Source organism: Carassius auratus, chromosome 50 (assembly GCF_003368295.1).
Source record: "Carassius auratus strain Wakin chromosome 50, ASM336829v1, whole genome shotgun sequence".
NCBI classification, from domain to species: Eukaryota; Metazoa; Chordata; class Actinopteri; order Cypriniformes; family Cyprinidae; genus Carassius; species Carassius auratus.
In genome coordinates, this window is record NC_039292.1 from 13,766,479 (window position 1) to 13,837,694 (window position 71,216).

Here is a 71,216-nt window from a genome sequence, read left to right on the forward strand (position 1 = left end):
TGGTTTTAGCTGGTCCTTTGCTGGTTTAAGATGGTAATTTGCTGGTTTAAGATGGTCCTTTTTCTGGTTAATGTTGGTCCTTTGCTGGTTTGAGCTTGTCCTTTGCTGGTTTATGCTGGTCATATGGTGGCAAAGGACCAGCATAAACCATCAAAAGGACCAGCTTAAATCAGCAAAGGACCATCTCCACCCAGCATCAAAACATACCTAACCAGCATATACAGTTTTTAATCAGGGAATACATTCTGTTCCTCACACAAAGCCTTAAAATAGAGTTGACAAGTCTTTATAATGCTTATTTTTGGAGTCACTTTCATTGTATGGAAAAGGACAACCTGGACATACTGTTAAACTTCTCTTTTTTGAAAGTCATGTGGGTTTGGGATGACACGCAGATGAGTAAAATATGAAAGAACTATTTCTTTTAAGGTTATGACCAGGTCTTACATGAAATCTTAGCACACAAGGTTGATTCCCTTTAGACATTTACCTTCTGCGAATACTGTACAAATCAATACACATCTCTCTGATTCCAGACACGCCGTCTCCTGTCTTTCCCTGAGCGATGTGCTCGGCGCCTGAGGACTCAGACCTACCTGTGATTCAAGAGCACATCTGGCCCACCTGACAATTATAAATGGTGTCTCCTTTCATTGGCATCACTGAAATCACAGGAGAGTAGACGTGATGAATGTGGAAGGAGAAAGAGGTGCTCTGAATAATACATGACCGCTATTTCTCCTTGATGAGAAATAAACGAGGAACAACAATGTCCCCAACATCCAAAAGATGGCAGTACTATACAAAGGCCGACAAAACTGTGGTGAAAAGTTAAGTACATTGGTCAAACAAAATTACTTAATTGTATATAACCCCCCCCCCCCCAAATGAAAACATTTGTATAATCGTTCTTTCTTTCAATATCTTGGGTAAAAGAGTTAAATAGTTGAGCTTGACAAATGCAGTCGTTAAGATTTGTGTAACAATTGAGAAAATGTAATGAAACAATTTGCTCGTCTTCCGTATACAAAGGTTAAATGTAAAAATGTCTTAATTTTAATGACGAATTAATGAATTATAACTATAATAATTAATATTAATTAAATAATTAATTAAGTGGAAACTATGTTCAATTAAAAATTACATTTAAAGAAATGTCCCTACAATTATTATTGTCAAAATAATTACAATTTACAATTACATACAGTCAAGAAGGGCCAAGACCCCCATTTTCAGGAGGAATATATATTTGTTATAAAGTTTTTTATTATTATTATTTTTTAAAGCCATTTTTAAAAGTAATGGTGCATTACCCCATAAAAAGTAACTACTTTTAACTTACTCGTTGTGAAAATTAATGCATTACATTACTTGTGTTACGTGTAAAAGTAACTCAGATATTTAAACAATTTTAAAGAAATGCAGAACTTTACTAGTTAGGTCACTTGAAAAATGTAATCTGATTACTCGTAATGTGTAATCTGTTACTTGTAATGTATTACCCCAACACTGAACACATCTCATTGACCTCAGAGCAAAACATTCTTAAAAAAATGCACCAAGTATTCAATATTTTTACAATGTGCAAAAAATATTAATTCCAATTCAAACCTATTAGCAGTTTTTGAAGCTTTATACAGTATCAAGAAAGTCTCTGAATGCAGGGTAACTTATAGCATTAGCACTTGAAAGCTGCTAAACGTTTTGCTCAAGGGAACATCGACTGCCGGTCAGACAACCATTCAAATAATTACACTGCAGGTTTGTAATGAGGTCTAGAAGTTGGTGGTCGATTTTAAGTTATGGGAAATGAATATTATGGCAAAACTCTTTCAGTCTGACTCTACATTGGAAGGCAGCCACACTAACATAACATAAAAAATGCCATAAAGTGCATGAGTACATCATTTTTGTGGCACCAAAAGTTCATAAAATGTGTTATGGTAAAGTCCCTGTGGTATTTCTTTTATAGTGAAGAAACATTTTCACATGCTTTTGATTTACGGTCATTCGAGGACACAGGCAATGAGGCGAGAAATCCCATGGAAAGTTACCTAACGACTCCAGAAAACGCAATTGAAGAGAATTGTTGCTATGATGTAACAGTTTTTTAAGACACCATATATAAACTCTGGGACGGAGAGCGCTCTGCATCTGGGAACAGTCTGCTTCAGCGGAGCCTGTCGCTCTCATATCCACTCGCTCACACTTACACAAAAACCTCAACAGTGCTAATTAGGCAGAATTAAATATGGCTTATTAAATCATAAATTATTCTTTTTCTTCTGAAAATAACAAACTAATAACTTTTAAACCAGGTTTTGAAGAGCCCTTTAAAATCCGCTCATGATCCCATTCATTACTAATCATCTTGTTGCACGTTCAGTAAAACAAACCAAAAGAATGAAAAACAAAAAAAGTTATTTTTAATAATATTTCTGGAGAGACTTAAATATCAAATATAATTTATAATATTGTATAAATACTATGTCTAAGAACATTAGAAATGTAGAAAATGATTGCGTTATAGAAGAATACATTTTCAAGAGCACAAAATTAAATTAGCACATAATTTAGTACAATATTTACTCCGGATTTACGAAAAATACTTGAAGAGATAAAGATGTTGGCAGATTTTGGAACTAGAGCTGAATGACTGTTTCAGCGTCCAAATATCAAATTAATAATAGTTAATGTCAGGGTTCATATAATTTATGTAACAAAAAAAACTATAAGAATAACTAATAAGAAACACTATTATATAAAATGATTAAACACAACCAAATGTGACGGTCACAGAGAATTCTGGGAATGTGCAAATGATAAGATTTAAGATAAGATCTATTCCACTTTTCCCCTCTGTACCGTTAACCAATTAATAGGTTTTAGTCTAGCATTCATCATTTGCATGTAGAATCATCATTTATAATCTTTTGAACATACACATATTTTATAATAGAACAGTAGTTCATATATATGTACTATTGTTCTGTTATAAAATATTTGTTTGCGATTAAAATTTAGTGGGAGCAAGTGTCCAAAGTGTTTCTATATTTCTATTTGAGCCCATTTAGCCACGAGGATGAACTCTGGTAGCCTCAGTATTCCTGTTAAAGTGGATGTTTTAAGCTTTGATGGTGACGTGAGGGAGGTAGACAGGAGAGTGTCGGGTGAATGTCATCATGCGGTCACCGTACGCTGGGATTCTGTAATCATTATCTCTGCAGAACAACACACTGCTTCAGTCGACTTACTCAACAAATATCTGATTACGTCACACGGGTTCATGTGTGAATCACCCACACCTCGTATCATATGCCTTCATTTGTTTATACAAAGTCAGATATAGTCTATTAACATATTACACAGACCAGATTCATATTCAAAAACAAGAAGAGGAATGAAAGAACATTCCCCAAACCGAGTGAGAACAGAATGGTATTCCCAAGTGGGAAGCGGGGAATGTTTTAGTGTTCCTGGTCATACGGAGGCCTTTCTTACCGCTGGGTTTCACCTTTACCCCGCAGCGTTGTGTGTGTTGTAAGTGGGCTACTGCTTGGACTCAAGACTGTTAGAGTGTTGTGTTCACTCAGGTTTTTATTCCACCTTCTCTTTCGCAGGGGGCAGACAATAAAGACGGGTGTTTTTTGAGGAGAACAATGGTGAGGAGTTACAGCAGAAGAGACCTCCAAAGCATGTGGAGTACAGAACTGCAACAAAGGTTAGGTATCCAATCTCACTAAGTACACACTACACTGTTATGTCAGACCTCAGTGTTTCTCATCTCCAAATCTGCCAAAATCATACAAAAGTAAAAAAAAAAAAAAAAAAAACATTCTTATGAACAAATATGTGGCTATCATTTAATAATTATTTTTTTTTCTCACCCTCAGGCCATCCCAGATGTAGATGAGTTATTCTTTTTTTTCCATCAGATTTGGCAACATTTAGCATTATATCACTTGCTCACCAATGGATACTCTGCAGTGAATGGGTGCCGTCAGAAGGGCAATCCACATCCTGTATGACCTGAGGGTGAGTAAATTTTCAGCAAATCTAGCAAGTTTTTCCCTGCATCCCCAACTTTATTAGAACATATTTGTAACCCATTTTTGGGTAACATATTGGAAACCGCTTTTTGATTTGATTTGATTTATTTATTTTTGACGATGCAAATCATTGCAAAGCAACTTTACAGAAAATTACGTTTCTACAATATTTAGTAAGGTGACTAAATATTTAGGTGACTGTCAGTATATGTGCATATGACATAAATGTACGGAAAAACCAATTAAAGACAAAGTCAAACAGACGAACACTATTAACAACAATTATTATATGATGTAATCAAACTTGTAGCAAAGTTCTGTATGTTGTAGAAAACTAGTGCATTTGTCAAATTTTGTTAAGAAAAGATCAATTATGGTTAAATTCTTGTAAATTCCTGGCTGTAGCTATAAATATTTTTCTTCGAAACAAAAGCACACACATCACTGGAAAATCACACAGACTGGGTGCTGGACAAAAATCATGGTTGATGAAAAATTGACTTATTTTCTTACATGTTTTTTTTTTATTTTATTTTGCATCTTGCGATTTTGTTTGTTTGTTTCCATCATAGAATAAAAAATAAAAAAGTTTCAGAATTAAGACTTTGATGATTGATCCATGGGAACGGAGCGAGGCTGGTGGAGTAAAAGCTAATGCGCGACACCTGCGCCAATCATCGGTCTCGAGTCCCACGGAGGAGCTCCGGAAAGATAAAAGGAGGAGTAACCAGTGAAGGACGAGAGAGGACCAGGCCTGGATTTTTTATTGTTGTTTTATTATGTTTTATACATTATACGCTTTTACTTAAATTTTTCTGTTCGTTACTTAAAATTGTGTCTAAATGTTCGCCCATTTCCACCTACTTCTTCCCGATCTACGAACGTTGCTACAATCTCCTTTTCTCACAACTGCTAGTTTTATATCGCACAATTCTGACTTTTTTCTTAAAATCGCGAACTGAGAGATATAAACTCAGAATCCAGAAACGCAAAAATCAAATTTGCAAATACATTTTACATTTTTATCCCATTGCAGAAATGGCCTTCCATAACATTCAGATCAACTCAAGCTTTTCATAATTTTTTGCTCAAATTCTAGAAATCTTTAACATTTAAAAACTTTAATGAAACATAATCAGAAGAGTTTAGAGGTGCCTACATTTTTAAGCCACCGAATAAAAAAACTAATTATGACTTTATCTAATTTTTTCCCCTTACATTTTATATTGCAATTACAACATTCTCAGAATTTAGAGAAAAAATAAGATAAAACGTTTCATCCTGTGGAAGAAACAATCCTCCAAACTAAACTGTACACAATTCTTTAACCTTAACATTAACGGAATGCTAAAGAATTATTTACAGTTTGCAAAGATAAATGATAATGTTGATCATTCACAAAAACTGTTGGCAATCTCTCATCTTTTTTCCTACAAAAAGGAAAATAAATAACGAAACATTTTCATATTTTGTAATGTTTGTATTTTGTTTCATCGTCACAAAATGGGTACATGGGGAGGAACAAGCCTTTCAAAAGAACCTGAGGTATTTTGCTTCAAGCAGCCTAAGGTATCAAGATTTTCTCTTTAAAAAAATCCTTATATCAATTAGTTTTGTTGATACGATGCTATTCACACAACATATAATAATAATAATAACAATAAAAATAATAATGATAATTAGTTGCCAACTATTTAACAATTTCAGCAAAAAATGACAGCCTGCATCTTTTTATTACATTTTTTAAATAATGATAACAAGGTCTTTAAAAATGTATAGTACAGGGAAGGTAAAGGAAATATAGGTAATGTCTTACACAAGGAAATTACAGCAGCACAAATACAAGATTTGCCATACAGAAAAGCTAAAAAAAAAAAAAAAAAAAAAAAAGAATACAGACATAAATAAATTGCTAAACTATCTCCCATGGAGAGGGCAATCCCATTCAAATTTGCACAAACACACACACACACACACACTTTCTGTGTTATATTGAACCTTTGGAGCTTTCTAGAGATTCTGATAGAAACAGAGAAGATGAAAGGAAAAGGTGAGTGAAGGAGAGAAAGTGTAAAAGAGAAATTGGTGCTAAAAAGAGATGAAAAAAAGGGCTAAATGGAGAAAGCTCAGACATGTAACTGACTCATTAAAAGCTCCCCTGAGAAGAAAGCAAGCAGTTACTGGTCGTTCACATAACGTTTATGAAATAGACACTTGCTGATCAGCAAACTTAACTCTATCAGACCTTAAGCCAGGTTTAAATGCATCTTGTTGTGTTTTGCCGATGAAAGGGTTAGGGTTTTATCTCTTCTCCAAGATGCCAGCCTATAAGAGCATCTGCAAAGGGTCCATCTGTCAGTCATTCACAACATCCTTCCGCAATCAGACCCAAACAAACAATAAATAATTTCATAAATATGCAGAACAAACGGGGGACACAGACAAACCCCTTTAGAGTCCCTGTTCCTTTTCCCCCTTCATTTTGTCTTGTGTGCTTGTTAATACAAAAATCTAATTCTTGAAAATGCTGGGGTATCATACATATTGTTCTAGATTATTCATGCTGGATCAAAGTCTTTAATAATTCAAGCCAGCAGGCTGACGAGACAAACGAAAGCCATAACAAACGCTTTAGTTGTAAAGCATTGTGGTACCCTTAAAGCAACAGAAAGTGCATTAAAACATCAGATAATTCTTGGTAATAACCGCACTCCCTTATAAAGAAAAAAAAAGAGAAAGAAGTAAAACCCATATTGCTTGTAGTTGTGTATTGGTTCTGTGAGTGTATTTTTGTAAATCACTGAAAAGGAGAGAGCAACACTGAAAAAGAGGAAAAAATAAAACTCCACAATCTTTATATTATTTCTCATTACCAGAATGAACCAGCAGAATAAATTAAAACCGTAACTAAGAAAATGACAAAAAAGAAAAAGATTAAACGTCCGTTGAAATCACTATGTATAGTTCATATACTATTTGTTTGTAAAACAGCAGCCTTGACGCATGCTTAGTGAGAGAAACGTGGGTTGCACAACAGTTCGAGCATCGCCACTGTACAGGAGGGGAAGGACAAGACCCTGAAATCTGGGTAACAAAAGAGTGACAGAGAACATTACAGGAAAGTGTCCACAATGCGTTTCCTTCATGACATGCCTGGTTCCTCCTCCAGGATTCCACGAATGCTGGGATACAGGAGCAGGGTGGACATGAGCACTGCACAAAGAGGCCTTCATTCAGCCAGTAAAAGCATGTACCACCGAGGCTTAGTCTGTGCTGACTCCTTGTGCTGTGGCGGTTTAACTTCACTGAGTCCAGGACAGCATTATAAAAGAAACAAGGGTGAGAATAACAGCCATGCTTGATTCTCACTACACCAAAGTGTGGGGTGGGGTGGGGGTCTGTTTCTAGAGCTAGGAAACGAGGAATTCTGCAACTGCAGTCTCAGCTCATTGTCATCTGGGGATGGCTATGGCTTAAAAACAGTAGAAAGACAAATCAAAGTCAGTTCCACTGGCTTAAAAAGTCCAAAAAACAAAAAAAAGAAAGTCCCATTTCTGGGAACAGCTCATTATCGACAATCCTATGAACTAATGTGAATGTTCCACAGCCTTGCCAGGCCCACTCTTAGTCATCCTTTACTCATAAGTGGCGCCTGTCCGTCTGTATGGAAAAGTCCCTAGGGTGCCGTGCAGGTGATGTCAGGATACTTCGATGATTTCCATGCTTCCAGAGAAGCTGGACTGTTTGCTGATCTTTCCCAGTTCCTCTCTTGAACGTGTCTCTGATATCCCCTCTTCAAACTCCATCTGACAGCTGCGCCGCTTGAACTGCATATCGGCAGCAGTGGAAGTGAGAGCATCCTCGTGCCAGCTGCCCCTCGAGTCCCGTGGCTCCCCCACCTTGTCCCGCCGACGCACAGCCTCGCATGGGCCGGGAAGGCTGCTGCATCCCAGAACAGGAAAGTGTACCGCCCCTCCGCCACCTCCGTTACTGTTCATTGACTCCGAGCTGTAGAACCAAGGGGCTTCGCCTGTTGGCGTGACAGGGGTTGTGGCCTGAACTGTGTCTCTATGTTTGGTCCACATGGGCCCGGTGCCCACAGTGGGAAGGCTGAGCAGCAGGGAGGGCTTCAGATTGTCATCACTGGGACTTTTGTGTGCAGGGAGCGAGTGTCCATAGTTTAGGCTGTGCGAATGCACGGGAGAACTTCCAGCACTGCTACCATTGTGCTTGCTTTTCCTCCGTGAACGAGGTCGGGAGCTGCTCTCAGGAAAGAGGCCTGGGGATTCAGCTAAAGCAGGGCTGACGGAAACAGGTGAGTACTGGCAGACACCAATGGCTTCTCCGGCCTCCGGGCTATCCAGCTTGCAGAGTTTGGGAACATCTTCGTTATGCGCAGGCGTGAGACGAGGACAGTAGTTGGGCTCGTAAACCGATTTGATGTCAAGTGAGAAAGAGCGTTTGAGCCGGTTGGTGTCTAGGATACGCTCTGCCGACAGATTCAAGCCATTAAAGCCCTGCTGGAGGGAGGTTGGAGAAGGTAGCTTGGTGTCCAAATCTCTGCTGTCCTTCTCGGCCCCCAGATGAGCCTTTTCAGGATCACTAGAAGATTCTCCTCTAGGTTGTGTCAGTTCCTTCAACTGCTCCAACTTCTCTTGCTCCGAGGACAGAGCCTTAAGCAACCTCAGACCTTTCTCGAACTCCAGCAGCTGCCCCAGGAAGTTGAAGTTGGGTGATATCGAAGGTCTGCGGTCCTTCACAAACCTGGAAACACAAGAAGAGTAAGAATGATTACCCTAAGGACAAATTCAGATATATGGAAAGGAAGACATCTTCAACACAAAGACGCATCATGCAAGCTTGTAAAGGCTTTGAACAAAAATACGTGTTAAGGAAAGCCAAGACAGGTATTGTTTACAAGTTCCTACATGATCCATTTTACATGTTGGAGGAAATGGATCTAAAATTACAGCTAGCAGAAAACATCTTTCTGAGACTGTGCAATTCAAGCTGCAGGGTGTCTGAGTGAGTTTACCTGTACGCGTCATCTGATGACAAGCCCATTGTCTTCATGATATAAGCGATGGCGATGGTAGCGGACCTGGAGATGCCAGCTAAACAATGGACAATGACTCGACAGTTGGAAACCTTGGCTTTGTCTGAAAGGGAGAAGGGAAATTGTGAGCAAACACAAAACATGCAAGACAGGGGATGCTACTCACTTTTCATGCTAACGTTTTAAGCTCACTTAAAGAAAATCTATCAAAGGGAAGGGAAGGGAAACTAAAATCACTTCTCCTATTGTCACAAGTTTGTTCTTACCAATAAACTCGTTGGTTTTGTCTAGCCATGGCAGGAGTTTTTCACAGTAGTTGTCATTGACGGGAATGCGCATGAAATGGCTTTCGGAGATGAACTCTGGCTTTGGGCAGGTGTTGCTCGCATTTAACACATATGTGATGCCATTTTGAGCCATCAGATCCTGACAGTGCAAAAGAGCCAAGGCATGAATTATACAATGTGATTACTCCTTTTTTGGAAGTTTCTAACATTCCGAGACCTTTGTTACAGTCAGTTGTACCTTGTTGAGCACGTCTTTTTGAGAGCCCAGGTAGAGATGGGGCAGGATTCGTGTGGGACCAACGTTTGCCACAGGCAGACATGGCTGAGACAAGCTCATAGGCAGAGTGGCCACTGGCTTGCCTTCACACAGGCCCGGAAAACAGGATGAGAATGCTGCAAAACCACCTAAATAAACAGAGAGAAAAAGAGAGAAGCTGTTAGGAACAAAATGAACCTCTACCTATGTTATAGAAGAAGGACAAGACCAGTGTTGGGAGTAACGGCTTTTAAGTACAACGGCATTACTAACGGAGTTTAATTTTCAGTAAGGAAGTAATCTAATTAATTTCTTTTCCCATCGTTGCAACGCCGTTATCTTTACTGAGAATGTAAAGTGTCGTGTTACTACAGTTTGGTTGAATAAAGCGCGAGGTGTCATGCTTTGGCTAGTGGATACACATCAGCTGCCTGACAACGTTGCAAATCCGATGATGATTGGCTGGGTGGACAGTGCCCTGCTCACGCTGTCACACTGCATGCTATGAATACCACTAAACATAAGACGGTGTCAACGAAAATGCCATTCTCGAACTGGAAGTACCGGAAATTAAAGGCGAGAATGTTTCTGTAACATGCACGGTATGCCCAGGAAAAAAAGACTTTATCCACGTCTGCCTCAAGCAACTCAAATCTTATGAACCACCTCACATCAACACATGCTAACATGTTACTGTACTGAATATTTAATGCTGTGTTCAAACCAGACACGAAATGTGCGAATAACTCGCGCTATTCGCACGTAGTTGGACGCTTGAACATTTTGAGGTTATACGCTTCATTCATGCGTGAAATTAACTTTACAACAGACGCAAATTCATGTCATGGGGGGGGGCTTCTGCCAGCTGAGTTCACGCAGCATTTTCAACCACCATTTTTATTCAGATCATTTTCTAAATATTACTGTTATCGTATCATGAATTATATATTTTAAAGTATTTCATGCGAGAATATAGTGGTTTTAAACTCAAATATGCAGTTTATTTAAAAATGTGTTTCGCTGATTTTCGGAGGTTGTCTATTCGCGTCTTTGCATTGACTTTGCTCTATTTGCGTCTGTTGTGAACGCACCATAAGAGTTGGATAGTGTTCTGTTTATTGTGCAGTAACTTTAGGCCTAATATACAGTTACAGAGATTTGCACTAATGGCCAGGTTTCACTTGGATCCTTTTTACCCAAATTTTAATTTGTTTATCTTAATTTTGTACTTGAATTTTATTTTCAATATTTATTTTGTATATGTTTTTATTTCTATGCATATCATATTGCAGGCTGCAATCTATTGAGTTCAAATAAATATAACATTTTCTAAAATACTTATAGTGTTTTTATTCTTCAGTCCGTTTAATATAAACATCTTATATATTAAAGACGTTATAGGACGTAATAGCATTATAGAACATAAAAAATAACGTCACAGTTACTTTACTGAGTAACTAATTACTTTTACAATGTGGTAACTGAGTTACTAACTCAATTACATTTTGGGAGTAGTAATTTGTAACTGTAACAAATTACTTTTTTCAAGTAAGATGACCAACACTGGATAAGACCAACAAGAGTGCCAGATTTGGCGACTGTTAACATCATTGTTGTAACATAAGTCATTATGTAAAGGATGCAACTCAAAATCTCTCAAGCAGGACAAAGAGTTAACAACGAGGCACCAAGCTATAATAATAAGAGGCATATTTCAAGTCAAACCTTTCATACTAACAAAGGATATGCTGTTGTCACACATCATTTGTCAAACTCATGCAAGAGAGGATTCAGATGTTCTGAACAAGATTATGCCAATCTAGGTCAGTGCATGTACAAACACAACAGTCAAGCAAAGGCCAGTTGGCCTACAGAAGGATTCTGTCTAAGAGGCGGTGGCTCCAGTTTTGGCATTCGTCTGCTGGAGCTCCTTTTCCTGAATGAGCTAATATCCTCAACTGATCAATTGCGTCAGGCTTAGAGAATGAGGGTGGTCACAGGTGCAGACCAAGCCCTTGATTCATAGCTCAAGGGAGTTGGGTGTCTTGAAAGCAACGTGCATACAAATGCACGGTAAAAAAAAACTTCAAATGCATTCACATGTGCATCTATAGGCAGCTGAACTAGAATTCATTAGTGGAACAAGGAAAGATGGAAAAGTGGAATGGAATTGCAGAGGAAGAAAGTCAAGTCTTCACTGAGCGGTGCAATGCTGCCAGAAAGCGTGAGCCTCGGCAGATGCGTTTAGACCTTAATCATAGATGAGCTCCATGAGAATCTGGGACAAGGTAACCCTGGGAGCATGCACATACAGCAGTCAACCAGGGAGCCATGAAATAATATCATCCCAGCCAAGAAACAGTGCAATAGTACGAACCAAAGTGACTGTGTTAAGCAGATCTGGGTGGGAGGAGTTGAAACAAACAAGTCAACGCAATGAGTCATGGCAAATAAAGAGTGAGGTGATAAGAAGGTTTACAACAAAGACAACCATAAGCCACGTTCAACGTTATTGCATGACATCATCCAGAGTCTATATAAAGGGTGTCAAATCATACATCAATTAACCGTGAACTTTAAAAGCCACCTGCCTTGCCCTAACTGACAACGAGGAACACCTGTCCCTCTCATCCATGTGCAAATCACCATCTAAACAAGTCTTTTTTGTTTGTTTGGGGGTGCCTGGTCCTGTTTCCTGCTATTAATGGCAATGGCCTGTACAATGACATCATCTCTCAGCACAGAAGACTGTGAGGTGATTTGCATGTCACTCAAGCAGAACCGACGGGCCCCTGGTGCCCCCTCCATCCGCTCTCGAAACCAGCAGTAGATGAATAACTGCCGACCAAATGTTCTACAACCCCCATACTGGTTCAAATACACCCTTCCCCCCAAACCACACACACACACACAAATACATTCAAACACATTGATACAACCATTAGATCCTGGATGTCTGTTCCCCCATCCCCCAGCTATAACTCCCTTCACCGGCCTAGTGACATAACTGCCTGAAAAGGGTTAGTCATTATGTCAACACTGTCAGCAATGCTCAAGTAAGACTTCACATTTTGCCTGGTTAAAGCTTGTTAAAACAGACTTCCTTTCGCACATTTGTCAAATGCATTACTTTTGCCAAAACAGGGAAGCAAGGCTGACCTCCCATCCCTCTTCCTTCAACTCAAAGGTCAAGGATTTCAGAGGGCGTTTGGGATCTGTGAAAGCAAGACTACAGCTTAAAAGGCAAGTGGACAAGGTCTCCTTTGGAAGTGATCTTTCATCTCCTCAAGGATCTGGAATATTGTCCTGCTTCGAAGATCTACAGGGGTGCTTTCTACAGCTTCTCTGAAAAAAAAAAATGTGTCATTGGACCACAGCAACACAAACAGGAACAAGTACAGCACCACATTGTTGAAAAGCCAAGAGAGGAAATACTTGAGTGAGGTCATCGGCTATCATTTCTAACTGGGCGGTGGTGGTGACAGTTAGGATTACAAGGAAACCTTAAGCTTCCGTATCTCTCTTAACATCTTGCTAATGTTGAATCAAAGAACGCCTACTTTGACTTCTGCCGCAAAAATATGCACAATTATTTGCACCGTAATCAGTCAAGTTAAAAGGTGTTTCAAATACACATTTAAAAGAAATTCATATTCTCACTAGATGTGAGCATTTAGGACTAAATAGAATAAATATGCACAGACGCACACTAACAACTACAATCACGTCTGACTTAGGTAACATTTGTCACTTTTAAAGACTCCAGTCACGTAAGACGGCAGTGGTGACGTTGCTCAAAACCACAAGGCATATGAGTGCATGTGTTTTCAGAAAGAGAAGTGTGCCAGGGTCAATCTCACGCTGGACGAAAAGGCAATGTGCCATTCGCACACTTCCTCTATGTTTTTTCTTTCTCTCTCTCTCTCTCTCTCCCGAAAGCTTACATAACCTCCATTCACCATCCAACTTCTCTGACGTGCCTCAGACCTCAGTTCCTCAGAAAAGTGCAATAACCTTTCTCGTACAGAGGAACCGTAGCATCATGGAAGAATTTATGTGGAATTGCAGGGTGGATAGCTCGAGCAGAGCCTACACGCCACAGACTTGTGCGATACTTACCTAAATTTTACCGCAGCCCCTATCGTGCAACAAAGCAGACGAGGTAACAAGGTTACATTTTTCAGATATGGCCATGAGCTATCAAGCCGCATTTGTGTTTAATAACACGGAGTGCACAGTTCATTAACTCCAGCCTTTGATATCAGTTCATTTTCCTGTGGCACCTGACCTCCATCTTTAGTAGCCCCTCAGTTTTTCATCTTTTCAGCTGAGCTCTATAGCTTCCATTCAAGGCTCTATATCCAGCAGCATTGATGGGCCACTGAATGAAACTAATGCACATCAACATGCACACACACACACACACACACACAAGTCTCCAGATGCAGAAGAGATGACGCCATTGAGGAGCAGCCCCCATCTGTCCCCATCTCTGCGCGCACACACACACACACACACACACACACACACACACACATTAGCATCTCAATAAGGCCCAATGACATCATTGCACACATGCATGCTGCACAATGAGGAACACAAAAAACAGCAGGGGGTTGGTGGCTACCTCATCACTCCCGGCGCTTTGTTGTCATGCTTGACAGATTAGAAGTGTTAAACCCCGGGACCCTTTATCATCAAATCATTAACTGTTACCATTATTGCACTTCTGCCCTAAAGCCATTACGAAAAAATAGACGTCACTGGAATATAAAAGTCAATTGCTTGGCAAAGTCCAACTGTTTAACTTGTACTTGGTGACATCAGTAGAATGCATGTGCAACTCTAACATACACTTGCATGTGTGCGTAACGTTATGAACCATGAACACACACAAAGAAAGTGCATCAATAAATATACTCAAACCAAATCTTAATATGCACATCCATTTCATTTTCTACTATTATAGGAGATAATCACAGAAGCTCTATAGCAATGATAGGTCAATGCTTGAGTCATAAATATAAATTAATGGTTAAAAAAATACTAATATAAGCCAGTTGGGACAAAAGTAAAGACAGAGCAAGAGGATGAAACATATCGCATAACTTCAAACCAACACGTGTCTGACAGGTACAGATGGGAAAGCACCATCGGCCCAGGTGACAACAGATGCTACACACCTCTTAGTTTGCGTTCTTTTCTCATCTTGCGGACTCTGATTTTGAGCCTCATGTCTGTTTGCTGGATCCCCGACCAGAAGCAGTTCTCTGGAGGGGATATGACCAAGTCTAGGGGCATCCGCACCAACCGGTCCGAACCGCAGTCCAAGAACTAAATGTCCGAAAGTTGCTGGGTACCAGAAAACACAAATAAATTAAGCTCCTAAAAAACACTGAGCGGGGAAACTCCACAGGAAAGCAACAACTGCATCCTCCTCACAGAAACGAGGGCAGAAGAATTGCGTGGTCTTTCCTCAGGAGCGCCACGGATCCTTCCTTGATCTCATTCTGTGTGGCAACAACTGAAAGTAGAGCTCGCTGTTGTAAAGCCTCCGTTCAAGTCTTTCCCCGCCTTCTCTCTCTCTCTCTCTCTCTCTCTCTCTTTGAGTGACCTAAGAGTGAATGAGCTCATTTGCCGTGAGCATAGTCTGCCCTGTCTCTCTCCTCTCTTGCTTACTTTCACTCTGTCTCCCCCCATCTCTCTCTCTCTCTCGCTTGCTCTTACTGTGTGCGAGCTGAATCTGGCTTGTGAGTAAGGCATGCAACCACATTCCTTACTCACCGAGCAAATATGCAGCCACCTTAGAGGCCCACTTAATGTTTTTCTGAAAATGAAAAAATATAAGCCTCTCAACTGTTTCAGACAAGAAACGAACTGCAAGTAGACATTTTATATGCGTACACAGAGACACATTCGATCTTCTCGCTTCCTGAATGCGTGCGTTTTACACTAACATAAAATGCATTACATTTTTGCAAATATTCAGATGTTGTATAAATCAATAAATTGGAAACTTAAATTCTGCGTCTATTATATGCATTTCTTTTGTGAATGAACTTTGCATTATCAACCACTTTCAAGATTTCTTTGAGGGGAAGGTCTATGGGTGGGTGTGTGTACGGGCCATGTCTGAACTTTTGACCTAATATTGCAAGAAAAGCTTGCACATTTTACTTATGAATGTGAAAGGAGACAATGGAAAATGATATAGAGAGTAGAAGCTTTGCTTTGTGTTTCTGCTCTGATAGCCACAAAACACTGTGTGTTTGTGAATGGCAAGAGAACATAGTGCTTTAATATTTTTTTTTTTCATTTCAGGCAGCAAAGTTCAAATCCTTTCTGGCTAGTGTGCTTCAAAAGCACGTCCCGTGATGTTTAAGAATTAGGTCAGTAGGCAGAGGGTAGGTGCTCTCTTGTGGCTGTTTAAATGCATTCGACCACATGAACATTTACACTATGAAAGCAATGCAGTCGAATGTGATTTGAACAACCTCTGAAAGGGGTCGAAAGTGGACAAGTTCAAAATGTTTCAGACCCCCTTTAACATCCATGTTTGGCGTCATCCATTTGTGATCGGATCGATAAAAATGCATCTTAATAGCAGGTGTAAATGGCCTAAAATGCCCCTGTAGTACAAATCATATTGTATCACACCTGCAAAACTAAAGTCATGGGTTCAATTCCCGATAAATGCATAAGTATATACAGTGTATCTGCAGGATTTTCAAGTTCAACTTTAAACAATTCAATCATTATATTAAGTTAATAACAAATACATTTAACTGTTTTAATTGTTTGTTTAGATTATTAGATTGCTTAGTTATATTGCATTATCTCCTTGTCGGATATATATAACTGCACAATATATTGAATCTATTTATACATCATTTTTAAGATCTAATAGAGGATGGTGCATGCGTGCAAGATAAATATTTGTGTAAATGCCAACGCTACCTCACTCGTACGATTTTATACGACCCCAGTGACGGTTAGGTTTAGGGGTGGGGTTAGGTGTAGGTCATTTGTACAAATTCATACGAATTGTGCAAATCGTAATATACGTACGATTTGGCAACAAACTTATGCATTTGTACGAGTGTGGTCGTACAAATTCGTACGAATAAGCCACCTTGTGAAAAATGTACGAATTGCCGTGAGATCGGGTTGGTAAATGCGTACGTGGAGTAGGATGGGGTTAGCGTTGATAGCGCTTGTTGTCAGAGCACCAGTGACATGCGATACGCGCATTCATCAGTCCATGATGTAATGCTTACGGGGCCCCAGCTGTCATGCCTGAGGTGTGAGGTAGCCTCCAGTCGAGCACAACGCCAGCTCAATTCACTCAACACTCCATGTGTGCATCAGCCTAAGTAAGTTCAGACCCCCTGTCTGTGATACAACAGTGTGAAATTTCGCTGGAGTTTGACATACATATAATATAAACAAATCCCAATAGGGCATCTCTCATTTACACTCACTATATGGGGCGAAGGAGCGAGAACTTCACTGCATGATTAAGCTTTTAGATGTCTTATGTATACAAGCCATAAGTGAAGTCATGATGAAGTCATGGAAAGTAAGAAACACGACACGTGCGCATAAACATTACATGCTATTCATGCGCTGTTATATCGTTTTACCACCAACAAAACAGCAGATACATGCCGTACTGCTATAAATGTGTCGTTAATGCTGGGCTGAATGATTAATCATAATAAAATAGAAATTGTGATATGGCTTAGTGCGATTATTGAATTGAAAAGGTTGCAATTTTCTTAAATAAATATATGCACTGCACATTTCAGAGTGAAGCACCATCTCGGCATCTGCTCTGAGTTTGGGAACGTAACATGAACCAACCAACTTCCCCAAACTTGTAATGAGAAACGCTTGTGTCTTCATAATTTGAAATAGTGGTTTCTTGCTTGATTTTGTTTTTTATACGTACGCTTTTTTATGTTTGTAACTTTGTTTGAATGTCTGTTCTTTATGTACTTTTGGATTTTATCATCAATATACCAGAGACTGCAGATGAAACTTTGCCTGAATGGCTAAATCTCGCACAATTTCCCCATGTTAATTATTGTGCACTGTCCCTTTAAAAATAAATAAATAAATAAATAAATAAAGAGAAGCTTTAAGGGCTGCCTGCAATTTTTACAATAAAATAAAAGTTGATTTAACATTTGTTTAAAATTTAAATATTAAGTAAATATTTTAAATATTAGTATTGCAATTTTACAGTAAAAACGATGAACTTATACACTTAATTGTTTTTACAGTGAAATATTATAATATTTTGTTTAAACTTTGTTATTAAGTATATTTTTATTTACTACTACTACTACTTTATTATTATTATTATTATTATTATTATTATTATTATTATTATTAATAATAAGCCATATACATTTTAGTGCGTTCATTTAATTAGTTATGGAAAAATATCTATATATTATACTAATATTTTATACACAATAAAGGCACTTGGCCCACCCCAGACCTGTACATCATCTTACATTTCATACAGTTGACAGCTCACAAACGTGATGTAGGCAACAAATCACTGTGTGATATAGTCTATAAATTGCAACAACAGTTCAGTAAATATGAAGTTAATATTATGATATTATATTATTTATCATATTAGATATATTTAGGCTCCGATATTGTCTGTTTTTGATCAATTTTGCCAAGAAAATATTAAAACCACAGCAGAACAAGTAGTGCATCTCTGACCAAAACAGCCAAAACAAACATGTATCACTTACTTTCTTTTAAATTAAATTAAAATTACATTTAGGCATTTAGCAGACGCTTTTATCCAAAGCGACTTCTATTCAGGCTATCAATTTTTACCTATCATGTGTTCCCAGGGAATCAAACCCCCAACCTTGCTCTACCAATTGAGCTAAACGAACATTTTATTGGAACATAAAAGAAAATAATGAAGTATGTTAGTTACTAGAAGAAAAAAAAGACTTGTTGGTAACCAAGCTGATTTGGTTAAGACTTCCATTGTATGAACAAAATATACTGAGATATTTCTCAAACTTTCTTCGTTTGCGTTTCAAAGTTTGTGTTAGGCAATTGTAGCCTAAACATTTATGTGTAATAAATGTTATGTTGAATCAATTAAATATTTCTAGAGCTAATCTTTATAATGTGTACTTGATATTTTATCATTTAACACCATAATGACTGATCTTTTGGGGGTATTCTCACAGTAATCACCACACTGTGTAATCAATTAGATTAAAAACATTCTAATTAAGTCATAATTGATATAAAATCCAAATATGTTGGACAAATTGTGCAGTCATACAAACAAGCACAGCAAACCTGGATGTTTTTTTGTTTTTGCATTTTAAATCACAATTTTTCGTTAGAAAAATTGCAACTCAAGTTTTTTTTCCTCCACAAATCATTCAGCCCCAGATGTGCTGCTCTACTTTTAATATCACTAAATTGCATTCCTTTGTTCCAGCCACCTGTTGACATGCTTTAATCAGACACACATGGCCACAGCATGCTTGCTATTTTAATTTTAAGTGTCAACTCGGACATATCCCAGCTGTTAGACAGCAGCCCACAATGCTTCTACATGTAGGAGTTTCATCGTGACATCAGGGCGTGACGTGTAATGTACGAGTCGAAAACGTTAGGCACATTAACTTTCAGTTAAGCTGATGAATGATCTCAGCGTCAGCGTGGAAAGTGAGGAACTAACTGATCTCTGCTTCATTACAGTTTGCATATATTTTTTTGTCGCGAACGTTTATCTTCCTTCAAAACAGCTGGTTAAACAGTCACGCGATAACGTGCATCATCACTACGACAGGGCATTGGTTCTGGCTTTTGTTCACACAGCGCTCGTCCCAGGATTGAACCTGGCAATGTTACTAGGTCCCTGTCCCGGGTTCAATGCCGGAATCAATCCCGGGACGTGTTTGATTTCACACAGAAAGCGACCTGGCAATGTTCCGGCGATTTGCCGGGTCCGAGATGCAGTGTGAAAGGGGCTTTAAATGCCACAAATCTGGTGAATTTACACTCTTAAGAATGACGTTTCCAAAAGTTTTTTTTTTTCTTGAACTGATTGAATAGAAGAACTATTTTTTGTTCCCAAAAGAAAGTTTCAGTAAACCATTCTTAAAAGAACCATTTTTTACATGGATTTTACATGGAACCATAGATGCATTTAGGAAATGGTATAATTAAGTGATCAAATCAGTTGCAGATTCGAACCCTACAAACCCTACAAAGGGTGATCCATGAACTATTGTGTTCTTGAGAAACACAATTCTCAGATTGCTTGAGGGGAAACGTTCCTGTATTAAATGTGCTCTAAAACACTTTTTCCTCTTCAAACTTCTTCTTAACAATAGTTTTATTGTAAAGCTACATATCCTCTTACAAGAGGATATGGCTTTTGGTTTGTGATATTGCTTTGACTCAATGTGTGTATCAATATCTCCAAATCTCCTAAAACAAGCCGAGCTCTGAGGTGATCAAACAGCGCTGCTTGCCTCTTAAGAGTTTTCATGTAGTTCCAACCCTGTTAAGCTCTTTTAATGCTGAAGAGACTATGAACTAGATCTCCCTCAGTTCTGAAGAGATTCAAGGCTTCCAAGTGTAAGGGCTCAACAGGACGCCGTCACTCAGTACTAGGCTGAAAACCAGTGTGCATGTCAAAGGTCAAGTTCATTAATCAAGGTCTGCCATGTTTCAGCTGTGTTACCGACAGCCCAAGGAGGACCCGGTTTAAACTGGTTTTGACACTCTTTTGGAGGGCAGTTGCATTCGATTTGAATTTTCAGATGTTTAGCAAGGATGTGTTTACAGCCAAAAGTTAAAAATAATCTTATGTTATTCATAAGTGGATGATGATGGGATTAAGCAAGACATTTGTTCTTCTTAAGTCACTCTGACTTCTGGAAAAGACAAGGCGTCCCGAGAAGATTACTGACCAACTGCCACACTCCTTTCTTTTCCTAAGCTTAACATTAATGCTGTAATGGCAGAAGTTCAAATATGGAAGGAAAAACAAATAGAGAATTCAATGGAGAACCTTGCAATAAAACAGCATTTGGAGTCAGTTATGAAATATTTAATAAATATTAGTACTATTGCTGCAAATTTCATTTAGAGCAGCCATTAAAGGCTTTTAAGCCACGTTTTTCTTCTATCGCATTGTGCGGTTGATGTTTTGAACATATGCTTTGTTGAATTTGATCAAGACCTGCAAAATGATTTTAATTTCCACCGACGGTTCTGGTATGGCGAACATGCATCAATCCACACCTCTGTATTATATTTAGATTTTACCACATTTCGTGCATTAACTATTCCCATGTTATCAATTCTTTCCTTACTCAAGAAGAAGGGGTGATTGAGAAATCAGGCTTGATCTATTAATATGGACAAATGTCTCTGTTCCGCTACCCTTCCCCCTTAAAAGACAGCAAAAGAAAGCAATCTTAACCCCCTATGGAGAACTATGATGTCATCTGGCCACATGTAAACCAGGATGGAGGTCTCCAGAGAGGGTTACACAACTGGGAGGATGGGCTTCATGTGGGAAGGAAAGGGGGAGATGGAAAGAGAAACAGAGCCTTAGAGAGAGAGAGAGAGAGAGTGATAAAAGCAAGGTAGTATTAATGCTTGTAATTATGACAAAGCCCACAATCTTTACACAGGGGCTTCAAGCTCTGCTGAAATCCAAATTTAGCCAAGGATGGAATGGAAGGATTTTGGGCCTCCATCAGGAAATGAGTGCCGGGTTGCGTCACTTGTTTGTGTATGTGTATGTCCTGTGTTCTGCAAACTTTTCCTGGAATTCATTGCATTTTTGAAGAGCCACCAAAACCTTTGGAACTTTTGGAAGAGATTAGAACCAGGACTGTCTATTTAAAATGTTAATTTAGTACTAGAACATTACCTGAAAGAAATCACCATATGTAATCATGCTCCCTGACCAGCATATTAATTCTATAACAAGGAATTTTTCCTACCATTGGATTGACAATTCAACACCCAGCATATTTTCTTTAATGTAACAGTTTGCATCAATCTTATAATGAAGTTATGTTAAACTAACAAACCAAAGTTGTAGGACAAAAACAAGTTCCAACTAATTCAGCTGTGACTCTAGAACCAGCTAATCAGAAATCTATTTCAGTTTTAAAAAAATCAAAAGCAGGAAAATTTAATGAATAAAAAGCATATTACTTGCCACCTGCATTCACCCAGTCATTGCCCATATGGTTTATGTACGTAGTGCATACATTCACACAGCCATAACATAACCACAAGACCTAAACTTCAGCACATTAGCAACCACACAATACACAAAATATTCCAACATTTATTATCCAGTCATATGCAAAACATGCTAGGAATTAGAAATCCACTGCCCGATTTTCAAAACTGTCAAGATTAATTTAATTAAATTAATACAACATAAAAAAGAAAAAAATAATAAATAAAGCAGAAATTTCAAACTGCACAATGTTAAGTTGGTGTAATGAATAATATATGTATATATAAATATAAAATAATGTTTGAAACTTAAAAAGTTGTAATTATATTAATACATTTAAAAAAAAAAAGTTAAAACTTGTAACCATTCATTTATTTAAGTTAAGATAAAAGGCTCCCTTAATTTATTTTTAGAGCGTAGAAACCACATAATAATGGTCTAAAATGACTCTGAACACCTTAGCAACTTCATAGCAACATTCTGTGAACATCAACAAAACCCTAACATTGTGTAAGAGTTTTTCACAACAAACAACACATTTACTTAGTGATACATATTCATGTATTTACAAAGTGATATATATTGTCCCCTACAGTTCTACTCAACCTACTTTGAGCGGGATTCGCCTCTGTATCAGCTGCTAGTGTCCTTAGCTGGCCTCTGTTACACTCACCCTCCTAAACCTCACTCCTATCCGGGTCACGGCACCAATGTACTCTACTTGGTTCTCCGGTTCTCAGTCACTAGCAAGAGTGGTTAGTCTGTCAACAAGTTTACAAGTGTTACAGGCTAATTAGTAACGTACAGTGTTTTTATTAAATTCATAATAAATATAAAAGTCATTCGTATTAAAATATTTTATGGTACAGCACCCATATCTGGTACTCAAGTAAAAAGACGGATTTTTATGCAAAGTTAATAGATTACACTATTAGGCTACTTTGCCCATCACCCATTATAGATCAACCAACATAATCTATAAAGGTGCAAAATGCATTTACTATTTGAGAATCAAGATAGTTCATGATATATTTGGGGAATATTTCGATTTTTTTTATTTTTTATAAAACAGTGCTCTACTGTTTGAGCTACAAGAATTCCATAAATCATAAACTTGGCCGGCCCTGAACAAAATATTCTGCCGCTTGGAGGTTAACCAATCATACCAAGTCATTACCATAGAAGTCTTTAAGGTACAGTAGCAAAATCCACAGCCCTTTGTGGGTGGAAAAATTAAATTATGACTATAAATAAGGCTATTTTTTGGTCCCCTTTGATTCTGTATGCTAGAGTGGAAAAGTATTCCTCAATTTAATTAAGTGCACTGAACTTTTTTTTTTTTTAAGGGAAATTTGGATGGTAGGTAGATCCAAGGAAAGAAAAGTGGGTGTGGGTAAACCAAGCAAGAAAGGGATGAAAAAAGAGGGAGACAGTAGCTGAGAGAAGAGGAGAAGTAGTTCATGTCATGCTGAAAGTATTTGGCACTGGTCGGCCCGCTGACATTTCTTCATTTCTTCAGCTTGTTTCTCAGAATTGACATAACACATATAATTTGAGGTCTATGAGAACACACAGGAACTGTAGCCAAGTTTACAGCGGGCCATATGTAGGACAAATGCTACTCATTTCTTCATACCACAAAGTGGTGTATGTGTATGTCGAGGTTACAGGGTGGAGACTGAAAGGTCATCTTTTTGACCCTTGTGAATCTGTGGCGTATATATGTGTGCTGTTCAAGTAGGCGACTGGCGCCAGATGTGATGACCACAGGAGCCTAAACTAAAAATAGAGCCATGCTCTAATCAGAAAGACATACGGCTAGAGAAAGAGTTGAGTGTGTGTGTTTGTTCAAAATAACAGAGCACCAAGAACGTCCCTCGAGAGCTTACCTCATCCTTATGGCAACACTGGCTCTTTTTCAATAGAAACATTGATTCCTGTGCTGATCTGGTACGATAATGGAAACGAGTTACATAGATACACGAAGTCAAGAATGATGAAGTTTTAGATGTTAACCATCTAAAGAGATCTGAGATCTTTTTGTACATGGTGTATCTTTTTATGACTAGGAATAAAACGAAAGTTCACCCAAAAATTTTAACTCTGTCATTGTTTACTCACCCTCAAGATGATCCAAACCTGTATGAGTTTCTATCTGTTGCTGAAGATGTTTTGAAGAATGTTGGTACAGTTGACTGTTAAAACTTCCACAGATTGGAAAAAAATACTACGGAAGTCAATGGGTACCAAAAACTCTTTGGCTACCAACATTTTTCAAAATATTTTCTTTTGTGCTCAACAGAAGAAAGAAACTCGTGCAGGTTGGAAAGGAATTTTATTGTTCACATCATGCGGTCTCCTAAATAAACTTCCAAAGTAAATGTGGTGCTTGTCCGTGCAAATATCACCACCACAATGCAAGGGTGTTTTGGGTGGTTTCAAGGGTAGTGCTTTGCGGTTGCTAGGGTGTACAGTACTTGATGGCAGCTAGGTGTTTTTCTATTGGCCAAAATCAAAAACAGTCCACATTCAAGTGTATAATATCTTGGCTCGGATTCATGAAACATTCTTAAGAATTAAACTCTTCTTAAAAGTACAATTTGTAAGATATTTGCAGTAAAATATCCAAAAACCACTAGGCTAGTATTATATATTTTGGCAGCTCATTACTAACAATATTTCTAATGTTTTTAACTACTTGTAAATCATGAGAAAATTCCCATTTTAAACAGTGACACAGGGCAGTGCAGTCGCCTGTCAATGACATTAGTTACCCTTTGTTACCGCCTTTACTGATGTAGAAACCACATGACAACAGTGTCGTGGACAAATGCATAAGTAGTGTCTAGCGTCCAGCAAACCACTAGCTTGCTTCAAGCAGTTCTTATTTACTACTTCTTGCACTTTTTATGGTGGATTGTGTTACTTATTTATTGAACATAATTACTGTTTACCGTCTGCCGCTGGTTCTGTCGACAAGGACAGCTCCCGTAAACATAAGCATACGGGCCAACCAAACGACCCAAGAAGAGTTCAATTAGAAAGAGATGCTGATCTCGCTTGTGTTTTACTCGACAGGTGAGTTGTTTTGATTCGTATCTTAACAAAAACCTTATGCTATTATAATGATCAACAAGATTAGTTTACCTGTACCTGTGTCATTTTCTAAATTAAGAATAAAGTTTTTATTACTATAATTTATTTTTCTCTCTTTTTAAAAACAAAAAAGAGTAAAAAAAAAATTAGGAATTTTAATCTTTTTAAGATTTTTCTTAGATGGAACTTTTGTGAGAGTTATTAAAGTTATCTAAGAACCACCATGCAATCAAACAGAAGTCAAATACAAGTCATTTTTTAGAAAATATTTGAGAAGCTTGTAAGAAATTTTTGAGATTGGAGAAAAGAGTTTGTGAATCTGAACCAGCCCTTCTACAGTATGTGTGATTCGGGTTCTAAAGTAAGTTTATGGGATTTTTATCATGTATATCATCTGAGTCGGATTGATTAAAAAATACTGCACACCTTTCTTAGGCTGCACAATTTCGGGCATCATTCAGATTTCTTGTTTCAACATTTATATGTAATAACAAACATACAAATGTTGAGCTTTGATGCTTATATGGGAAATGAAGGTTTGCATCTGGCTTCCATAGTGCCCAATTCTGTTTGCACTTGCTTTCTCTCCAAATAAATTCCTTAAAAAAGTTTTTAACATCAACACTTCATGAACAACTGCTCAACTAATACTGCATATTTAGTTTCAGCAAAAATTATTTAAAGATTAGATCTGCAGAAAATAAAGTACTCACCCTCAGGACATCCGATATGTAGATGAGTTTGTTCCTTCATTGGAACAGAACAGGATAAACATGAATTTTGACTCTCATTTTGACGGCACCCATTCGCTGCAGAGGATCCACTGGTGATCAAGTGATAAAAAGCTAAAATTTTTCTAAATCTGTTCAAATAAAGGAACAAACTCATCTACACTGATCCAGACTAACTATTAAAAAGTAGGATCTCGTGTGCTGTCATTTTTTGTTAGTGATTTCACTGACACAACTGACATCATAGTTGGACCATTGACTGTATATTTATGTTAAAAAAAAGCAACCTAAAATATTTGCTGAATGTTCAGGCTAAAAATGATTAGCTTTTCTGTTATAATCAGGATTTACAATAGTTAAATTCAAGGAAATATAATAGGAAACATTTTTCCACAAAAGTTTGTCTGACTTTTTGCTTTGCTGCTTTAAATCATGAATGCCCTCCTGTCCTTTGCCTCAACTGGGCGAGGAAACGGCGATAAAATTGGAGCTTTGGCTGACCGAGGTGAGTCTAGAGTGTGAAAGAGAACGTAATGTTGAGGGCAGGCTTAAGGTGAAAGGATATATTGATATTGTTTTAGAGCAAATGCGTCACCACCTGTACATTACCTCAGTTTGGCGAACACACACAAACATTTCAGCAAGAAACGCCCAGTTGCATAATAAGCGAGACAAAGCTGAATTCAGCTCCAAAAGCAGCAAAATACAAAGGGGGTAGCAACAGCCGAGCTCTGGTCCTTGCCAAGCTCCAACTTTCATCTTCTAATTGAGCATAATTTGCTACTTTCTGGCGAATTCCTCCCACTTTTGCCGAGTTAACTATTGATGGTACATTTTATTCTTCCTTTTTGAGTGGAAGACGACCAATTTTAGAGCATCTGGAAGTTCGAAAATGACATTTCTGTTGATTTTCATATGGCTTTGAAAAAGTTGTACACTATTTAAAACATAATTATATTCCCATTATATATATATATATATATATATATATATATATATAAATAAAGTAATTAATTAATTAATACTTTTTTTTAATGAAATTAAAAAAGTCATGTAGTGTAACCAAGTTTTTTTTACACCTTGAATACATCTGAGTGCACACATCTTACTCATTATTTTCCAAAAAGTTTTTAAAGATATTTTTCAATGTTAAAAGTTTTAATATGGAGATCATTAATTGTTCATCCATAAATATCATCAAGTTTTGGGGAGTTGCACCACATGATATTCTGCAATATGAACTATCACTGACGACATGAAAAGTTTAAATGATCTTATATTTAAAGGCTTACTGACCTTGACAGACGTACTAAATATTTTTCATTTTGTGAACAGAAGTTTTATTAAAATACCACTTTTGACATTATAATTAATGATTATATTAACTAAGGTTATCTTTTCAAGAAGTTAATTCTTCCAGTGAGGATTTTTCATCATTATGATATATCAGGAAAGTTTTATCACCCTTAAATTCACATGTACTAATATAGGTGACCCAGTGGACTTGATGTCCTACCATGCACAGAAAAACAAAGGCAGATGGTGAGAGGCTAGAGAGATGAGTGATTGCACATCTGCAGGACACACACATTCGTTCTGCAGCAAATCCCAGTGGGTGAGGTGTGAAAGCTTGAAGTGGTGTGTGTAAATGTGTGCGCGCCATTCCAATAAGAAACACAGCGTGAGCAAGATGCCTGTGGAGCGAGATGGAAGATCATATTCAACAACAGCTCGCATAGCATTTCAGATACTGTGATCGCCAGACATTAACAGGAAACAGCATGCCAGCTCAACAGGAAACAAAGACGAACTTGATGACAGTCGACGGGGCGAACCCAAAGAGTTGGTTCAGGTGTGACAGTTTGAGCTAAACCCTGCAGGAACTGAAGCAGATGAAAAAGTAGACAAAATAAATACACTTGCGATTTGCGCCGCCTCAAATCTTTCATCCTCCATTTACATCACTACATAAACATGGTCAAGTATGCTGGCTAACTGATACATTTGCACACTAAACATATTTTAATGTTTAATACTGCTAAATTTGACTGAAAATGTATGAAATTATGGTAATGCACCAAATTAGATTAATGGTATCGTGATACCACCTTTTTTACCATCCAAGTCTAAGGTCTCCTGACCAAGATTTCACAACAGTTGCTAAAATGGAAAAGGTTCTAAACCAATTCGATTCTCCCGGATTTGAATTTGGGAGAAATTCGTGACGTCACAATTTTCCTGCACCTTCAAGAACTTTGCACAGCCGTCCTAAAGATCGGAGCAGTAGAAATGCATGGCTAAATTTTGTTTTTAAATGATGTGCCTGAGCGAATGAATGATAAAGTTTGCATTTATTCTACACCATTCACAACAGATGTTTTGTGAATTATTCTAAACAAGTTGCTGTTTTTAGACACTATCCTTTTATTGAATGATGCAGCAATGCCAAGCACTTTATCCTCAGTCAACACAGCTACGTGCATTCATTTTTAATCTTACAGTGTGTAATAAACATCAAACCAGTGTTTAACACTATTATTAAGACACAAAATGTATCATTGTTTCAGTACAGCTAATCAAATCTGTATATACCCATATCAGAAATATTTGCTTGAGTTTAATAATTGGTTTATGTTAGTTGAATATAGTTAGTTACCACTGCCATTATTAAACCTTCACACAATATGTGGTTTGTGTATCTACTGTTGTCATCTCGACAGTACCCTGTATGTAGATATATACTAATTTATATTATAATTTAAACATCCATGGAACCGTTCGAATGCACAAAAGTTTCTTTAAAGTGGTAAAGGTTCTTTAGGTCTTTCACGTTCTTCACATTAAGAAATTGTTTTTCTTATATATCTTAAATGGCTCAAAAATGCAATTCTTTGTGTCATCACTGTGAGAAAATAAACGAAACTATTTTATGTGAGTGTAGACAAACTTCTTTGAGAACCACTTATAAATCAAAAAGTGGCTCTTCAAACAAAGTGTTGACATTTCATGGAATCCTCCTCAAATATAATGAAACTAAAGAAACACTGAAAATATCACTTGCTTTCTGTTACATCACAAATTTATGGATTTTCAACGTTGGTTTGTGCATAAACAGCACTATTTTATCCAGATAGCATTCTGCTCTCTTCATTACTGGTCACTATCTTGTTCAACATAATGCTCCACACTTTCTTAAAAGATACTTTTTTATGCATACACCGAAGTTTGTGTACATTGTGTGCGATCAGCATAGTATGCACATACTGTATGTATTTTTTTTGCGCAATGTATTTATTGGCGACACTTGCTCCTCCATTTGTTCAAAAAAGAAGCATAAAAGGAAAGAGAAATAGCACAAAGACTGGGCAAGGATGAAACTTTCTAGGGCATGTGTCGATCGCCTGTGTTTGCGCACAATATCAAATGGAGTATAATTTGAAAAACTGTGCATTTGGTTGAACACATCCACTAAGGTTACAGTCATGCTGCAAGAACATTTGGCTTAAATCATTTTTCTTTTACTTATATGCAACTTGTAATTCTCATGTTTACTACCAACTTATGATGAATCGTTTGCTGTTTTGCTCAACCCTAAGACGCTTCAGTAATTCTCCGCTAACTGGATTCACTCCAAAGATTTTTTTTAAAGCTCACAAGAAACTTGTCTTATGCTTACAGTTTATTCCAGCAGGATTTGACATTAGCATGTTGCTAAGCTAACAGCACAAAAATGTCACACTAATATGGTGAAAATGTAAAATGTATTTTATAGGAGCACCTTTCCTCAACAGCGTTTTTTTTTTTAAGCTGCCATCCACCACCAGCATATTCGATCAAAAAAGCTACATTTTGGACAAAAAGCTGAGACTTTTTATTTATTTATTTATGGTCAAAAAATACGTCTGGATGGGATTCAGCTCAATGATTAAAACACAGATGCAGTAGATCACTTCCATCAACACCCCACAGCTTGCACAGTCCTAATCTACTTCTTGAGTCATCATTTCATTCTATAACATTATGCAGTTTTGATTTATATGCCGTTTATGTTTGATGATTGCGTTATTTTACATTTGTGGATGTACACGTTCACGTTTCTGATTCTTTTACATCTTAACAATATATCTAATGTGTTCATGACCTCAAGGTTAGATTATTGTAATGCTTTATTGGGTGGTTGTTCTGCACATTTAGTAAACAAACTACAGCTAGTCCAAAATGCAGCAGCAAGAGTTCTTACTAGAACCAGGAAGTATGACAATATTAGCCCGGTCCTGTCCACACTGCACTGGCGACCCTATTGAACAACCAATACATTTTTAAAATCTTGCTAATTACTTATAAAGCCCTCAGTACTTGAGCAAGCTCATATCACATTATAGTTCTTCAGTTATGCTGCATTCTCAAATCTCTGGCCAAATGATAATATCTAGGATATCAAAATCAACTGCGGGCGGCAGATCCTTTTCCTATTTGGCGCCTAAACTCTGGAACAACCTACCTAGTGTTGGTCAGGAGGCAGACACACTCTTGCAATTTAAATCTAGATTAAAGACCCATCTCTTTAACCTGGCATACATTTAACACACAATTGCTTTTCTATAATACACATCTGTTAAAGGATTGTTAGGTTGCATTAAAGGTCAACCGGAACCAGGAACACTTCCCATAAACCCCGTGTACTTGTAACATCATAAGAAAATTGGTATCTAGGCTAACATTAGTCTCAATTTCTTATTCTTATAAGTTTCATTCTTATTCTGAGCAGGGTTGGGTCCAGTTCACATTTGAACCTGTACTGTAGTGGTATCGGTACCTAAATTTCGGTGCTGGTACCTAACAATACCTTTTTTTTCAGTAATTTACTCTCTGTGTAATTATAAAAACATTTATTTAAATAATAAAAAAAAGTCTCAACAGGGCCCTACAAAATGTTACTTATTATGTAAATTCACTCGCGTGTCAATATCCACGCAAAACAAAATTTATATAATATATATGTAATTATATAATAATTTGTTCGCTGATTTGATTCATCTAAATTCTGGCCAAGATTTAGTAATAGGCCTATCGTGCACACATTTTAGTAAAACGAGAAAATTTGTTTATTTTTCCCTGCATGTGCGGGGCTCTGTATGCTTAAAGCAGGGCTTGAAAATGAGAGATCGGTTCACTCCGAGCAGAATCGGTATTTTTACCGGTTTCTGTTCATGCGTTTCTCTGTATTATTACCCTTCTAAAACCGGTTTGCGTTGAAAAAATGTTTAGTGTCATAGCGTCAAAAAAGTAAAAAGAGTATTAGCCTAAATTGTGCTTAGTCATAGCCAGCATCATCTTTTTTTTTTTGATATTGGCCAGTTGTTTTAAACAAAAAAAAAAGGTCAAAGATTTCAAGACATTAAAGCATTTTTTCAAGATATTTAAAATATTTGCTGCATGGATAAAAAAACGTTACTTGTATAAAATTGTGTTTTGAGAGGAAAAACTTTCAGAAATAATTTAGGCTAAAATAACGAAAAAAATCGAAATGTTTACAAACATTATAAACACAGGATATTTGATTACCGCCGCAACATGTATTTAACAGTATTTAGGCCCATATAAACGTCTAAACGCAAAGACGGTTTCAATTGAGCATCGCAACTTTTATATATTTCCTTCTATGTGTTCTGTTTTGATAATAAACAGACTGCGATGTCATGTCAAAGGAGCAAAAATGTTGTGTGCGCGCATGAGTTGCCAGTGCGATCACTGCATTGTTTTCCCAACTGGTCTAACATCATTCATCACTGTAAAGCCTTGGCAAAATAATAATAATGATAATAATAATAAAGAATGAAAAGAATGTTACAAGTAATAATCAATGATACTGTAAATCAGTTATGTAAATGAGAGAAGGACTCCGTAGTATGCTTGCAGCAGGTGCACAATAACTTTTCGTACATGACATCACTGCTGGTGGGAGGGGCCCCATCTCGTTCTTTGTGGGGGTCTTTAAGATGTGCGGTATGCCACTGGTCCCAACAGCGGTATCCAATCAATATTTGCAGTTGTTGAGCAATAGTAAAGCTTGCCTTAACAAACACCACTAATTAATGCATTCCACAATTCATAAAGTGTCTTACATTGATATTCAGTAGTCTATTTTTAGATGAGAAATGAGTCTATTTTAAATCAAAGGTGCTGTCTCAGCTTCAGTTATGGCGTGTAAACTTTCCATGTCACACATGTGACACATTTCTAATTTAAGCTTACCAAAAATCTCTAAATGGGATTCAAAGAGGTCTTTAAAAGCTTTAAAAGTGACAGACGCTTCAGCACAAGCTGCCACATAATCAAAGATCTGAAGAACTGGTGAAATTTCCCCCGAATACTGACTGAAAGAAATTGGAGCTTCTTTTTACTGCTGACATATTTGGATCAAGTAGCTTAGTAAGAAGTGAGAGGGGGAAAAAAGATAAGCTTTACTTAGAAAACGGCCTACTGTGAGGATTTCTACAGAACTTCGCTCAGATGGACGCTATTAACCAAAAGTAATTATCATAGGGAGTGACAAAGAAGTTGGTATTTTTGGGATTCAAAAAATTTCTTTCTTAGGGTTTCATCTCCAGATGCACATGCTTTTGGCAACCAGCAGCTTCTTAGCGCATCATGACATCATTTGATTGACAGCAGGAGATTCCTGTTGTACCTGTGCATAGCAGCTGCACAAACGGTTAGCATTACATCATTAATGTTTTCCTCAGAAGTCGTGCAGATAAGGATGGGCATTTTGACTATCTAGAATGTTTATTTATATTTATAATATTTACTATATTTAAAGTATCTATGGCTCATGGATTTTGAAAGTATTGTAATATATTCATTCTATGTAAATCATATATGAATTTGTTTATGTATTAAATATAGACAATATATTCATATATATTACTACAATATATAATATCATTTTATATTATTACAGTTTAACATTACTTAATGTCTGTGCTAAATAGACAATAGTTTTAAAAGTACATTGTTATAAATTATTTATAAAATATTTTCAATAATTACCGCGGTATCCAAGTATTTTGACTAAATATAATATAACATAATATATATTTATATATAGTTCTCAAACACAATATACATACATATACATATACATATATATATATATATATATATATATATATATATATATATATATATATATATATATATATATATATATATATATATATATAAAACAATTAAGACATTTACATGACATTCTTCTATTTATTATTATTATTATTATTAATGTTACATCAAATGGTTTAAAAAACAAAACATTAAAACACATTTTTAATAACATTCATTCATTATGCATTAATAAAAGCATTAAAAAAGGACAAAAAGTCACATTTAAAAAAAGTTACTGAAAATATTTACAAAATATATATTAAAAATAATTAAAACGTACATACAGTTTTGCTTTATATTATTATTATTATTATTATTTAATGTTACATCACAAATAATGGTTTCAAAGAAGCTAGCTTTATTAACCTAATAAAAAAACGTATTCTTTATTAATATTATGAGTGATAATTACTACTAATTGAGCGATCGATATTAATAATAAATAAAATGTAGTAAAGCATGAAATAAAGGCAAACGTAAGTTGCATTAAAAAACGTTATAGCCTTTCACAACAGTGGAAACGGAGAGATTCAAGTGAGCTTCGGTGTATTTCGTCCGTGTCTACGGCAAGGAACGATGCAAAGGAAAATCAGTTTGCAAGTACAAAGTACACATGGTACAAAACAAGTAGAGCAGCAGTTGACTGTGTGCATTCCTCAAATGTCTGTCAGTGAACAACATAAATCATCAAGGCCTCTGATTCGTTTACACGGAAAAGAAAGCAGCCAGACAAGCCAGAGTCATGAGGGAAATTAAAGAGACAGACGGAAGGAACCATGTCAAGTAAATGTGAGGGAATGACAGCAGAAAACAGACTCTGTGACGTAAGAATCGCCCTCTGCTGGTGTAAACCAGGACCGACATGCTCCCGTCTCTCTCCAGCAGATCAGAGCTCATGTTTTCTAGTGTAAGTGTGGCAGTACCTGTCAGCAGAGACACCCTGTGGAAGCTGCCCTCCAGCTTGCTCAGGAGGATGTGGACGAAGCCGTCTTTAGAAAGCTGACCGGCGTCCTTCGTGCTCTGATCGTACACCACCACCTCCTGCCTGCGGCCCAGCTCCACCTTCAGAGCACAAACACACAGGGACACATCAGTCAGATGTCACAGACACACGGCAGTGCAAACAGACTTCTGACCAGCCTCACAATATAGCAAAGCTGCTATCGTGACATATACTGTAGCAAACATATCGTACCGAAAATAAAATTTAGAAATAAATCTATCCATCCATCTATCTATCTAAAGCAGAAGAACACGTCTCTTGCACATAAAGTGGAGAATTTAGCATGTGCACCAGTGCAAGAGACCTGAATCTGAGTGTGTGTGTGTGTGTGTGTGTGTGTGTGTGTGTGTGTGTTTGCATTGCAGCGGGAGCATGAAGCTCTGTCTGTGCTATATTTGTGTGTGTGTTGCACGCGAGCCCCACTGTCTCAATGTTGTCAGGCAGTTTTTGATCACATGACCGTCAGCCAGAGCCGCTGCAGAATGACTCACTACAATACTGGAGCACTACTGGAGAAAACAGACGGAGAGGAGAGAAGGGGAGGAGGAAGTGACAGAGGATGAGGATGAGGAAAGATGGAGGGGGGGAAGAGGGATGAAAAGAAGACGAAAACACACAATATTGGAGATATACACAACTATTTGAAAATCTGAAATCTGAAGGTGCAAAAAAAAAATGATATTGAGAAAATCGCCTTTGAAGTTGTCCGAATGAAATCCTTAGCAATGCATATTATTAATGATAATATATATTTTTGATATATTTACGATAGGAAATTTACAAAACATATTCATGGAATATGATCTTTAATTAATATCCTAATGATTTTTGGAAATGAAACAAAAACCGATCATTTTGACCCACAAATTGTTGGCTGTTTCTACAAATATACCCATGCGACTTATTACTGGTTTTGTGGTCCAGGGTCACACACACACACACACACATACGTTTGTTTTTGTGATAAGTGTCTATATCCCATAGGCGTAATGGTTTTTATACTGTACAAACTGTATATTCTGTATATTCCCTACACCAACCCTACACCTAACCCTAACCCTCACAGGAAACTTTGTGCATTTTTACTTTCTCAAAAAAACTAATTCTGTATGATTTATAAGCGTTTTGAAAAATGGGGACATGGGTTACGTGCATTATCACTAATAACAATGTTTGATTTGTGAATGAATCATTCTTTTGGGCCAGATTTTGATCAATTTTAATCAATTTGAATTATTATTACTATTTATAAAAAAAAAAAAAAAACTGAATTATTCAGTTGATTCAGAGTAAAAAAAAAACATGGGTGAACATGATGACGTCAAACAATTTCTGACGAGCTGCTACTTTAAATGTTTGACCTCTTTAAACTCAGCTGGATTCTGATTGGCTCTCAATGGTTTTATCATTCATCAGCTGAAAAAAAAAAAACATCATTCTGAAAGACATTCCAATGACATCGTTCCTCTGTGATGTTATCAGTGTTGTTGTGGTGTCGACTTCACCATTCTCACAAAATTACAATGATTCCTAACACTTTATGGTCAAAGTTATCCTAGTTATCATCTTTGGTGTGAACAGACCTTTAGCCATTAAAAAACACCAGCTGACCATTACATAGTAAGAAACACCACCTTTAAATAAAAGGTCAAATCTGACTTAACCTGGCCTTTATTCTAGACAGCACTGACCTGATTTCAACTCCACATCAAAGGACTTCAGTCAGTTCTATCTACAGTATGATGATGTCATATTCCCTTTCAAGTAAAGCCGGGCTTTGGACTTCCCAACACATTACATTGATCATTTCATTTAGAATCAGCACTGCACAGCCCTTGCAAACACAGGGTGTATCTAAACGCAAGTGAGAAAGTGAGAAGGTCTACGTGTGAGAAACCAAAGGTCTGTGTGTGTTACGGTCACCTGCCAAAGGTCAGCCGTGGTGGAAGATTACCATGTTTCCCTGCCAGCCCAGCTCCACTGACTGCAAAAGTTAAATAATAGCACCTCAGTCCTGGTTTTAAGGCGCCTGGAGAACGTTTACACCAATTGCTCTACGTTTACCTTGAGCGATTACGCAAGTGAAGCGTAGCTGTCAGATCAAGTATTAAACTGAAGCTATTGATTGACAGAGGATCGTGAGAAACTAGGCCTCCCTCCTCATCGCCTTTGCCGTCTCCAGCAGGCTCCGCCCCTTCTGTACAAGGTTTTCCGCCTTAATTGGATGGAAGGCTAAATCTAGACGGTGACATCATCACCTGAGGATTATAGGCTCTCGTCAAGGCCTGCTGAAGCCTGGGCCACATTCACACCCACGATCGCGTAGTCAACCGGTTTTTACTAATAAGGCCCGACATCAATACATTTATAATGTATTCAATATTTTTTACTTTTCTGCACAAAATTGCAAAAGTGGAACTATAATAAATACAGCTGCATTAAAATACAACTGTAATACTGTTGTTGTTTTCATTCAGGTATTCAATGAGTACAGAAATGTACACTATGTGAATAGCATACAGTACATATGGCACATTCAAGAAATATTAAAAATAGTATGGTAATATGCTACTCTGAACATAGCCAGAGACACTGTCAGCAAATGCTATGGGGTTGTAATTAGGTACCCACTTAATACTAAACCAAGCCATGGAGAGGATCCGTAATAGTTGGGTGTCACCCACAAAAACGAGCGTGCCAAATAGCAACATTTTCCAAGAGCCACAGGATGGTCCCAAGGTCACTGCAGAGATCTGGAACACATGCAGATCCGTTTACATGCTGTAACTCCAGGATTAAAAAATGGCACGTTTGATTTCTATTTGTGTCACCTGTCGGGGCCTGTGTGGACACATGTATCCTGAGACCGTCTGACCAGTGCCATTCACTTTTCGTGTGCCTCATTTGTTAGAATTTAACTTGTTGACAAGTATGTCCTCTGTCCCATTACACATTCAGTAGGCACATCAGGACACAGTCAACACGTAGGAGTCATTTTTCACATCAAAATGTGTAGAAAGCTGAAGGACAGGAAGCTACTTACAGCTTTTTAGAACACTTTTTTTTTAGTTATTTTTTGTAATTTTTTACAATAGTGCTGTCATTATTATAACGTTAGCCCAAAACGTTAGCAACTAATGTTCTGCATTTCTGTTTTGAGCTGCGCGCGCTAAAGATTACCAATAGAGTGACGCATTTGATAGCAAGTTTTTAATCAATGGGATTCAACTCATAATTTCGTACAGAATACACTATTTACACAATATGACGTTAATATTAAGACTTTAGCTTTAAGCTATTTACAAAAAGGACCTGAATGCACATGAACCTATCTGCGGGGCTCTGAATGCAACTCCTTTTGTCGACGCGTTCGTCATGAAACGATGTGCAAAAACACTCCAGCTAAACTCATAGCAAATTCATAGCATTTTAGTATAATAGTCTTCTCATTATAATAGTATGTATATAACAGTCCCAGTCATAGTCATTAATATTCTGCATTGTAGTTTGACCTGCTCGCGCTGTGCGCTGAAGAGATATCACCATAATACTTCAATACGTAGCTTGACTCAAAACCAAACGCATCTTATATCAGGTAAATAATATATTCACGATATATATACACCAGATTAAATATTTTGAAATCACTTGTACTCTACCGGTTCGAAAAAATCCAGTCTCTTCCTGTGTCAGTTTAAGTCTTCGTAAAGTTTTAAATCCCTGCTGCTAAGATGCTCCTCAGTCGGTCACGGATTATGGAAAGTGAAACATAAATCTATAGGGGTAGTTGGATTTATTCACGCATTTTAAAATATCCATTTGAATGAATATATCTTTCTTTTCAGATTCTTACAGATTTATCATAATAGCTGTATATTAAAGGGGGGGGGGGGGTGTGAAATGCTATTTCATGCATACTGAGTTTTTTTTACACTGTTAAAGAGTTGGATTCCCATGCTAAACATGGACAAAAGTTTCAAAAACTAAGTTGTACGTTTGAAGGAGTATTTTTGTTCCAAAAATTCTCCTTCCGGTCTGTCACAAGTTTCGGAAAGTTTTTTTCGAGTATGGGTCTGTGTGACGTTAAATGGAGCGGAATTTCCTTATATGGGTCCTAAGGCACTCCTGCCGGAAGAGCGCGCTCCGTATAGCAGAGCACAGACATTCACTGATCAGAGCGAAAGCGAAATGTCACAAAAGAAGTGCGTTTTTGGTTGCCAGGGCAAGACAACCCTGCACAGATTACCCCCCCCCCCAAAAAAAAAAACAGCATTAAGGGAACAGTGGATGGAGTTTATTTTTACAGATCATCAACGGAGTTGTACAAGTGTTTTTGTTTGTTCCCTGCATTTCGAAGATGCTTGTTTTACAAACAAGGCCCAGTTTGACGCCGGATTTGCACATCGTTTATTTCTTAAGGATGATGCAATCCCAACGAAAAAGGGTCACGATCGTGTGTTGGAACCACAGGTGGTGAGTAAAACTGCTTCAAATATCTCTGTGTTGTTAACTTAACTATCGGCGCGTAAGCACATCAAGTAAACAACATGCGATGTTGGCATCAAACTGCACTTTCCACATGTACACCTTAAAAAAAAAAAAAAAAAAAAAAAAGACGACATAAAGTGGAACTTAGTCATTTTCCAAAACCGCTAAGCAAATATATAGTTTCAATATATACCACATAATGTATAATATTTACTATTATTAATATCCATGTCGCAAAATTTGTGTCATTATCTAGCCCAATTTAATTCAAATTGTGTTTTAATTCTATAATGTCAGTGCAATTTTATGAATAATGATACTGAAAATTATTTTTCTTTAAACCATTTTAATTACCATTTTAAACATTTTAATTTTGCTTCCTTTTTTCCAATTGAGCAATTTGTAAATAAACCGGAAAGAGTTTGATTATAAATAAAGTATGCAGTACAGTAGTGGTGCACAGACATGTTAGAAAAAACATCAAAACAAAAAACGTAGTCTAACTTTCAGTTTCTGAATAGCTTACTGATTTAAATTACTTAATTACCCAAATGTAACTACCAAAACAATGCAACACTATTTTGCTCATTCTCAAGGTTTGGGATCTGAAGAAACCTCTAGATTTTAGGGGACAACAGTCGAAAAATATCCCAAAGACTTATACTGAAAAAGGAACCCATATCAAAAATGGCATTTAAATATCAGATACAGAGTAGGCTCATTTGATTTAGTCACCACCCACATTAGCTAGCAACTACCACAGACAACACTAGAAACCACATAGCAATGCCTTGCATCATCCTAATATCAAGCCAACGAGTTTTGCACGGACAAGCACCAATGACATTTTCTTTGGATAGCATATAACCTATTCATTTCTATGTGTGAAACTTGAAAAAAAGTGATGTTCTACAAAGAGTACAAGATAAAGGCCTGGAGAATAAGCTTCCTGTCTTTGTGCAATCCGTACATCCTTAAGATCTGCCTATTCGGCTGTCTTTGCTCTAGGCGACCGCATAGCCATCTGTCATTACTAGCTCAATGGAACATTCAACAGCACAGATTACCATAAGCCAAGACTGCTCGTGGCTGCAAAGGAAGTCCTGCTCCTGTACCATTGCACTCTATCTACAGCACTTAACACTGACCCATTTACAATGCAGGCCAGGCAGCCGGTGCATATGGTGCCTTCCGCTGATGTAATCTGAAATGGGCCGAACACAGAGCCATGGGGGACCTCTGCATCATCTCAGTGTGGATGTGTGCTGCTCATCCATTAATACCCTCTTTCACATCCTTTCTTTATTCTCACTCACAATGGACCACACTGGTGGCCATTGGTTGCGGTGATGTCGTTACTTTCAGCTCACACATTGATGCCACAACTTCTAGCAATGGCAGCTGTCCAAAGCAGTGGGGGGGTGAAGGGGGTAGGGTTTTGTCTGGATCCTGCGCTAGTCATGTAGACGAATTGCACGTGCTCAGCAAGCGCTCTGCCAGTGGCCACACTAAAGATTATGATGTCATGCTCATCCAATAACAAAGAGTTTCCAGAATTCGCCCCATCCCACCTTCCCCCACTTACACCCAGATATCTCCAGCTTTATCCAGGACTTGCATTAATCACGAGCGTTATCCTCTTTAGTGAGGGATGTAATAAATGCCACACAGGCTCTAGACTCGGCAATGGAAAGAAATGGGGAATGTAGAGAAAGAATGTAGTGACCCAAGAAAACAGTGGCACTCTGTTAAGTTCAGATGGAACTGCTTTTGGCCAGCAGATCTGGATCAAAGTGCCCATTTTTTGGAAACAAATAGGACACAAAGGCCCAGAACTGACAAGCACCATGTAACATTTTATAACACACACACACACACACACACATATATATATATATATAAATAAAGAAATAAAGAAATAAATTAAGAAAAAATTTAAACACTGTATTAAAAGAGTTACTCTGAATATCAAGAGGTGCAGAGAATGTTTGTATGTGAGAATCATGTAAATTAATAGATAGAGCTAATAAACAAAGTTTGAAATGGGTTCAGAAGACATTTTTTGTCAACCCAACAACAGTTTACATCCTAAAAATTGCAAGCCAATATATTAATTTATTTATTATATTAATCAATATGAGGAACCAACAAAATTGTTCATGAGCCAAGAATTACAAAGCCATTCCCTCAAAAACAGAGCGTTGTGTCTGAGACCGTGTCTTTGCGGTTGTAGGCTTTCAGATTTCATTAGTGGTGTGACTGAAAATCGCACTGCATTCCCCATGTGGCATGATTTTATGGAAAGCGAGGTGCTCAATAAAAGTTGATCAGTTTTTGACATTGACCCCATCAGCTGTGGGGGTCAGTTTTACATGACACCTGTCAGTGGTTGGATTTCCCCCTAAGAGTTCTGTCAGTTTCACAGAGTGCCTATAAATATAAAGACCTGGCATGCCAGTCTGGTGGGGAAAATGATGTCATATTCGATGTAGAAGTCATGGAAAACTAAAGTCTCCAATTTCTGAATCTCTGATAACTAATAAACCTATAACGGTCCTCCAAATTTAGAAAGGCTAGCTGCTAGCCAGATACCCTTGATAGAGTCCAACCTTCTCAAACATTTTCTTCGACTTCAAACTGACTGCTACACCTAATTACAAACTGATTTTACATGAGGCAGTGTCAAATACTAAACGTGCATATGAATTTGACTGCAGATGTTGCACGTTGGTGCCAAAACTGGGACTCTTTAATGGGTGTTCACAAGCAAACATTAGTTCATTACAATATTGTGTAGCGACAAGGTTGTGAAGTCAAAAACTTGCGGCATTGTAAGTTGAACCCTTCGAAGGCTCGCAGCTGTCCGCATACAGACATCAACCTTCTTTTTGATGCCACCAATAGTTCAACAATTTTTCAATTACATAAACTAGCCAGACGCTCACTCAAACACACACTTGATACCTTGACCTTTCCGTTGGGTTGCAGGAGCTCGGTAACTGAAACCTTGTCCTGCTGAAGCCTCCTCTTGACCAGTTTGGAGCAGCAGACGTTGACGGCGTTGTGCACATGTGAGGCGTTGTATTCCGAGAAAGTCCGGCTGTCGATGACCAGCAATCGCCCAGCTCCTCGCTGCAGAAGGCCCGCCAGCCGCTTGATATCCATGGCACTGCGACGGCACTTCTCCCCTGCCATGGAGGTGTCCAGATCTCCTCTCTGGATGAGGGTTGCGCACAACGACAACCAATGCAGAGACAGTGGATCAGTGATAAAATCACTGACGCGGGTCACAAAGAGACATCAAGGTGCAGATGGTGTCTGGGGGAAAACAAAGGCAACAGATTTTTATTGTTTTATTTTAGACAGCACTTCGTCAACAATCATAAACGTTGATTCATCTCATTTAGGCTTTTCATCACGTAGCTCCTTATTCGTTATTTCTTGTAAGGAAAAACTATACGGGACAAAAACAAGTTTGTTCCTTCTTGTTGTTTGTTCAACATACGTGCAAACATTCCCTGTCAGAAAACTGTTAAGTGAATGTTAAAAATATAATAAATGAAAAAAAATAAAAATAATAATAATAAAGTGTTGGTTCTAGCTACAAAACCTCAATATCGTTCATTGTTGGGTAAATGACTATTTTGACTATGCAACTATATTTAATGAAATTCATTCACTAATTCATATTTGAAAATCTTTAGTTCGCCCAAAGTCATGTGGTACAACTGAAAAAAACAACAACAACATAAAATAAGAAATTATAACCACAGAGTCAAAGCCAAGAAGTCTCTTAAAATAACTTTTTATGATGAATCAAGGTTAGTTGGTTATAAAATGTCATAAAATGTCACTCCTAAAAATACTTAATTAACAATATATTTACAATATTTATTAATTAATGATGCATGATGTGTGATTTGTTAATAATTTTTATCTTTATCTTTTTATCTTAATTTTTTTTAATGGCCTAGTTAAAATGTGTTGTTGCAATTTACTTGATGGTTACACCACCTGACATTTTACAGTCATTAAATTGAAACTTTTCTTGCAAACGGTATAAAATTTTGGTAACGGTTTACAATAACGTTCCATTAGTTAACATTTGTTAATGCGCTAACTAACTAACTGGCTATTTGTTACAGTGTTTATTGAGCTTTCTTCACATTAGGATAAACAATAAAAATACATTGCTAGTTCATTTTACCTCGGATTCATTAAATAATATGAACAAATACACATTTAGATTTTTAATTATGTTAACTAAGATTAATAAATGCATAAGAAGTATTTTGTATTCTTAGCTCATGTTAATGTAAACAAATGGATCCAAGTATTGTAACCTACCAAAGTTTTTTCTGAACGATATAAAAACAAACGTGAATAGAAACTTGGCTACATTTCTTTAAAATTGCTCTTTTGAACAATTTTTCCTTGCCTTTATCGTGGACACTGCATTTGTCACTGACCGGGTGATTCTGTTATAAGTGAAATCTGTCAGACCTACAACTCTTAACAAAGTATGAGCTGCGTTCTCAGCATTGATAACATGTATTATTGTAAACCAATGTAAACATCTTCTGTAGTCGTTTTTCTCTTTCAGACCAACTACTGTCATTGCTGAGCAATGCCTGCTTAATTAAATGACCTGTTTTTAGCTAGCAGTCTGAATAATAACATGTAGATTAATGGCACAAACATTTAAAGCTAACCTTATAGTTTCCTTGAGTATTGAGGTTTGTTATGGCCACAGTAATGCAAAAACACTGTATGTAGCGCACTTGCAATTCACTGGCCATGCATTCACGTCTGCATTTGCATATGTTTCTCGCCTTAAAGCCACCTGCGTCAGGGAGCATGAAAGCCAGCTGCAGCCCGAGCGGCATCTGCTGTCACACAAGAATTCAATAAATTCATCAAGTGCCTCCTCTCATATATCGCCAGTGACCATGACAGCCATTCTTACCTGTCCAAAAACAAAATACACGGACCAATGGAAAAAAAATAAACCTCAAATGCTAGCTTAAAATGTACTGTAAACACATCTGCTATGCTAATTAATAGCAAATAATTTTTTTTCATGAATAACAATGTGAAATACTATAAAAGAGCAATATAAAAACCTATATAAGTGTTTTTTTTTTTTCGTGCTTTAGTTAAAAATTGTACATTTGATTCAGGGTTGATTTGTTCAAAATTGTTTTCGGAGTAATATTATTTTTCGAAGTAAACTAAAATCCAGCACAATATGGCACAACTGCTGTTTATTTACTCTTTTAAATGGCATTATTAGCATCAGAGTCTATATTCAAGGCAAAAATAAACAACAAAAAAACTAATTAATATTATATAAAAATAATATTATATAGTTAAATATATATAAGAAAATAAAATGACAACTAGCCTATATAAAATCCTTCTGTTTAATATAAGAGAGAAAGCAGTCACTATTGTAAAATTATAATATATTAAAATGAAAGTACTGTTTTAAAAATATATTGTAGATACATTTACATATCATTTATTTGCAATGAATGATCTTATGTTATAGTTAGTGACTATACAGTTCTCAATTATATATATATATATATATATATATATATATATATATATATATATATATATATATATATATATATATATATTCTTTATAAATAAAGTTATAAATAAAGATTATTGGACTACACTTTAGAACAATATACTATTTCAGTTTTAGTTTTATTAACTAATTTTTTTATTTTTTTATTCAATTAACTAGCAATTTCTGAGTGAAAATCATTTCCGCACTGACATATTTCAGGCTCATATTTATTTAATGGTTATGTGTTTTATGAATGGCAATACTGATTCTACCTCAGCAAATCTTGATCGGAAATATGCGAGCCATTTCATACTGACCCAGTTTACATTTCAGCCAGAGAGGATGTGACGTTAGGAAACTGAACCAATACAGATTATGTAACAAGTCTGGAAAAAAAAGTGCCATTTATAGCCTCCGCTGCAAGACTCATATATATAGTCTTTTCAATAATCTAGTTACTGCAGAAGCACATTTAGCCTAAATATTCCACTTGGCAGACTGAACACAGTTTTATATATTGAGCGCACGTGCATCTGTGTTGGAGGAAGGCATGTGTGAAGGAGGGCGAGCGATTGTTTATGGCTGGATGAGTGGGGCGATGTTTTGATCAGGCCTGAAAGAGCAGGAACTGCTCGAGTATGCAGTGACCTTCCCAATGCTTCGATCTCCAAACATTACATTATGCAGAGCAAAAGACTAAACCAAGAGCCAATCGAGGATGAGGGAAATACTGCATATATGCAGAGGGTTCAAATATCCATGAAATCTGAAGAGAAAGCCTTTCTTGCAGAAAAACATAAAACACCGGTAAAAAGAATGCTTTAACGTAGTTACTATAACAAAATGGTATCATTCCAAAAATTCAAATTCTGTAATTAATTCGCCCTCAGAATGACTTTCTTCTGTGGAACACAAAAGAAGATATTTTGAAGAATGTTGCAGCTGTTCAATAAAAGTCAATGGGGTCCTAAATCTCCTTTTGTGTTCCACAGACAAACAGATTTGGCATTATGATTTTATTCAGACAGAGCTATGGTTGTCAGTGTAAAAAAGTGAAAACGCATACAAATATCATAGTAGATCACCAATGTGCAAATTGCTCATGCGAGTCATACTCTGCGCTCCGTCACACTAGTCATAAATAAACCACGGCGTTGGCTGGCTCCCTCCTCCTCTGTCTTACTAATGGAAGGGTAACCGCAGCAAAAGTGAAAGTGGAAAGAGGTAACCTTTCTCCTCCAACCGGACAAACGTGTCACTCTATGACAAAGTCTCTCAGTTTAGAGTTGATGCCTTTGCTAGAAGGCTTTCATGTATTGAGATTCCTCACTTCAACAGAGCGTGTCAGTGAATGAAGACAACCAAGATTGTGGTTAAGGTTTAGCAGATGATCAAGATAAGCTCTTCTCTAACACTACCAGTAAACAAAGATTTGGAAATTTAAAGGTACAATTTGTAAGGTATTTGCAGTAAAATATCCAAAAACCACTAGGCTAGTGTTATATATTTTGGCAGCTGATTACTAACAATATCTCTAATGTTTTTTCAACTACTTGTAAATCATGAGAAAATTTCCCATCCTAAACAGTGACACGGGGCAGTGCAGTCGCCTGTCAATGACGCTAGTTACCCTTTGTTACCGCCTTTACTGACGTAGAAACCACATGACAACAGTGTCCTGGACGAATGTGGAAGTAGCTTCGCGACAAACTTCAACTAGAAAGAGATGCTGATCTCGCTTGTGTTTTACACAGCGACACGTGAGTTGTTTTGATTCATATCTTTACAGAAAACGAATACTATTATAATGGTCAACAAGATTAGTATTATGGTGCATTCACTCCAAACGCGGGGCATCGTGTCTCTAGACCCGCGCGAGTAGTTTTGATAGTGCGCCCTCTAGTGGCAGGTCCTACAACCTGTACCTTCGTATAACGAAAGTCGTTTTCTCGTTATAACGACTTATTTTTCTCGTTATCTCGACATAACGAAAGTTTGTTTTCTCGTTATAATGTCGTTACTCAGTCGCTTATTTTCTAAATGGCTGGTTCTTTTTGACAGAATGCACAATTCAATAGAATTAAACAGTCAGGGGCTTGGGAGATTAGCCTGAATCAGTCCATCCAATATTGACAAAAAAAAAAAAAAAAAAGAAATAATTTGTAGCAAATGTTTCTTTGAGTTTGAATAAATTCGGTAAAAAAAGATTCTAATATAGTGACCATTTACTTTTTATTTGTTTGTTGTTTTTATTTTATTTAACAACAATAAAATGTAAAAAAAAAAAAAAAAAAAAAAAAAAAAAACTATGAAGAAAAATTAATGAAAACTAATCCAGTTTTATTGTGTTTTTGATTGCATTTTAGTGCATTTTATGTTGTTTAATTTTCATTCAATTAAAATGTTTTTGTTTTTATTTAATTTTTTTAAACTGTTGTTTTGGTTTTGTATTAATCAATCAAAAAAAAAAAATGCTGAACAAAATATTTTAAAATTATTTTAAAACACACTGATAGTTTTAGTTCTTGCTTCTATTTTGCTTAACAATAAAAAGGAAAAAATTTGCTTGCTTGCGAACAGGTTTGTTTTTATTTGACTTAATAAAAATATTTGCTTTACTGCTCATTTTCATCTTTGTAATAGTTTTCTTGACAATAATAACATTGACTGTTGGCTGCTTCAAACTTTCACACTATATCTTTGCATCTATCTCTCGTTCTCACTGCTGCTGCATTGAGGGAGGGTGATGCTGCGACGCTGAGATATCTGCAGCGCCATGCCGAAATCACCAGAGAGAGACTGAGACACACACACTCAAACACACATCTACACATACATAAATAACCCCACATTCTACATAAAGCACTTTTGCTCTATAGAACATAAAAAAACAAGCATCCCAGCAGCATGTTTGAGAACATAAACAAACAAGCACATTTCACTTCCAGTGTTTCTCTCCAAACAACTGCAAGTCAAATAATCATCCATCAGTTTCATAATGAAACAGCTCGTCTTCCCATCACGTTCACATAAACAAACCCAGCGCAGTTCGAGCGACGGTGCCAGAGGACCAGCCTCACGCGACCAGCAGCATCCCAACATGGACGCCTTTGTTTTGATCACATTCCCAGTCACCATAAGAAACCATAACCCACGTCTCACCAGAACACAAGCACACGCAGACCCCGACCTCCCCACAATCCTTGACTCTCTCTCTGATCGCTCCACAGGAAGGATGTTCAGCCACACCTTGGAGAACAGAATCCCCTATGTAACCTCTCCTGCAATCGGCCGATCGATAACACGACAACAGCCTCCCTGTGGACCACAGTATGAGATGGAGAAGTCGGCGGTGAAGTGGAGACAAGTCAGAGCATAACAAGGCTGACGCTGCATGTGTCTAATGGCGTTCCTTCTGCTTGACAACTCCAGTAGCAGGGGTTTGGTGGTGGTGGGGGGGGGGGGTATTGTGCACTGCAGTTTGACATCAAGAGAAGGTGTGTGTTCTCTCGAGAACAGGATTATTATGCACTATTATTTAGTATTCACACCTGCCGTGCATTTTCTGAGATGACGAGGTGTGACAGATCTTGTTTCAGTTGCAGTGAAGTTGCATTCATGCATCTATGTAGATACTGTAGTTCCTCGAAAACACCGGCATAAACAGAGGTGCAAGTGCTGCTGAGGAGACGGAGCGAGATTATGCTGTCGCCATGGAAACTGAATCTAAAAACGGAAAAGGAGAAAAAAGTTACCGGGCGAGAGGAGAGGATGCAGAGGCTGTCGTCTCACGTCCCAAAGGAAGAAACACTCCAAACATCTGTTCTATTGATTTGCTAGGATTTGATACTACTTCCGAGATGCATGTTGGGAAATTCAACCAAACAAATCTAGTAGAAAGAGTTTTTTGTTTAGTTTTTTCACTGAAAAAAAAAAGAAAAGATTTTTCGAAGTTGTAAAGAGGGATATTATATAGAACCCATTTTCATTACTTGAAATAAATAAACATCGAAATATAATACAAAATAGATATATTTCAGTTAGCTGCCAAGGCAACATTTCTAATAATAATAATAATAAAACTACATTTAAAACGGAAATTAAACTAATAAGAACTATTCTATGTATATAAATATACTACTAAAAAAAACATCAAATTAACTAATACTGAAATGAAAACAAAATGTAAAAATAAAAACTAATAGTATCTGATGCAAAGATTTTCGCAAGAACACACTATTTCAGTTTTTCTACTTGAAAACTATTACTTTGAAATTTATTAGCAATTTTTGAGTAAAAACTGTTTCAAAGTAAAGGCACGTTCACACCAGGGACGATAACGTTAAAATGTTTAAAGGGTACATTTACACAACACAACTGTAATTAAAATGGAAATGTTTTTCCTTTGCGTTTTTGAACAGTTTTACGAACAGATGGCATCTAATCAGTAAAGCCGGTTCCCTGATTAGTGCTAAATCGCCATCACCTGCTTTCAAATGGAGCGGCATTTAATAGACAGAGCCGTAGATCACTGACAAGCTACGCAATATCACGTTCATTATCAAAGGCGATTCATATGGGATAATGAACGCGATTTTGCGTAGCTTGACAGTGATCTATGGCTCTGTCTATTAAATGCTGCTCCATTTAAAAGCAGGTGATGGCAATTTATCGGTAATCAGGGAACCGGCTTTACTGATTAGATGCGCATGATCATATCGTTAGATATATCGCCCAGCCCTATATACAGACAATGTTTTTCACCGGATCTGCGAAAACAACGACAAAAAAACCTGTTGTATTATTCATGCCAGTAGTTGGCGACGTCACTTTGTAAAGAAACACTACGTGCCAGCACACATAAGCATTCCTATGGACTTAACACGTAACACACACATGCATGATGTCCTTGTTTTCAAAAATACATGTTTTTGTAGTTTACACGGAGGTGATAATGGTATCATTTTCAAAAATTTGCACATCCGTTTTCAAAAGTTTGCGCTTTCAGGCCCCTAAAACGCTGTTGTCGTGTATATAGACGCCCAAATCAATTACAATAAAGAGATTCTCACCATAACTATAACGTGTATGACACAGAGGAACCATATCGTTAGAATCACTTTCCGAACAATTAGTTTTTCCAGATAAACAATAAAAACAGTGTCAGCCAATCAGAATCCAACGGAATTCAAAGAGTTCGAACATTTAAAGCAGCAGACGACAAAACTGCTTAAAATAAACAAAACATTACCGCCCATTGGCATGGACGCTGAAATAGATATAGTTATAGCTATCGTTCCTGTTGTATATGTTTTACAGGGCATGAAAGCCAAACAAAGAGAAGCACGTATCTATTTAAAGTGACAGCGTTAGCTTTTTAATGACAGACTGCACCTGAACAGCTGCCGAACAAACATCACTGAATGGAGGAAAAAGGAAAGCAAAATATCTTAATCCAGGTTATCCATTAACTGTATGGATGACATCACTTATTTGGACTCTGTGCCATACGAACACTGATGCAGAGCATTGTTCTGTCTGAGCCTGCGTGCATTTGTTAATCATTGTTGCAGTGATATCATCTGTTGTGATGAACAGGATTTGTTAAACATGGGCCGATCTGTCCTTTTCATTATGACACAAGAAGGTTTATTTCAATTAATGCATCAGTATATAGTACTATTTTCAAAGTTTTCCATCTCCCTATGCGCTCACTTAAATCATAACCATTGTAAGAAAACGCTCAAGATCTCAGTAAGATCAGGCAAGCCCCCTGGTTCTCTATCCGCTGTAACTCTCATCAGGGGCTCGGCTCTGCAGGGGTCTGAACGCTGACAGCCGGAGATTAACGCTCGGGACAGGCTCAGAGTAACACACACTATTACCCTGAACCGTCACATCCATCTCCACACCTGTCTTAGGATTCATGCTGCAATATGCCACTGAAGAGACTGATTCTGCGTTTAATAAATAGCTATATTTTCCCCTAATTATTTGTTTTAAAAATCGATCTACCTATCTATGCATTATGATACTCTTTATGAAATAATAACGATTATTTATATACTAGAGAATGTATACATTGAAATGCATTATATATTGTATATCATGTTAATATCTGATAATAATAATTAGAACCTACTTATTATTTTGTAAAAAGAAAAAAAAAGCCAAAAAATAAATAGTTGTTATTTTATTATTGTTTCTTGCTAATAGAAATTAATGAACGATAAACAATATATCACGCACATTAAAATATAATGTTAATATCTATCAATAATGAATAATAATGTTTATTGTTACTTATAAATACATATTAAAAGGGTTGTTGCTATTGGTGTTATTAATGCTTCATGTAAATAAATAAATACATAATCATATGAACAGGAAATCCTTCATGTAAATCAAATGTACTAATAACAAAGCTCCCAGACTCCGTGTACATCATGCTGCAGTATAACCCTGTAATTATTATGCATGAGCACAAATAAATGCAGACCGACTGATAATCCATTCGTCAGTGAGGCACACGGCTGCCCTCATCCAGACCAGACACAGGTGCTAGACTCGCGCCAGTCCGTCCATCCCAAAACAACTCTCATCAAATAACGCTCTCAAGTATCCGCTCCGTCCGCCTCTTCCACAGCGCGCGCTCACCTCCGGTCTGCTCCCGTCTGTCTCAGCTGCTCTCCATGGCAGACGTCACTAGTGTACACTATAGTGTATACTAGTCATGAGTCCGGACTGCTGTCACCATCAGAACCTCCTCACTCCTCCGTGTTGCCTCTGGCAGATATTAGCCAGCCGGGAAAACAGAAGGTGCACTTAGGCACTATAATGAACTGAGGATGAGGTCATGGTTCAGGCGGAAAAAAACGCCGCTGACGTCAACGCCAGCCAATGGGAGCGCGTGGCCCAGGGGGTCCGCTGACGTCAGCGCGCTGATCCGCAGATTAAAGGGACACTGAGCTTTTAAAGCGAGCTGCGCGTTAAGGTTAGTGCGCATTTGTAGGTCATTCGCTGGATGCGCCTTAAACCCATTGTTAAACCTCATACTGAGTAACTTTTTTTTTTTTTTTTTTTTTTTTTAGTTTAGCTTAATATTGCTCAGATTCGATAGGCAAATCTGCATACATTTTATAGAAATGTTTGTCGTGTAGTTCAAATTTTATTCTATATAAACGTCTCTAAACGAGCGCCCTCTACTGGAGGAAGGAGACAGTGGACTTTTTTTTTTTGCTAAAGGGAAGGTCTGTCATCTAGCGGTCAAACCTTGAATTAGACTCTTGAGTCTGCAATATACTCTGCAGCTTTGTTCAGAATATTTACAATGACACTTTTAGTTACAGATAACATGCACAACAGACAGGTTTTTTTGATGGCTGGACCCCTCATATATATATATATATATATATATATATATATATATATATATATATATATATATATATATATATATATATATATATATATATATATATATATATATATATATATTACCTGGTGAACATTCAGTTTCTATTACTGACTCTGTATAGGTTTTCTACCCACCATTAAAGTAGCCTAATGATGTATAAACCTAAAGGGAAATATAAAATGTTAAATTGCATAACAAAATAATTATATTGATTTCTCATTAGTCTTTATTATTAAAAATAATTGATTTATTTTTATCTATTTGCACAATTTTTCTCTGAAGTTTCATGCAGACTCGCTATAAATATAAAAAAATTGTATCCTAAACAATGATAAATATGAGCAACGGCAGATGTGAAAATAAATATGCAGTGTTCTTTTTGATCTTTCATTAAAACAAAACACATTATGAGATAAATATTTTCCCCAAAGCATGTTGGTCACTATTTTCCTCTGACCTAAACCCTATAGAGCATGAGTGTAGTGAACTGAAGAGGAGAAGCACCCCTAGAAATTCATATGAGTAAATATAGTAAAGTATATTCCCATTCATATTCACATTTTTTTTTTAGCACACCAGGGTGTCTAGGAGCATTAAATTGTCCAGCCATGATTTCCTGTTCCACTGGATTCTAAATATGAGGAACACAAAGGCCAAATCCCTTTAATCATTGATCATAAGGAGTAAAACCAAAGAATACAGTTATAATGTGCAGAACAAGATTGTGGAGCTTCACAGAATAGAAAGTGGCTGTATTAATAGAGCTAAAGCATTGAAAATCCCAATTTCCACCATCAGGGCAATAATTAAGAAGTTCTAATCAACTAAAGATGTTACAAATCTGCCTGGAAGAGGACGTGTGTCTATATTAGGTATACTGTACACCTATATGAAAAAGTTTCTGATACCGATAACCAATAATTGTTTTTTATCTTAATTTTTTGAAAGCCTATAACTGATATTTTGGTTGATTGATCTATATCCACATTTTTTGCCTGATTACAAAAAAAGGGTCTCATCATTAAAAGCCACATCACAAACACTTCAAATTGCATCATAAAAAGTCTTACACATAAATAAATAATGCATAAATAATTCAAACTAGTCATCTCAAGTCAAGTGTTTCTGAAGGAAATAATGCATGGTTTATCACCTTTAAGATATCGAACACATTTTCTTATCAGGCCAATGCCGATAACTGAAAAACTGAGCATTTATCAGGCCTATACCGATATGTTGGCTGATAAATCATGCATCCCTAGTCTATATCATCCTAATGCACAGCGATGAGGAGAGTTTGGGTGGCTAAAGATTCTCCAAGGATCACAGCTGGAGAATTGCACAGATTAGTTGAGTCTTGGGGTCAGAAAACCTAAAAAAAAAAAAAAAAAAAAAATTCAAACAGCCCCTACATCACCACATGTTGTTCAGGAGGGTTTCAAGAAAAATCCTCCTCACTCATCCAAAAACAAACTACTGCATATTCAGTTGTCAGACACGACTGGAATTTCAAATGACACTGGCTTCTGTGGTCAGATGAAACTAAAAAATAGCTTTTTGGCAGAAAACCCAGGAGATGGGTTAAGTACAAAAAGGGATAAAAAGTATCCCATGTCCAGGGTTAAATATACTGCTGAATATTTAATGTTGTGGGCCTGTTTATCTGCCGAAGGTCCTGGACATCTTGTTCAGAGACATGGTATAATGGATTCTATCAAATACCAACAGATAAAGATTTGAAACATAACTGACTCGGCTAGAAATCTTATAATGGGCTGTGGTTGGATCTTTAATCAGGAAAATAATCCAAAACAAACATCAAAATCAACACAAAAATGGGCTACGGCCGTCCCAGTGCTCTGAACTGAACCTTATAGAACATGAGTGAGGTGAACTGAAGAGGAGAACACCTTCTGGATGAAGGAATGGTCTCTGATCTCTTGTCAGGTGTTCTCCAAACTCTTCAGGCATTTTAGAACAAAAATCAGCTGTTATCTTGGGAAAAGTATGTTGCAATAATTGGGTGCCAATAATTGTGGCAAACGTGAACTAGAGAAAACATTTATTTCACAGTGAGATTTTCTCCCCTCTTTCATTTTTTTTACTTCAATAATAGGTTAAGAATTTAGTTAATTTTTTGAATGAAAGATCAAAAGAATAAACAATGCAGATCTATTTTCACAGCCACCTTTGCTCATATTTACCAAGAGTGCCAATATAAGTGGATGGCACGGTGTATAAATTTTACTGTTCTTTTGTTTTCTTCTGTCTGTGGAATATATATTTAAATCTTTTAATCTTTAATCGTTTCATTTTCTAATTTAAATCTTTGTTAAAGTTTAAACTACATAGTTATTCATAGTTTTTATTATCTTTAACTTTAATTAATATAATAATTAATATTAATATTCATATTTTGTTACTGGGTTTTAGTTTAAGATGGGTCTGGAACAAAAGTAAAAACAATAAAATCTTAAAGGCACCTGAAAAAAAAGAAAAAGAAATACACTATCGTTAAAATGTTTTAGATTGGTATGTATTTACTTTATCAAAAATACAGCAAATTAACAGTAATATTGTGAAATATTTGTACAGTTTTATTGTAAATTGTAATTTATTGCTGTGAATTTTCAGCATCATTACTCCAGTGTCTTCATAGGGCTCACAAAATCACTAGCCGGACGTCACAGGGCTAGGCTATATCGTGTTTTCCAGTTGGGCTACCAAATGTATCACTGCCCTGCCTGCCTGACAGGCTATGACAAGCCCCAAGTATACTTTGTTTTTGTACGTATATGCTAGTGTACAGTCAAACACACAGCCTTTCTCCATTTGATCTTGTGGTAATCGACACATGCGCTCTTGAAAGCTTCACCCATGCTGCCGTCAGTGCTGCTGTCTGTTGTTGTTGAGGTCTCTGCTATTTTGTTGTTGTTGTTCCTTCTCTTTAGTTTAGTTTTATACTGTGAAACAATGGCCTGGGACAGTTTTGCCACCTTGTGGAAAGTCTGATTACTGCAGAAATAACTCAATGCGCATGTGCGACCAGCGCGGACAAAGTATTCCTTTGCTTGAATGGACACATGCACACAAATTCTCAAAATAACTATCTCAGCACGTTTTTAGCATTGGTTATGTCTTACATGATTGAAAAGTGGGGAAAGAAATCGCACGTGCATCATCATTATATTGGATCCATGCATTCTGTCTTAAAAGGCCAGAAGCCTATAAATACCTGCTGTTCCTTGAGTGCCCCCTGCTGTCAGAAAGTGTCATTTGCATCTCATTTTGCCCATCTGATGTTTTTGTTGATTTTTTTATGTAGTATAGTTTCACAAACCTAAAATCAGACTGTTCATTTTGTTTTTGCTTCAAATTTTGTAATTACACAATCTAAATAATATGTATTTTAGCATCTTTTGTTTGGATTGTGATGGTTGCCTCTAAAGCCGTGTTCACAACACAGGATTGAAAGACTAGCTGAATCTTTTTCTCATCTGTCGTCGTCTTATAGCTGTGCATAACTACACAACACAACACTAACAAGGTGCACACACTACAAAATATTCAGTGATGAGGCATTCCCGACTATCAGCGAAAATACTTTTTCTCACATACAGGTGCACCTCAATACATTAGAATGTCATGGAAAGGTTTATTTCAGTAATTCAACCCAAATTGTGAAACTTGTGTATTAAATAAATTAAATGCACACAGACTGAAGTAGTTTAAGTCTTTGGTTCTTTTAATTGTGATGATTTTCTCTCACATTAAATATAAACCCACCAATTCACTAATCTTAAAGGGGGGGTGAAATGCTCGTTTTCACTCAATATCCTGTTAATCTTGAGTACCTATAGAGTAGTACTGCATCCTTCGTAACTCCAAAAAGTCTTTATTTTTATTATATTTATAACAGAAAGATAGTCTGTACCGATTTTTCCCGGAAAAACACGAGCGCCTAGAGGCGTGACGTGTGGGCGGAGCTAAAGAATCACGAGCGCCAGTAGGCTTTTGCGTTGAGAGCATGTGGAAGCTGTGACACAGATCCAGAGGCTGAAATTTAACAAGAGCAGCATCAGCAAAGGCGGTATGCTATGTGGTATGTACTGAAACTGTATATATTTGCTTAGCGGTTTTGGAAAATGACTAAGTTCCACTTTATGTTGTCTTTTTTTTTTTTTTTTTTTTTTTTTTTAAGCTGTACATGTGGAAAGTGCAGTTTGATGACAACATCGCATGTTGTTTACTTGATGTGCTTACGCGCCGATAGTTAAGTTAACAACACAGAGATATTTGAAGCAGTTTTACTCACCACCTGCGGTTCCAACACACGATCGTGACCCTTTTCCGTTGGGACTGCATTATCCTTAAGAAATAAGCCATACTCGAAAAAAACTTTCCGAAACTTGTGACAAACCGGAAGAGGTTTTTTTGGAACAAAAATACTCCTTCAAACTTAATTTTTGAAACTTTGTCCATGTTTAGCATGGGAATCCAACTCTTTAACAGTATAAAAAACTCAGCATGCATGAAATAGCATTTCACCCCCCCTTTAACAGATTAGGATACTTCATTTAACCAATAAATAAATTTTTTTTTTAGTAAATTGTTGGCCGTACAGTATTTTTATTTACTGTACATGTACTCAATACTTGGTAGGGGCTCCATTTGCTTTAATTTTTGTTGCAAAAAAACAAACAAAAAAAAAGCATTGCAATTTTATGTATTTCTTCTACCATTTCTTGAGTCCTGCATGCATTTTATTAAAGAGTTAGAGTCCGAGAATCACAAACTGCCTCACTGGTTAAAAAACCCACATTAATATGAAATAAAATAAATTACATTTAAATTTAAAGTAATCGCTTTGGTATTCTAAAATGCTTCTAGGTTGTAACTGTAATTTGATTACCATCCATTTAAAATATAACTATTATGAAAGACAGTAACTCATATTTTGTATTTTAAATACGTAAGGCCGTTACATGTATTTCCTTACTCTTCAACCCTGGAAGTCCACTGAAACAACATTCTTCAAAATATCTTCTTTTGTGATCAACAGAAGAAATAATTTCAAACTGATTTTGAACACTTGAGGGTGAGTAAATGATAACAGAATTTTTGGGTAAACAATCCCTTGAAATGACACAGGCAGCAGAAGATTTATTAGGTTGCTGTCACTTTAAGACAGAATACACCGTACTCCAATGTGCTGATGAGCATTTGATTACTTTTCATGTTTACTGATTACTGTTTCCTGTTTACTGATTACTGTTTCCTGTTTACTGATTACTGTTATGTTCACTTATGACATAACTGAAAACTCATTGAGACTGACATTTTGAAATATATTTGGTGTGTATTTTTCCGTTATAAGCATTTAAAGGGATAGTTCACCCCAAAATCAAAATGATGTCATTAATAACTCACCCTCATGTCGTTCCAAACCAGTAAGACCTGTTCATCTTCAGAACACAGTTTAAGATATTTTAGATTTAGTCTGAGAGCTCTCAGTCCCTCCATTGAAGCTGTGTGTACGGTCTACTGTCCATGTCCAGAAATGAAACTGTTTCTGTCAGACGCGTCCGATTCGTGAACCGAGGAGCTGATGATGTGTGATTCAGCGTGAAGCAGACCGACACACAGAGCGTCTGAACTGAACTGATTCTTTTGATGATTGATTCTGAACTGATTCTGTGCTAATGTTTTGTATCAAAGGCAATCATCGCCAATGAAGCCGTTACGTTGAGCGCAAAAGAACCGGCGAACCGTTTTCTTCAACTGGTTTATTGAATCGAACTGTCCGAGAGAACTACTGGTGATCCGAACACTGATGCAACCGGTTCTTCACTCGTGAACGAGTCATTATCTGGCTTGACTCGGTGTTCATGTTCAGTTCTCTCTTCACAGCAGTTCAGTCAGTTTACTGTTTGAGTACATTAATTACTCCGGGATATTGGTTTGTTTGAACTCAGAGGGAGTGTCAGACACAATAAAAAGTTAACAGCTTAAGTCATTCCATCTTTGGAGACGCGAACCGTTTAAAACAATTCAGTTCGATTTGGTGAACTGGTTCAAAAAGATCCGGTTACATCGAATGATTCGTTAGCGAACCGGATATGACAAACTGCTTTGTTTTGAACTCTCTCACAACAGCGTTTAAGCTGATAATGATCTTCTTAAGAAGAGCCACCCAGACCCAGGAGACACAGGACAGTGATAGGGCCAGGCATCTCTCAATGGCTCTTTACAGATGACTCAGTCATCATAGTAAACACTGAATCTCCAAGAAAAGCTTCAGAACTGCTAAATTTTTGTGTGCAATCATGGTTATTCCTCTAGTATAATTAGTACTATTAAAGTCCAGAACTTAAGTAAACATTTTCAGAATGGTGCTTTGGGAATCTACAGGAAGCAATTGTAGGATTTATTCATGCTTTTTCATTCCAGGTTGGAGTTATACACTGATTTTCTATCATGGTCTATTTAGCCTTTGAATTAGCCTTGGCCACCCCATGTTTAAAACTCTAGCTCCACCACTGATCCTGAAGGGTATTGTAGAATCCTCTTTTTAAGACTTGAGAATAAGGGTAAGTATGTGATGGGTATACATGGACACCTTGATGAGCTGGTTAATTGTGAACAGGTGTATGCAATTAAAAGTCCAGGGTAAGTGAGCGGAGAGGGGATGCTTTGGTTGACCATGTCTCCAAGGAACTGGATGGTTGGGATGATCATAGTGGAACACAGTGAGTAGGGGTGGTCCAGAATGTCACCTCGAGTGGCCTACAGCTTTGGAAATCTGCACGATGGGCCATTTACTTTCTGCATGGAAGACAGAGACAGAGGGCATGGGTAGATAACCACACTTTCTGTCCGGGCTGTTAGGAAGAGGCGTCTGATCGCTGGGAATCAGAATGACCTTTCTAAAGCCAGACAGCACACTGCTGTCTTAAGATTAATGAAAGCTTCCAGACTTGATATATGAATTGTGGACTTCCAGGAGGCTGTTAATCCAAAAGGCGTAATGAAGCAATATTTATGCAGTCTCAAAAGCTACATCAAATGATTAAGCCGTCAAAAACCATAATCGTAATCATGGATGGGACGCAGAGGGCTGCAGTGGAGTTCGGAGGAAGTAGAAAGTAGAGATAATGAATGAGGCTATTTTAAGACATTGAGGGCGTGTCCAGTCTGGATAACCTCATTTGGGAAAGTCACTAGTTTAAACATCCGTGAAGACAACAGTGACATCAGATGCTGTTTCGGGACCACCTGAAGAGCTTCTCCGGCACCAGAACCATCACTGATATTGCCTTAAGCAAATAACTTTTTGATATTACACTTTGTTTAATACTTGTATACAGTAGTTTTAGAATATCTATACTGCCAGAGATACTAATTGTCATAAATAAATTGACTTTCACTTCTCATGGCCTTGATTTATAGCTAAGCCAGAACTGACCACCAAGAAGTCTTCAGTTCGAATTTGTAAGCATTTTAAAGTGGTTATAATTTAGATCAGTTTTGACTTACCTTAACTGAGAATAAAACAAATAACGTAAAGGTGTTTGGATTTATTATTTATGGTACAGTTTTACTTCTGATGTAAGTAACTCTAATGTATTGAAGTAACTCTACATCAATGTCCTATTTACTGCACATTTAGTTTAAATCATTCACACCAGCAACTGAGCTGTTCTTATATTTAGCACAGCTGCAATCATCTGCACTCTTACTTGTGTGATATTGCTCAAATGTATTTTATAAAGCACTGTTTAAGCTATTTTAACTGTATACCTTTCTACCATCAATATTTGGAATATTTTTATTTAGCATTTGATTAGTATTTGAAAAATAGAGTACTTGTATCACTTACATTATACACTGGTGACTTCAGGAAAATCATTTTCACTTGTGTCTTGCTTCTGTAGCTTTTGTGAACTTAGTTGTATGTACGGATGGTTCGTGTGTATAGGAAGTGTCTTTACTAAACCTATTTTTGGCTTTATCAAATGATGATCCATTTTTTGGGGATGTTTCTGACACATGCTGCAAACAATGAACAAAAAATGTATAACTAACAGATGAATTTTAAAACTATATTGTAAAACTATACTGTATTGGGTATCCAATACTGCTCCTGGAGAACCATTGTCCTGCAGATTTTTAGCTCCAATCTGCTTCAACACACTTGTCTGGAAGTTTATATTGAGTCTGAAGACTGAAGACTTAGCCTTAGATTAAGGTTAAAGGTGGACAGTGCTAGATGCTATAATGGAACTATAATGGGTGCATCGGAAAGCCAAGGCAGCTGACTTGCTTTCTCACTGCCTTCTGAGGCAAAGACTTTGCATGCAGCGTTTTTGCACAAAGGCACCTCATGAAAGTGATTTCGGACAGGCTTCTGAGGCAGTGTAATGGTTTAATGTTCTACAACAAAATAGAATGAGTTTTGGTGAACTAAATGAGTATTTAATTACTATTATAATGATTTCTCGCTGGAAGTAACATAAAAAAAGCAAAAAGTAAGTCCGAAATATACACTTACACACAAACTGACCACAAAATGTTACTTTTTTTAGCTCAGCTGTTATGGAATGGAACGCAGAGTTGTGGGATATCAAAGGAAGTGAAAGATATAGACCGTCTACGTCACTGTGACGTCACCGCTCTAGCTGGAGGCAAAACATAAGGCAGAACTCATTGCAGGTGCGCTAAAAGTTTGAGGTTTTGACTTTAAAATGTCTTCTTTTTGGATTTTTGGCTGCCAGAATAGAAGGAACAGCCCTTTTGTTTCAAAACTCAAGTTTTACCGGATCACGGCAGACATTTAAAAAAAAAAAAAAAAAAAAAAAAAAAATTTTACAACAGAAAAAAAAACAAGTCAACAGGGGTAATACAGAAAAAAAAAGAAGAAAAAAAAAAAACTACATACATCCTTAACATGTCAACCATTTTTACATTTACACTGAAAATTAACTCTATGACAGCCAGAAAAAAATAAAAAATAAAATAAAATTGAAAAACATAAAAAATAGGTCTTTATTGTTCTTTATCCCATTTTTTTGTTAATGCTAATTTTTGCCAACTATCTGATTGTGGCCTGCTTTTATCTTTTATCACATTCTTAATCAATAAATAATAATGTTTTAGGAACACGCCAAATAATTCTATTTTAATATGTTTCTCTCTTTTAAAAATAAAATATTTACTAAGAAGCACAATGGTATTTAACAACATGTTTTCTTCTTCATACACACCCCAAATTATATATGTTGGTGACATAAGTAAGATAATTCCTTGTTCATATAACCAAGCTGCCACCTTGTGCCAAAAACGAGCTACATCTGGACGATACCAGAACAAATGTAAAATGTCTTCCTCTTTTTCTCCACAATATCTGCAATTTTTTTCCTCAGTTATTCTCCAGATTTTTTACATTTTCTTTGTTGGTAAAATCTTGTATACAATTTTAACTTGGAAGGCCCATAAATATGTTGAACAAGATGATTTGTACAAATTCTTACAAATATTTAACCAAGGAAGCGGAGTATCAAAAATACTCTTCCAATAATCATGAATATAATATGGAGAAATTTCTGTATTTTTAAATGATACAAATAAAGTGTACATATCAAGATTAACTTTTCTATGTCCCAACCATTTATAGTTTTTTTATTGCCGGACGGCAAATGCCTAGATGTGTATTTGAGTCAATTAATATTGTTTTCCAAGCTGGAGAAATTGCTGATATCAACTGCAGATACAGTCATTTTGATTGAAGTAAAGGATTCATAGCTAAGAAAATCTCCTTTATCATTCAGGAAGTCATTTACAAAAAGTACATTATTATCTAAAAAAGACTGCCAGTATACAGTTTTTTTTTTTTATCTATGCAAATATTTGAGTTTAGCCACAATATCTGCTGTTTAATCTCTAATATATTATCTGGCGTAGAAAACGGAAAGCAAAACCACATAGACAAACAATTTCTAAAAAAAAAAAAGGGAGAGATCAGGGAAAAAAATATTCAAAGTTACTCTTGATTCTTGATCTAGTTGAAAAAAAGGATAAAGTTTGGCTATTGATGATGCACCACGTTGCACTATGAATAATTTAGATGAAAACCAGTGTTGGTTATTATATAATCGTTGGATCCAAGCACCATTTAAAGCCATATCAAGTGTTGCAAGACTCTTCAATCCTAAACCTCCATTTTCACGTTTTATTTTGTCAGTTTTACCATTCCAAATAAAATTAAAAATAACCTTTTCATAAACAGTGCATCAGGTGAAGGTAAGGCTTGCAGTAAGTATGTAAATTGTGAAAGTATCAATGAGTTAATTACAGTTACTTTTCCAAATATAGAAAGATATTTGCCTCTCAGAGCCTCAAGAATTGTATTCATTTTTTGGAGTTTCATCTCGAAATTAATCTTTACAATGAGCTCTTTTTCTACTGGTATATGTATACCTAGAAGATTAACAGGGCCTTCTGAACATTGAATAGGTACAATAAAGGAAAATTTATTTGATCTTTTTAGAGATCCAATTCTAAGAATAGAGCATTTATCGTAATTTGGTTTTAATCCAGAAAGTAAAGCAAAAGGAATCCAATTCTGTAACAAGTGAATCTAATGACAAAACATCTGGATTTATGTAAAATGAGGCATCATCTGCATAAAAAGAAGACTTTGATTCTAACCCATTCACTTCCAATCCCTTAATATTTGCATTATTCCTTTTTCTAATGGCCAACATTTCAATTGAAAGAATAAATAAATAAGCTAAAAGGGGGCAGCCTTGTCTCACTCCTTTAGATTGAAATTAAATTTTATCAGAAATATTTCCATTATTAATTATTTTACTGCATGGGTTTTGATATAGTACATGAATCCATTTAATAAAAATCTCACCAAAGTTGTAAATGTTTAGACATTGATATATAAAATTCCAATTTATCGTATCAAAAGCCTTCTGAAAATCAGCTATAAATATCAATCCAGGCAAAATGTTCTTTATCATAATAAGCCATTATTTCAAGCAGGCGTCTAATGTTATCGCCTACTGTATGAAGCGTCCTTTTAAAAAACCTGTTTGATCAGGGTGAATTAAGTCCTGAATAACTTTTTTTAATCTCAGTGCTAAGCATTTGGCCAAAATACGTGTATCACAACATTAAAGTTTAAGGGGTCTCCAATTTTTTTATTGTCCTGACCCTCTACATCATGTTTCAAAAGTAATGAAATTAAACCTTCTTTCTGAGAATTTGATTGACAACCAATCTCAAAAGAGTAATTGTAGCATGCCAGTAAAGAATCTTTAATCTCTGTAAAGAATGTTTTGTATACCTCCACTGGTATTCCATCTAAACCTGATGTTTTTCCATTTTGAAAGGAACAAATTGCATCATATAACTCCTTCTTAGTAACAAGACCTTCACATAATTTTTGTTGAACATTGGTAAGTTCTGGTTGGGGATACATTTCCATATGTTCAGACAAAGGAAGATGAGATAAATGAGGTGCCTCTTCATTAAATATCCCATTATAATACTCCATCAATGTTTTTTCAAAATGCCATTTGTTGAAATCATATTTGTTCTGTCATCTTTCAAAATTTTTGATATATTCTTTCTGGGATAATTTCTATTTTGGAGTTGCAAAAAATACTTATTACATTTTTCACCTTGTTCCATCCAATTAGCTTTAGTTCTATATATAATTCCTTTGATTTTATTCTGATAGAACCTCTCTAATTCTTTTTCTTTGTCAACTAATTTTTGTAAATCTTGCTCGATGCAATCAGATCTGTTTGTATCCAAGCGATTTTTTATGTTGTGCACCTCATTTAATAAAATTCTTTCTCTATTACAAGTTTGTTTATATTTCCATGAAGAGAATTTTATAGCATGGCCTCGAAAAGCACATTTAGATGCTTCCCAAACAAGTGGATTTGATGAGTCAGTGTTAAAAAGAAAAAAATCTGAAATGAATTGTCTTGTTTTAATAATGAAATTACTATCTTCTAACAATGATTGATTACATTTCCAATATCCTTTACCTAGGGCTGGGACAACGGGTCGAGGTCATCGATGACGTCGACGAAAAAAAAAAAAAAAAAACGTCGACGCAAAATATGCGCATCGATTCGTCAACCTGTTTTTATCTATCTAAAAATCGTTTGCAAAGCGTTTACCTTATGTGCGCTGAATATACCCGATGGTCGGATCAACATTCTGTCCAACGTTATATAACCAATCCAGGGGTTTTTCTGCATTGATCTTTTTTTTGGCGGCTGTCAAAGCCTTATTTGATCGGTGAGTGATGTAGAATAGAATGACTGCTGCGCCTGACAGGGCGCGTACGAGAGAGATTACTGCTTACCTTGTAGTACATTAAATAATAACTATATATCGAATTTTGTCTTTTAATTGAACTTAATGTATCCAAATACATTATGCCATATTAAGTGTTTTTTTTTTCTACAGGAGGAAAACGCTTAACGAAAGACTTTGTGTGAAGTAGTAGGCCTACTAATTTAGTTTTAATCGTTTATTCACCACCACAGCGTCTTGTCTCCATTGGCAACATGCACGATTTGTGTCGATTGCAAGTGACGTCACAGGTAGCAGAGAGTGCAAGTAGCGTGTAACAATATTGAAACTCCATATACATCGAGAAGAAGGAGGCGGGAACCGGCGCACAATCAAAACATAATTTTAATATTCAAAATAAATACAAAACAGCGCACCAGCCCCTCGCGGACGACTGGTGCGCGCAAATAAAAAGCAAACATAAAATAATGTCCCAGGCCTGTTCCTCTCTCGTCCTTCACGGTCATCGCTCCAGTTTTATATCCTTCCATCTCCTACGTGGGACTCGATACTGGCGGTGGGGCGCAGGTGCAGCTCATCTCCAATCACTACACCTGGCCTCCCTCCTTGTTCCCACGCCTCTCGGCCCCGCCCCACTCGCCACATAGCGATTGCAAGTGACATTGTAATTTAGTTTCTTTTTTCTTGTCTTCACCACCTGGCTACTGTTGTAAAATGTTGAGAGATTCAAACAAAAAGTTCGAACAATCTTACAAAATAAACAAAAAATAAAATAAAAACTGCAAGTGACGTCGCTAGCGGAAGCACAAGTGTCAGAGAGTGCAAGTCTGAGAATGCAAGTAGCGATTGCAAGTGACATTGTAATTTAGTTTATTTTTTCTTGTCTTCACCACCTGGCTACTGTTGTAAAATGTTTGAAAGATTCAAACAAAAAGTTATCAATAAATAGAAAAAAAAAAGAGCGCGCTGTCATCTCCAGCATTTTTTCCTTCAGCTTGAGGTTTTCCCTGGAAACATCTTTCACAGACTGCTGCACGTTCTTCACCATTTTTTCCACAGACTCAAGATCCTTGCGTGTCTGCTCCAGTGATATCCCATTTGCGATCAAAGTCTCTTTTAGATCTTTGGTATCATCCGACATTGTGTCCAGCTTGTCAAGCTTCTATAATTTCTCATTTATTTTGGTCAGTATTCCCTTCATATCCAGTGTAAAAGAAAAATAATTATCCGGACTGCTTTCTAGGTCCGTGTTTAGTCGCTTGTTTGGTGGCTCAACTCTTTTTTTATTTGAAGCTCCGGGCGTCTTTGTCGTATCAGACGCCATCAAACAAAAAGTGGGAATCAATCGAATCAAAAAGTATGCCACTGGAGCGTAACGCCAACTTAATTTTGGCCCATTCAAAAATAAAAAATGATTCTTAATTGAATTCTACCATTTTTTCACTAATAATACTTAAAATTCTCCCATAAATTAATAAATTTTGCCACGCGACATGACCTGCTGCTCACTCACTCAGACATGCGCATACCAAAAAAAAAAAAAAAAAAAAACGTCAGACATTCATTCACAGAAATCAAGAAGACAATTGTGGTTGTATGCAATACGGTGTACAAACTGGACGGAGATGATCATAAATAATGCTCGTGTTTGCAGTGCACACTTCATATCAGGTAAAATAATATGTGCATATGAACTGGTGTGTTGGTTTTATCTAGTAAATCAGCAAGTTTCTGTTTTATAGGTGAAAAGTCGCCAACCTTCAGCGCACTACCTATATAAATGTTAAACAAACATACAGAGATAGATGTGTGTGCCATCCTTTGAATGGTCTCTTAAAATAATACACATTGCTAATCATAGTTAGCCCAGCGAAAGGTAACACTAGAAAATAAGCCTTGACAAAATTCCCCATACCACCCAAAAGTAATTCATATGGCCGTATGGCATACGGGTCAGGTAGCCTGCTTCCATCCGCGACAGTTAATAATAAAAAAAAAAAGCTGTCATGGTCCCGCAGAGTCAGGGACTGTACATATTCGGACAGTTCCGAACCTTCTTCTGCATCCATGTTTAATAAATCCCTCTTAAAACATGCTAGCTTACGCTTGTCAACATTGTGTCCTCGCCTCTTTTTGCCTCCAGCAAAGCACTGCTTACCCAGAGACGTTGCAATGTTTACAAACTTTTAAGGGGTCTATAGCTATGCTGTCTTCAAAATTAGATTAAAAGAAGGTACTTCCAGAGAGAGGAAGTTAAGTAGAATTTGGATTCGGGCATGCCTTGATGCCTTTCTGCCTTGGAATACTGCCTCCGAAGGCACCATTTTAGGGCTTTCGGATGAAGCAAATGACAAATGTTTTGGAACAGGCTTCTGAATTATTTCAGGTGTTTCAATCAGACCTGTTGCCACAGGTGTAAAAAATTCAAGCATGTAGACCATACAGTTTGCATTTACAAACATAAGCTCTGTGATTTCAAGCATGGTTCTTTGATAGGATGCCACCTTTGCAGTCTGTTTGTGAAATTTCAAACTTGCTAGACATTCCAAGGTCAACTGTAAATGGTTTTACTGAAAAGTAGAAACGTTTAGAAAAAGCAGTAACTCAGCCATGAAGCAGAAGAACATGTAAAGTTAAGAGCGGGCCGTTGTGTGCTGAGGCGCATGGTGTGTATAAGTCACCAACAATGCAGATTCCACAGCTGAAGAGTTACAAACTTCCACTGACATTAAAAGGATAGTTCGCCCAAAAATGGAAATAACCTCATGATTTACTCACCCTCAAGCATCCCTGTTGTATATGACTTTCTTCTTTCAGAAAGGACCAAGCACAGTACCAAACCTCAAATGGAGTAGTTTAAAGCACATCACCACTGGACTCTGGAGCAGTGGAAACCTGTTCTTTGGAGTGATGAATCTTACTTCTCTGTTTGACAGTCTGATGGGTGAATCTGGGTCTGGTGGATGTGTAGTAGGTTGAAAAATATATATGTTAAAATTAAAGAGGAAAAAAACACCCCCCTTTAAAATTTTGTACTGTTCATAAATTATGCCTTCAACATTTGTTTATTGATGGGTAAAGTCATCGTTACATTCTTTGTTGTGGGTAAAGAAAATGTTGCTGTTATTATTGTTTCCTGTAGAGGGCGTTTAGCGCTGTTTAACTAAGGTACTGCACCGGATGCTTCAGAGTTAATTAAACTTTGCCAGAGCTTACAGCCAGTACTCCTGTCTCACAGCGTTTCATTTATCATTCTACAGGTGAGCAAAAACGATTCTTAAACTGGTCGAAACAGGTGTTAAAAACTGTGTTTCAAACATGTATATGTCGATTTTCGTTAAGACTGTTTTGAGAAAGACTGTTAGTTTTGTTCATATGCATGCAGTAGTAATGAGTCAAATATCAGATCACACACACAAGTGACAAATATCTGAATTTAAAGCGAAATGAGAGAAAATACTCATTTGGGAAGAGTTTAGGAATGTTCCTAAAGTGTTTTATATGTTGATTGTAATTGGATTATAAAGTTTAAGCAAGTTAAATGTACATTTGCTACTGGAGTTATCTCGAGCCAAAATGGCAGTGCATGTATTTGTGAACTAGAGGCAAAATGGCGTCTTGCATGTAAAACATGAGGTTACTGTGAAGCTAAATGTCAGATTCATTTATGTGACAGTGTGAAAATGGAATTAGTGTTCATGAGTATGTGAAAACATGTGAAAACAGTAGCAGGTTAATGTATTGTGATTGATTATAATGTGTTGCAGAACAACTCAATATAGACAGAAGTAATTTAGGAAAAAGTCTTTATTGAAAAGTTATTTTCTTTAATGGAATGTGTTACAAAGAAACAAGTAATTGTTCTGAAAAGTTAAATCTGTGAATGTTGTGAATACATTGAGAACTAAGAAAAATGAGAGAGTTAATTAAACTTTGCCAGAGCTTACAGCCAGTACTCCTGTCTCACAGCGTTTCATTTATCATTCTACAGAACCGGCAGAAGTGGTTAATTCACCTCACCCATTCAGGCTCCTCAGCCCTGACGTGGGTAACAATTTGGGGGCTCGTCCGGGACCAGCGCCACCTGGTGGTCGAGTGCTGATCATCAAAGAACCACAGTGGTTAAACATCTTTCATCCCAGACCAGCGAGTTGAACGGCAGACACCCGCAGTCCAGTCATGGCTACTCTTCGAGAACTACGGTGGGAGATCGAGAAGCAGCTCCACCTGCTGGTCAGCTCTTCGAACTGCAAAGCACTCTACAAGGTAGCCCTGTGTTGCGCGGAGGAGGGAGAAAAGGGGGTCCCAGACGGGGATGCAACAGAAGTGGAACTCTACGACGTCATCGTTGATTTCATGCGAGGAGAACAACTGCAGAGTCTAGAGGACCAAGGAATGGCCCGTTTGCTGACCCTTCATGACCTCGTTCGTGAGTTGACTGCTACAGAACAAGATTCTGCTTTGGATGTCGCAGAAATTGAAGAGACTGTGGGACTGGTATCGCAACCTGCATCGACATCAGCGGCTGCAAGGGTGCAGGTAGCACAAACTACAGGTCTGACATCACATTCAAGAGCTGAACAAACTGTTCCACTGCCTAGAGTGTCTGAACAAATGACTGGTCTGATCAAATTCTCTGATGTTGCATCATATTTGCCACGTAGAGAGTTCAAAATTTACGGTGGGCAAATTTCTGATTCAAATTCAGACTTAAGTTTCAACAGCATTTGTAAGCAAATTGATGAAGGTATAGCAGAAAATTTCTCAGAGTCAGAAGTTATTCGAACAGTGTTAAAGGTTATCAAACCTGGTACCTTCAAAGAGATGCTTATTACAAAAGACAGCCTTACTGTAGCTGAGTTGAAAAGGTTCCTTAGAGCTCACCTTAGGGACAAAAGTAGTACTGAATTATTTCAGGAGCTGAGCAATGCAAAACAACAGGACAAAGAATCCCCTCAACAGTTTATGTATAGGTTAATGGGGCTTAAGCAGAGGGTGTTGTTTGCTTCAGAACAAACAGAATCTGAGTTTCAGTATGACCGTAAACTGGTCCAAGGTGTTTTTCTACACTCACTGTATCAGGGTCTGAATGAAAAATACACATTTGTCCGGAGGGACATTAAAGCAGCAATAGGTACACAGGAAATCTCAGATGATCAGATCCTAGAACTGATTACACAGTCTGTTAGTGAGGAAACTGAAAGACAAAAACGAATAGGTCACATCTACAAATCCAAAGTCACAATTGCAAGTGTGACACAGCAGGAGGATGGGAAGGGGCAATGTTCTTCACTGAATCATGCCGAAGTTAGAGCCAATCGTGATGCCATTCATGAACTTTCTGTACAAGTATCTGCGTTGACGAAGAATCTAGAGAAAGTTGTCATGTCAATGGGCCCTAGTGTTCAACAGCAAACCCAAACCGTCGCTGCAAGTGCACAACAACAAGTAAAATCAGAGGCAAAGGGTAAATGCCAACAGTGTATATCCCAAAATGTTGAAGTATGTACTCACTGTTTCTTCTGTGGTCAAGCAGGACACCGAGCTGTGGGCTGTCTCATGAAAAGTCGGGCGTTAAAAGAGAGGAGGTCACTGGGGAGGGACCACCAGTGACCGGAGAAGATCTCGTGTCCCAACCTTCTTTCCATGTACCCAGAGGTGAGCAACCTGTAACACAGAACACATCCAACAGAGCAAAGGAAATTGGAGGGAAACGTGTCGCACAGCTGATTGGCAGTCGCTGCATGATAAATTGCCATTTAAATGGTGTCCAGACTCAAATGCTTTTGGACAGTGGAGCTCAGATCAGTATGGCTGGACAGATGTGGCTAAAGAAGAACCTCCCAAACATCGAAATCCAACCACTAGAATCTCTATTAGCAGATAGCCAGTTACACGTCACTGCAGCAAATGGGACAGCTGTACCCTTTGATGGGTGGGTTGAGGTTTTATTAGAGATCACAAGTGGCAAACAAAACAAAATCGCCATCCAAGTGCCCCTTTTGGTGAGTCGAAAATGCATGGACTGTCCGCTGCTTGGGTTCAATGTAATTGAGGAGATCATAAGGGAGAATTATGACTGTGCAAATAACATGAGCCTAATTGATCTGCTGTCTGAAGCTTTGCAGATGCAAAAAGGTGCCACTGAAACCTTGGTGTCCACAGTGAACTCTAACCTCCTCCAAGAATGTACTGCCAGCTGTATAGTAAAGACTGGGAAGTCAGGAGCCACTATCCCCTGTGGTCAGGTCATAGAGGTAAAATGCAGAGTAAAAACAGGTCACAAGGGTGGGACCATGATGTTCGAACCAGCGTCAGAAAGCTTCATCCCCGAAGGGTTGGAGTTATTTCCTGCTGTTGTAAATGTGCCTCCTGGTGCCTCAAAGACAGTGAAAATTCCAGTTCAAAATTCAACAAACCATAACATTTACCTACCTCAGAGACTTGTCTTAGGTAATATCGAACCCATCAGCGAAATTAGACCAGTTTGCTCTTCCTCCAGCATTTCACATCCAGATCAACAGATCAATGGTGCGCTTTTGTGTTCATCCCAGCTCACGTCAGCGGACAATGTCTGTAAAAGGGAACATCAAGAGAGGAGAGTTGGAGAAAAATGGCACCCACCTGTTGATCTTGAACACCTCAATAAACAGGAACAAGATATTGTGAGGAAAATGTTGTTTGAGGAGTCAGATGTGTTTGCTCAGGATGAGGGAGACATCGGGTGTATTCCCAATCTGCAGTTGAAAATCCGTTTATCAGATGATACACCAGTCCAGAGGTGTTATAATTCCATCCCAAAACCCCTTTATAAGGAGGTCAAAGACTATGTGCAAAATCTGTTGAACAGAGGTTGGATCAAAAAGTCATCCTCATCATATTCGTCACCAGTGGTATGTGTTCGAAAAAAAGACAGTAGCTTGCGCTTGTGTGTCGATTTTCGAGCTCTTAACCGCAAGACCATCCCTGATCGTCATCCCCTCCCCAGGATTCAAGATCTGTTTGACAGCCTTGGGGGAAATTCATGGTTTTCCATTCTGGATCAGGGAAGCGCATACCATCAGGGATTTGTGAGTGAGGACTCTAGACATGTCACTGCCTTTAACACTCCTTGGGGACTATACGAGTGGGTGCGTATTCCCTTCGGGTTAACAAACGCCCCAGCTGCATTTCAGCGATGCATGGAAGGAGTGTTGGAGGGTATTAGAGATGAGTGCTGCGCACCCTATTTAGATGATGTACTATGTTACTCAAAATCCTTCAGCGACCATGTTGACCATCTTCGAAATGTTTTTAGTAAGATGAGAGAGCATGGAATTAAGCTTCGACCAAAAAAATGTGAGCTATTTAGAAGTCAAGTGCGATACATTGGTCGCTTGGTGTCCGGAGATGGAATCCAGATAGACCCAGCAGACTTGGAGGCTGTCAAGGCCCTGAAAAATAAGGAACCCCGCACAGTGGGAGAAGTGCGGACGCTGCTGGGA

The 71,216-nt window shown here is 37.2% G+C and overlaps 1 protein-coding gene across 5 annotated transcripts; it reads right to left on the reverse strand.

Annotated features, from left to right (window-relative positions):
- Positions 1 to 5,763: 5,763 nt before the first annotated feature.
- LOC113067095 (dual specificity protein phosphatase 8-like) lies at positions 5,764 to 50,831 on the reverse strand. Of its 5 annotated transcripts, none has more exons than XM_026239345.1 (7): positions 50,634 to 50,831; positions 41,360 to 41,713; positions 33,828 to 33,966; positions 9,631 to 9,797; positions 9,372 to 9,531; positions 9,085 to 9,208; positions 5,764 to 8,813 (listed from the first exon to the last, which is right to left on the reverse strand). In XM_026239345.1, the coding sequence occupies exons 2-7, from the start codon at positions 41,588 to 41,590 to the stop codon at positions 7,748 to 7,750; spliced, it is 1,887 nt and encodes a 628-aa protein (XP_026095130.1). In that variant the 5' UTR covers positions 41,591 to 41,713; positions 50,634 to 50,831; the 3' UTR covers positions 5,764 to 7,747. The 5 variants fall into 5 exon arrangements, with proteins under 5 accessions (XP_026095130.1, XP_026095131.1, XP_026095133.1 ...); XM_026239346.1 differs by having other exon boundaries at positions 50,476 to 50,831; XM_026239348.1 differs by lacking the exon at positions 50,634 to 50,831 and adding an exon at positions 47,139 to 47,415.
- Positions 50,832 to 71,216: the final 20,385 nt, after the last annotated feature.

Excerpts from the sequence above, each read along its gene's own strand:
- LOC113067095 (XM_026239345.1), bottom strand. The coding sequence starts at position 41,590 with ATGGCAGGGGAGAAGTGCCGTCGCAGTGCCATGGATATCAAGCGGCTG. Across the intron at positions 9,532-9,630 it reads AAAAAGACGTGCTCAACAAG|GATCTGATGGCTCAAAATGG; the intron begins GTACAACTGACT and ends TTGCACTGTCAG. Across the intron at positions 8,814-9,084 it reads TCATCAGATGACGCGTACAG|GTTTGTGAAGGACCGCAGAC; the intron begins GTAAACTCACTC and ends TTGTGTTTCCAG.